At 43.8% G+C, this 72,089-nt stretch overlaps 1 protein-coding gene across 1 annotated transcript; it reads left to right on the top strand.

Moving 5' to 3' along the window:
• The first annotated feature begins 17,731 nt into the window (after positions 1-17,731).
• On the top strand, positions 17,732-54,221 carry VAMP3 (vesicle associated membrane protein 3). Its single transcript, XM_056542858.1, has 5 exons — positions 17,732-17,880; positions 45,608-45,680; positions 47,812-47,970; positions 52,162-52,213; positions 53,497-54,221. Coding segments are annotated over exons 1-5 (303 nt in total). The 5' UTR covers positions 17,732-17,878; the 3' UTR covers positions 53,514-54,221.
• Positions 54,222-72,089: the final 17,868 nt, after the last annotated feature.

The raw sequence follows: 72,089 nt of genomic DNA, 5'->3' as shown, positions 1-72,089 counted from the left end.
CATTATTGGAAAAGCAATTCTAATATGTAAATATATTTAAGAAAGAAAAGCTTTTAATTTGCCCTCTTTATCATCTTGGGTGCAATAAAGAGAACATGGAGGTATCAGCATATAAGATGGCGGAAGCAGTAGAGATGAGTCCTTTAAGTTTCTTCACATTAGGGGCCTTGGTCATCGATGGGCAACTCATTGCCATTGGGCCTCTCTCCCGTCATAGACCTCTGAACTGCTGCACCTTATCCCCACACTGTGCACCCTCCCGGACATAGTCAATGCAGAAGACTGATATGAAGCAATACAATTGTAGACTCCGCCCTTAGCGCAGGCCTCAACTCTAAGCATCAAGAAGTGGCACGGCCTAAGACAGGGCTGGACAAATTTGTTATGAATCTAGGAGCCAACCAAAAAAAAAAAAAAGTTAAAGGGGTGCTCCGGTGGAACACATTTTTTTTTTTCAAATCAACTGGTGCCAGTAAATTACTTCTATTAAAAAACATTTGTCCTTCCAGTACTTATTAGCAGCTGTATGCTAAAGAGGAAATTCTTTTCTTTTTGAATTTCTTCTTTGTCTTGTCCACAGTGCTCTCTGCTGACACCTAATGCCCGTATCAGGAACTGTCCAGAGCAGGAGAAAATCCCCATAGCAAACCTATGCTACTCTGGACGGTTCCTGACACGAACAGAGGTGTCAGCAGAGAGCTGTGGACAAAACAAAAAATAAATTCAAAAAGAAAAGAATTTCCTCTGTAGCATACAACTGCTAATAAGTACTGGAAGGATTAAGATTTTTAAATAGAAGTAATTTACAAATCTAACAGACTATAGATACAGAGTCCGACACTGCTGTGTATATGGCAAATGAATGGCTACAGGTGGGTAACAGAAGCCAACCGTTATTCCATGTGGTGCTCAGTCCAGATATGGCAAGTATAACCAACAGTCAACGTAGTAAGAATAGAGGACGGCACTCACCCAGGATAGTGGCTTCAAAAGTTCTTTATTGCATGAATACGATGGCGGTGTCAGACAGGTGAAATGACAGGAACGCTGAGGGTCTCAGTGTGCAGGTAACAGCTGTGTCGTACATCCGTACTGGGCTGATGAAGTACGGAAGTACGACACAGCTGTTACCTGCACGCTGAGGCCCTCGGCGTTCCTGTCTTTTCACCTGTCTGACATCGCCACCGTATTCATGCAGTAAAGAACTTTTGAAGCTACTATCCTGGGTGAGTGTCGTCCTCTATTCTTACTACGTTGACTGTTAATTTACAAATCTGTTAACTTTCTGGCACCAGTTCATTTAAAAAAAAAAAGGTTTCCTCCAGAGTACTCCTTTAACCCCTTAAGGACTGAGCGATTTCTTGTTTTTGCATTTTCATTTTTTCCTCCTTGCCTTTAAAAAAGCATAACCCTTTCAATTTTGCACCTAAAAATCTGTATTATGGCTTATTTTTTTGCGCCACCAATTCTACTTTACAGTGACATTAGTCATTTTACAAAAAAATCCACGGCTAAACGGAAAAAAAATTCATTGTGCGACAAACTTGAAGAAAAAATGCCATTTTGTAAATTTTGGGGGCTTCCGTTTCTACACAGTAAATTTTTTGGAAAAAATGACAACTTATCTTTATTCTGTAGGTCCATACGGTTAAAATGATCCCCTACTTGTATAGGTTTGATTTTGTATTACTTCAGAAAAAAATCATAAATACATGCAGGAAAATTTATACGTTTACAATTGTCATTTTCTGAGCCCTATAACTCTTTTTATTTTCCTGTGTTCAGGGCGCTATGATGGCTAATTTTTTTGCGCAGTAATCTGAAGTTTTTAGTGGTACCATTTTTGTTCTGATCAGACTTTTTGATCACTTTTTATTCACTTTTTTGTGGTATAAAAAGTGATCAAAAATGCACTATTTTGGACTTTGGAATTTTTTTTGCGTGTACGCCATTGAACGTACGGTTTTAAAAGCGGTATATTTTTATAATTCTGACATTTCCGCATGGGGTGATACCACATATGTTTATTTTTATTTACACTGTTTTATTTTGTTACTAGGAAATGCCGGGTGATTTAAACTTTTAATTCAGAAGGGAATACCTGAAAGGGTTAACTTTTTTTTGCACTTTTTTTTGCGAGCTCATAGCTCCTATAGGGACCTATGAGCTTGCAATGGCTGATTGCATACACAGATTGTTGCCTTGCAGTTGCATGGCAACAAGCTGTGTAATCGGCAGTTGATTGCTCCAGCCTGTAACTCAGGCATGGAGCAATCAATGAGAGACGGGACGCGGACGGAAGAAGGTAGGGACCTTCTTCTCTCCGGGTAGCTGATCGGGGCATCACGATTTTATCGCGATGACCCCGATCAGCCCGACTGAGCAGCCGGGAAGCATTTACTTTCACTTTCGATGCGGCGCTCAGCTTTGAGCGCCGCATCGGAAGGGTTAATAGCGCGTGGCCGAACGATCGCGGCCGCGCGCTATTAGCCGCGGGTCCCGGCTGTGAATAGGCACCAGGACCATCCCGCTATGACAGGGACTGGACTTAGGACGTACTCATACGTCCTAAGTCCTTAACCCCTTCAGGACGGAGCCCATTTTGGCCTTAAGGACCGGAGCGTTTTTTGCACATCTGACCACTGTCACTTTAATCATTAATAACTCTGGAATGCTTTTAGTTATCATTCTGATTCCGAGATTGCTTTTTCGTGACATATTCTACTTTAACATAGTGGTAAATTTTTGTCGATACTTGCATCCTTTCTTGGTGAAAAATCCGTAAATTTGATGAAAAATTTGAAAATTTAGCATTTTTCTAACTTTGAAGCTTTCTGCTTGTAAGGAAAATGGATATTACGAATACATTTTTTTTTGGTTCACATATACAATATGTCTACTTTATATTTGCATCATAAAATTGACGTGTTTTTACTTTTGGAAGACACCAGAGGGCTTCAACGGTCAGCAGCAATTTTCCGATTTTTCACAAAATTTTCAAACTCAGTATTTTTCAGGGACCAGTTCAGGTTTGAAGTGGATTTGAAGGGTCTTCATATTAGAAATACCCCATAAATGACCCCATTATAAAAACTACACCCCCCAAAGTATTCAAAATGACATTCAGTAAGTGTTTTAACCCTTTAGGTGTTTCACACGAATAGCAGCAAAGTGAAGGAGAAAATTCACAATCTTCATTTTTTACACTCACATGTTCTTGTAGACCCAATTTTAGAATTTTTACAAGGGGTAAAAGGACAAAATTTTTACTTGTATTTGTAGCCCAATTTCTCTCGAGTAAGCACATACCTCATATGTCTATGTAAAATGTTCGGCGGGCGCAGTAGAGGGCTCAGAAGGGAAGGAGCGACAAGGGGATTTTGGAGAGTACGTTTTTCTGAAATGGTTTTTGGGGGGCATGTTACCTTTAGGAAGCCCTTATGGTGCCAGAACAGCAAAAAAAAAACACATGGCATACCATTTTGGAAACTAGACCCCTCGGGGAATGTAACATGGGATAAAGTGAACCTTAATACCCCACAGGTGTTTCACGACTTTTGCAAATGTAAAAAAAAAAAATAAATTTTACCTAAAATGCTTGTTTTCCCAAAAAATTTTTATTTTTAAAAAGGGTAATAGCAGAAAATACCCCTAAAAATTTGAAGCCCAATTTCTCCCGATTCAGAAAACACCCCATATGGGGGTGAAAAGTGCTCTGCTGGCGCACTACAGGTCTCAGAAGAGAAGGAGTCACATTTGGCTTTTTGAAAGCGAATTTTGCTCTGGGGGCATGCCGCATTTAGGAAGCCCCTATGGTGCCAGGATAGCAAAAAAAAAACACATGGCATACCATTTTGGAAACTAGACCCCTTGGGGAACGTAACAAGGGGTTAAGTGAACCTTTATACCCCACAGGTGTTTCACGACTTTTGCATATGTAAAAAATTATTTTTTTTTTTTTACCTAAAATGCTTGTTTTCCCCAAAATTTTACATTTTTAAAAAGGGTAAAAGCAGAAAATACCCCCCAAAATTTGTAACACAATTTCTCCCGAGTACGGCGATACCCCATATGTGACCCTAAACTGTTGCCTTGAAATACGACAGGGCTCCAAAGTGAGAGCGCCATGCGCATTTGAGGCCTAAATTAGGGATTGCATAGGGGTGGACATAGGGGTATTCTACGCCAGTGATTCCCAAACAGGGTGCCTCCAGCTGTTGCAAAACTCCCAGCATGCCTGGACAGTCAACGGCTGTCCGACAATACTGGGAGTTGTTTTGCAACAGCTGGAGGCTCCGTTCTGGAAACAGTGGCGTACCAGACGTTTTTCATTTTTATTGGGGAGGGGAGGGGGGCTGTGTAGGGGTATGTGTATATGTAGTGTTTTTTACTTTTTATTTTATTTTTTGTGGTAGTGTAGTGTAGTGTTTTTAGGGTACAGTCGCACGGGCGGGGGGTCCACAGTAGTTTCTCGCTGGCAATTTGAGCTGCAGCAGAAAGTTTGCGGCAGCTCAAATTTGCAGCCAGATACTTACTGTAATCCTCCGCCCATGTGAGTGTACCCTGTACGTTCACATTGGGGGGGGGGACATCCAGCTGTTGCATAACTACAACTCCCAGCATGCCCGTTGGCTGTCGGTGACTGCTGAGAGTTGTAGTTTTGCAACAACTGTAGGTACACTGGTTATGTATCACTGAGTTTGTGACCTAACTCAGTGTTTCACAACCAGTGTGCCTCCAGCTGTTGCAAAACTACAACTCCCAGCATGTACGGTGCATGGTGTAAGGTGACTGCTGAGAGTTGTAGTTTGCAACAGCTGGAGGCACACCGGTCGTGAAACACTGAGTTAGGTAAAAAAAAACTCTTGAGTTTCACAACCAGTGTGCCTTCAGCTGTTGCAAAACTACAACTCTCAGCAGTCACCGACAGCCAACGGGCATGCTGGGAGTTGTAGTTATGCAACCAGCAGATGCACCACTACAACTCCCAGCATGCACTTTAGCTGTTTGTGCAAGCTGGGAGTTGTAGTTATACAACAGCTGAAGGTACACTTTTCCATAGAAAGAATGTGCCTCCAGCTGTTGCAAAACCATAAGTCCCAGCATGCCCATAAGGGAATGCTGGGAGTTGTGGTGGTCTGCCTCCTGCTGTTGCATAACTACAGCTCCCAGCATGCCCTTTTTGCATGCTGGGAGCTGTTGCTAAGCAACAGCAGGAGGCTGTAACTCACCTCCTGCTGCTGCTCCATCGCAGGCTGTCCCTCGCCGCCGCAGCTGCTCCTGGGGCCCCGATCCCAACAGGGGCGCCGGGGATCGGGGTCCCCAGCACCGGGGGTCGTCTTCCCGCACCCGCTCACGTCCTCCGGAAGAGGGGCGGAGCGGGTGCGGGAGTGACACCCGCAGCAGGCGCCCTGATTGGTCGGCCGGTAATCCGGCCGACGAATCAGGGCGATCGTGAGGTGGCACCAGTGCCACCTCACCCCTGCAGGCTCTGGCTGTTCGGGGCCGTCAGAGACGGCCCCGAACAGCCAGTAATTCCGGGTCACCGGGTCACCGGAGACCCGATTGACCCGGAATCGCCGCAGATCGCTGGACTGAATTGTCCAGCGATCTGCGGCGATCGCCGACATGGGGGGGCATAATGACCCCCCTGGGCGATATGCCGGGATGCCTGCTGAACGATTTCAGCAGGCATCCGGCTCCGGTCCCCAACCGGCTAGCGGTGGGGGCCGGAATTCCCACGGGCGTATGGATACGCCCTCGGTCCTTAAGGACTCGGGATGCAGGGCGTATCCATACGCCCTATGTCCTGAAGAGGTTAAGGAGTTAAAGTGTACCTGTCGTTAACCAAAACTTTTTATATAATGCAGATAATTCCATTATATGTATATTTGTAATATATATTGGTTAAAAAATGTGTATATTTTAGTCCCTACAGCTATTATATGTGTGTCTCTGTGAGGAGTCCAAATACAGGAAGTGAGGGTGAACAAACAGGGCTCTGTGCAGTGAGGCTCTATGACACACCCCCGGCTCACACATTAGGATGATTGACAACCCAGGAGCCTGCACAGAGCCCTGCTTGTCCCGCCCTCACCCACTGTATTTGGACTCCTCACAGAGACACACAGGCAATAACTGCAGGGACAGCATTTTTTCAGCCAAAAATATAAAAAAATGTTTTAATTAATGTATATTACAAATATACATATAATGGTATTATCTACATTATATCAAAAGTTTTTGTTAACCCCAGGTACACTTTAAGTGCCAGGATTTTGACTCCTATAACCTTTTTCTATAACTTACAGAGCTATGTGTGATAATTTAATAGTTCAGACAATTCTGCACACGGCAATACCAAATATGTTTATTTTTTTTTATTTGGAAAGGGGGAGGGTGATAAAAAATTTTATCAGGGGAGGGGGGATTTTTTTATAGGTTTATATTTTTTTTTATTATTTTCTTTTCACACTTTTTTGTGGCCAAAAGTAATTAGAGTAAAACTTAAGTTATATCAATGCTCATTGTGGGTGAGATTTATATAAAAAAAAACTGTGTAGAGGAAAAATTGTCCAGTTGCCCATAGCAACCAATAAAATTGCTTCTTTCATTTTTCAGAGGTCTCTTTAAAAATGAAAGAAGCAATCTGATTCGTTGTCATGGGCAACTGCACCACTCTTCCCCTACACAGGTTTGATAAATCTCTCCTTTTGAGTCCAAAAGGCATCCCAGCTGCTTTGTTTAAAAATCTGAGGCCCTTAGCCCCCATTAACAGCAAATCCAGCTGAAAACTGTAAAATACTACACAATCAGCCCATTTGGTTGTTTTGTGAGCTGCAGGGGGCGCTGCCTTAAAGGAGAGGAATCATGGGGGAAAACATATCCCCCTATCCAAAGGGTAGGTAGCTGGGACCCCCACGATCTCCTGTATGGGGGCCCCTCATAGGAGACTTTGGATAGGGGATAAGTTATTCACCCTGAGTTATATCCTTTAAGAGAGCTGAGTAAGTCATATGGTTAAAGAAGCAGAAAATATAGATGAAGGAAGTGTATGTGCCTCAGCCAATCAGGGACAATCACACACTGCACACTGAAGCTGAGGCTCTCTGAGGAGAAGGGAGTGTGACATTACAGGGTGTGGGGCCCAGCAAACTGGTACTGACAGTCATCATGTGTAATAAGAACCACTGGACTTTCTGCCTTGAGGAAAAGCTGAGAGAATGGTCCGAATAAGAGAAAATATCAACACCACCATTTTGCCTTAGTTTGAATTTTATAATTTTTTTGTTGATGCTTTAATTTAATTATTTTTCTGCAGACTTAATACAATGGGGATTTAAAAAAATAAAAGTTCCTTTGTTACCAATAACAAGCAATCACAGCTCAGCTTTCATTTTACCAGAGCAAATGAGACATGAAAGCTGAGCTGTGATTGGTTGCTACAGGCAACAAGCAGAATCTTATAAGAGGATAGAATAATCCTCCCCCATTTGTCTCCTCGGGGCCCTGAGATTTGGAGCTAACAACGTTCCCCGCTGAGGTCTCTGCGGAGCGGCGGCGGTCTGGAGTAAATTATTGATATCCGACCTTTTGCTGGAATGTTATAAACTTCTTAATATGCGCTTAATGTTCTTAATCTTCCATGAGGATTACGCTATGGGTCAGTGTGTCTGTGGTAACATTCAACGTGAGGATACGCAGAGTGTTTGCTGCAGCACATCGAGAAGACAATAATGGCTACGATTTATCAATCTGCTGGAAAGCCAAAGGTCCCACGCACGCTACGGGAATTCTGTTTCAATTACTTTGAACAGAATTCTGTTTGCAGCAGCCTCTGGAGTCGGTGCTTGATGCTACACAGACTTTAAGGGGGAACTCTGGTGGAAAAAAAATGTTTTCAAATCAACTGGTGCCAGAAAGTTAAACAGATTTGTAAACTACTTCTATCTTAAAATCTTAATCCTTCCAGCACTTATCAGCTTCTGTATACTCCACTGGAAGTTGTGTAGTTCTTTCCAGTCTGACCACAATGCTCTATGCTGACACCTCTGTCCATGTCAGGAACTGTCCAGAGCAGGAGAGGTTTTCTATGTGGATTTACTTCTAATCTGGACAATACCTGACACGGAGAGAGGTGGCAGCAGAGAGCACTGTGGTCAGACTGAAAAGAACAACTCAACTTACTGTGGAGCATACAGCAGCTGATAACTACTGGAAGGGTTCAGATTTTGAAATGGAAGTCATTTACAGATCTGTTTGACTTTCTGGCACCAGTTCATTTGAAAACATTTGTTTTCCACTTGTTAACACCAGAGTTCCCCTTTAAAGGAGAACGGTCACCTGTTCACCCTCACTATAACCTGATACCTGATACACCGGGTTAAAGTGCGGGTGAACAGGAGGTCGATGCGGGGTCTCGGACTGCAGGTAGATATACCTACCTGCAGTCCGGAACCCTGATCCTCCCAAGATCCCCCTTCTTCCAGCACTCACTTGTGCACTGAGGCGGTCCAGCTGGCTAGATTTAAATATTCATAAGTGCCGGCGCATCACCGGTAACATGAGCGCTCAGTAGACACGACCGCCTCAGTGTGCAAGTGAGCGCTGGAAGAAGGGGGATCTTTGGAGGATCGGGGTTCCGGGCTGCAAGTAGGTATAGCAGTCCGAGACCCTGCATCGGTCTACTGTTCACCCACACTATAACCCGGTGTATCGGGTTATAGTGCGGGTGAAAAGTTTACCGTTTTCCTTTAAGCACTGTCCCCAGTCTCCAGATCTCTATGGAGAAACATGGCCTGGTCAGATGGATCCAGATCTCTATGGAGAAACATGGCCTGGTCAGATGGATCCAGATCTCTATAGAGAAACATGGCCTGGTCAGATGGATCCAGATCTCTATAGAGAAACATGGCTTGGTCAGATGGATCCAGATCTCTATAGAGATACATGGCCTGGTCAGATGGATCCAGATCTCTATAGAGAAACATGGTCTGGTCAGATGGATCCAGATCTCTATAGAGAAACATGTCCTGGTCAGATCGATCCAGATCTCTATGAAGAAACATGGCCTGGTCAGATGGATCCAGATCTCTATAGAGAAACATGGCCTGGTCAGATGGATTCAGATCTCTATGGAGAAACATGGTCTGGTCAGATGGATTCAGATCTCTATAGAGAAACATGGCCTGGTCAGATGGATCCAGATCTCTATAGAGAAACATGGCCTGGTCAGATGGATCCAGATCTCTATAGAGAAACATGGCCTGGTCAGATGGATCCAGATCTCTATAGAGAAACATGACCTGGTCAGATGGATCCAAATCTCTATAGAGAAACATGTCCTGGTCAGATGGATCCAGATCTCTATAGAGAAACATGTCCTGGTCAGATGGATCCAGATCTCTAGAGAGAAACATGACCTGGTCAGATGGATCCAGATCTCTATAGAGAAACATGGTCTGGTCAGATAGATGCAGATCTCTATAGAGAAACATGGCCTGGTCAGATGGATCCAGATCTCTATAGAGAAACATGTCCTGGTCAGATGGATTCAGATCTCTATGGAGAAACATGGCCTGGTCAGATGGATCCAGATCTCTATGGAGAAACATGGCCTCGTCAGATGGATCCAGATCTCTATAGAGAAACATGGCCTCGTCAGATGGATCCAGATCTCTATAGAGTAACATGTCCTGGTCAGATGGATCCAGATCTCTATAGAGAAACATGGCCTGGTCAGATGGATCCAGATCTCTATAGAGAAACATGGCCTGGTCAGATGGAACCAGATCTCTGTGGAGAAACATGGTCTGGTCAGATGGATCCAGATCTCTATAGAGAAACATGGCCTGGTATGATGGATCCAATTCTCTATAGAGAAACATGACCTGGTCAGATGGACCCAGATCTCTATAGAGAAACATGTCCTGGTCAGATGGATCCAGATCTCTATAGAGAAACATGGCCTGGTCAGATGGGTCCAGATCTCTATAGAGAAACATGGCCTGGTCAGATGGATCCAGATCTCTATAGAGAAACATGACCTGGTCAGATGGATCCAGATCTCTATAGAGAAACATGGCCTGGTCAGATGGATCCAGATCTCTATAGAGAAACATGTCCTGGTCAGATGGATCCAGATCTCTAGAGAGAAACATGTCCTGGTCAGATGGATCCAGATCTCTAGAGAGAAACATGACCTGGTCAGATGGATCCAGATCTCTATAGAGAAACATGGTCTGGTCAGATAGATGCAGATCTCTATAGAGAAACATGGCCTGGTCAGATGGATCCAGATCTCTGTGGAGAAACATGTCCTGGTCAGATGGATACAGATCTCTATAGAGAAACATGTCCTGGTCAGATGGATCCAGATCTCTATGGAGAAACATGGCCTGGTCAGCTGGATCCAATTCTCTATAGAGAAACATGGCCTGGTCAGATGGATCCAGATCTCTATAGAGAAACATGGCCTGGTCAGATGGATCCAGATCTCTATAGAGAAACATGGCTTGGTCAGATGGATCCAGATCTCTATAGAGATACATGGCCTGGTCAGATGGATCCAGATCTCTATAGAGAAACATGGTCTGGTCAGATGGATCCAGATCTCTATAGAGAAACATGTCCTGGTCAGATCGATCCAGATCTCTATGAAGAAACATGGCCTGGTCAGATGGATCCAGATCTCTATAGAGAAACATGGCCTGGTCAGATGGATCCAGATCTCTATGGAGAAACATGGCCTGGTCAGATGGATCCAGATCTCTATAGAGAAACATGGCCTGGTCAGATGGATCCAGATCTCTATAGAGAAAGATGGCCTGGTCAGATGGATCCAGATCTCTATAGAGAAACATGGCCTGGTCAGATGGATCCAGATCTCTATAGAGAAACATGACCTGGTCAGATGGATCCAGATCTCTATAGAGAAACATGTCCTGGTCAGATGGATCCAGATCTCTAGAGAGAAACATGACCTGGTCAGATGGATCCAGATCTCTATAGAGAAACATGGTCTGGTCAGATAGATGCAGATCTCTATAGAGAAACATGGCCTGGTCAGATGGATCCAGATCTCTATAGAGAAACATGTCCTGGTCAGATGGATTCAGATCTCTATGGAGAAACATGGCCTGGTCAGATGGATCTAGATCTCTATGGAGAAACATGGCCTCGTCAGATGGATCCAGATCTCTATAGAGAAACATGGCCTCGTCAGATGGATCCAGATCTCTATAGAGAAACATGGTCTGGTCAGATAGATGCAGATCTCTATAGAGAAACATGGCCTGGTCAGATGGATCCAGATCTCTGTGGAGAAACATGTCCTGGTCAGATGGATACAGATCTCTATAGAGAAACATGGCCTGGTCAGATGGATCCAGATCTCTGTGGAGAAACATGTCCTGGTCAGATGGATACAGATCTCTATAGAGAAACATGTCCTGGTCAGATGGATCCAGATCTCTATGGAGAAACATGGCCTGGTCAGCTGGATCCAATTCTCTATAGAGAAACATGGCCTGGTCAGATGGATCCAGATCTCTATAGAGAAACATGGCCTGGTCAGATGGATCCAGATCTCTATAGAGAAACATGGCTTGGTCAGATGGATCCAGATCTCTATAGAGATACATGGCCTGGTCAGATGGATCCAGATCTCTATAGAGAAACATGGTCTGGTCAGATGGATCCAGATCTCTATAGAGAAACATGTCCTGGTCAGATCGATCCAGATCTCTATGAAGAAACATGGCCTGGTCAGATGGATCCAGATCTCTAGAGAGAAACATGGCCTGGTCAGATGGATCCAGATCTCTATGGAGAAACATGGCCTGGTCAGATGGATCCAGATCTCTATAGAGAAACATGGCCTGGTCAGATGGATCCAGATCTCTATAGAGAAAGATGGCCTGGTCAGATGGATCCAGATCTCTATAGAGAAACATGGCCTGGTCAGATGGATCCAGATCTCTATAGAGAAACATGACCTGGTCAGATGGATCCAGATCTCTATAGAGAAACATGTCCTGGTCAGATGGATCCAGATCTCTAGAGAGAAACATGACCTGGTCAGATGGATCCAGATCTCTATAGAGAAACATGGTCTGGTCAGATAGATGCAGATCTCTATAGAGAAACATGGCCTGGTCAGATGGATCCAGATCTCTATAGAGAAACATGTCCTGGTCAGATGGATTCAGATCTCTATGGAGAAACATGGCCTGGTCAGATGGATCTAGATCTCTATGGAGAAACATGGCCTCGTCAGATGGATCCAGATCTCTATAGAGAAACATGGCCTCGTCAGATGGATCCAGATCTCTATAGAGTAACATGTCCTGGTCAGATGGATCCAGATCTCTATAGAGAAACATGGCCTGGTCAGATGGATCCAGATCTCTATAGAGAAACATGTCCTGGTCAGATGGATCCATATCTCTATAGAGAAACATGGCCTGGTCAGATGGATCCAGATCTCTATAGAGAAACATGGCCTGGTCAGATGGAACCAGATCTCTGTGGAGAAACATGGTCTGGTCAGATGGATCCAGATCTCTATAGAGAAACATGGCCTGGTATGATGGATCCAATTCTCTATAGAGAAACATGACCTGGTCAGATGGACCCAGATCTCTATAGAGAAACATGTCCTGGTCAGATGGATCCAGATCTCTATAGAGAAACATGGCCTGGTCAGATGGGTCCAGATCTCTATAGAGAAACATGGCCTGGTCAGATGGATCCAGATCTCTATAGAGAAACATGACCTGGTCAGATGGATGCAGATCTCTATAGAGAAACATGGCCTGGTCAGATGGATCCAGATCTCTATAGAGAAACATGGCCTGGTCAGATGGACCCAGATCTCTATAGAGAAACATGGCCTGGTCAGATGGATCCAGATCTCTATAGAGAAACATGGCCTGGTCAGATGGATCCAGATCTCTATAGAGAAACATGGCCTGGTCAGATGGATCCAGATCTCTATAGAGAAACATGGCCTGGTCAGATGGATCCAGATCTCTATAGAGAAACATGACCTGGTCAGATGGATCCAGATCTCTATAGAGAAACATGTCCTGGTCAGATGGATCCAGATCTCTAGAGAGAAACATGACCTGGTCAGATGGATCCAGATCTCTATAGAGAAACATGACCTGGTCAGATGGATCCAGATCTCTATAGAGAAACATGGTCTGGTCAGATAGATGCAGATCTCTATAGAGAAACATGGCCTGGTCAGATGGATCCAGATCTCTATAGAGAAACATGTCCTGGTCAGATGGATCCAGATCTCTAGAGAGAAACATGGCCTCGTCAGATGGATCCAGATCTCTATAGAGAAACATGGCCTGGTCAGATGGATCCAGATCTCTATAGAGAAACATGGCCTGGTCAGATGGATCCAGATCTCTATAGAGAAACATGACCTGGTCAGATGGATCCAGATCTCTATAGAGAAACATGTCCTGGTCAGATGGATCCAGATCTCTAGAGAGAAACATGACCTGGTCAGATGGATCCAGATCTCTATAGAGAAACATGGTCTGGTCAGATAGATGCAGATCTCTATAGAGAAACATGGCCTGGTCAGATGGATCCATATCTCTATAGAGAAACATGGCCTGGTCAGATGGATCCAGATCTCTATAGAGAAACATGTCCTGGTCAGATGGATCCAGATCTCTATAGAGAAACATGTCCTGGTCAGATGTATTCAGATCTCTATAGAAAAACATGGCCTGGTCAGATGGATCCAGTTCTCTATAGAGAAACATGGCCTGGTCAGATGGATCCAGTTCTCTATAGAGAAACATGTCCTGGTCAGATGGATCCAGATCTCTATAGAGAAACATGGCCTGGTCAGATGGATCCAGATCTCTATAGAGAAACATGGCCTGGTCAGATGGAACCAGATCTCTGTGGAGAAACATGGTCTGGTCAGATGGATCCAGATCTCTATAGAGAAACATGGCCTGGTCAGATGGATCCAATTCTCTATAGAGAAACATGACCTGGTCAGATGGACCCAGATCTCTATAGAGAAACATGTCCTGGTCAGATGGATCCAGATCTCTATAGAGAAACATGGCCTGGTCAGATGGGTCCAGATCTCTATAGAGAAACATGGCCTGGTCAGATGGATCCAGATCTCTATAGAGAAACATGACCTGGTCAGATGGATGCAGATCTCTATAGAGAAACATGTCCTGGTCAGATGGATCCAGATCTCTATAGAGAAACATGGCCTGGTCAGATGGATCCAGATCTCTATAGAGAAACATGGCCTGGTCAGATGGATTCAGATCTCTATAGAAAAACATGGCCTGGTCAGATGGATCCAGATCTCTATAGAAACATGGCCTGGTTAGATGGATCCAGATCTCTATAGAGAAACATGGCCTGGTCAGATGGATCCAGATCTCTATAGAGAAACATGGCCTGGTCAGATGGATCCAGATCTCTATAGAGAAACATGGCCTGGTCAGATGGATCCAGATCTCTATAGAGAAACATGGCCTGGTCAGATGGATCCAGATCTCTATAGAGAAACATGGCCTGGTCAGATGGATCCAGATCTCTATAGAGAAACATGACCTGGTCAGATGGATCCAGATCTCTATAGAGAAACTTGTCCTGGTCAGATGGATCCAGATCTCTAGAGAGAAACATGACCTGGTCAGATGGATCCAGATCTCTAGAGAGAAACATGACTTGGTCAGATGGATCCAGATCTCTATAGAGAAACATGGTCTGGTCAGATAGATGCAGATCTCTATAGAGAAACATGGCCTGGTCAGATGGATCCAGATCTCTATAGAGAAACATGTCCTGGTCAGATGGATCCAGATCTCTAGAGAGAAACATGACCTGGTCAGATGGATCCAGATCTCTATAGAGAAACATGGTCTGGTCAGATAGATGCAGATCTCTATAGAGAAACATGGCCTGGTCAGATGGATCCAGATCTCTATAGAGAAACATGTCCTGGTCAGATGGATCCAGATCTCTAGAGAGAAACATGACCTGGTCAGATGGATCCAGATCTCTATAGAGAAACATGGCCTGGTCAGATGGACCCAGATCCCTATAGAGAAACATGACCTGATCAGATGGATCCAGATCTCTATGGAGAAACATGTCCTGGTCAGATGGATCCAGATCTCTAGAGAGAAACATGATCTGGTCAGATGGATCCAGATCTCTACAGAGAAACATGTCCTGGTCAGATGGATACAGATCTCTATAGAGAAACATGTCCTGGTCAGATGGATCCAGATCTCTATAGAGAAACATGGCCTGGTCAGATGGACCCAGATCCCTATAGAGAAACATGACCTGATCAGATGGATCCAGATCTCTATGGAGAAACATGTCCTGGTCAGATGGATCCAGATCTCTAGAGAGAAACATGATCTGGTCAGATGGATCCAGATCTCTACAGAGAAACATGTCCTGGTCAGATGGATCCAGATCTCTATAGAGAAACATGGCCTGGTCAGATGGATCCAGATCTCTAGAGAGCAACATGACCCGGTCAGATGGATCCAGATCTCTATAGAGAAACATGGCCTGGTCAGATGGACCCAGATCCCTATAGAGAAACATGACCTGATCTGATGGATCCAGATCTCTATGGAGAAACATGTCCTGGTCAGATGGATCCAGATCTCTACAGAGAAACATGGTCTGGTCAGATGGATCCAGATCTCTATAGAACAACATGGCCTGGTCAGATGGATCCAGATCTCTAGAGAGCAACATGACCCGGTCAGATGGATCCAGATCTCTATAGAGGGACATGACCTGGTCAGATAGATGCAGATCTCTATAGAGAACATGGCCTGGTCAGATGGATCCAGATCTCTATAGAGAAACATGGCCTGGTTAGATGGATCCAGATCTCTATAGAGAAACATGTCCTGGTCAGATGGATCCAGATCTCTAAGCCACACCCTGGCTCCTCTGATAGCTGTGGATGGACATTTGGACAGTAAGGCTTATCTAAACATCGTGGTGACCATGTTTATCCCTCTATGGTGGCTGTTTTTCCTATTACAGAAGGAGACTCTCAGAAGAATAATGCACCATCTACTGGGCTCATACAGTCATGGATGTATAGTAATTGGATTTTTGTGACATTCACTCTTTGCTCCAAAAAACTGCCATAAATTCAGCACCATAAAACCATGGCGAAAAAGTTGCGAAATCTCTGCTCAAATCACGCTTGCAGAAAAAATGCAACACACGTAAATAAAAACGTTGCGTAAATGCCATGATAAATTCCCACCCTACCCTTAAAAAAAATCTGCAGATCCTTGAGGGGAAAAAAGGGTAAAAACTATTTTAAGGGTACGTTCATATGTACAGGATTGATGCGCAGGATTTTCTATTACAGATTTTAATGTAAACTAAATGACTGAACTCAGATTATAATCTGCAGTTACAAATCCTGCCACTTATATGGAAGAATGAAAAAGTTATAGGTCGTCAAAATAGAGGGATTAAGTTGGTTAAAAAGTTTGAGATTTTTTTTTACAGTGGTGCAGTATTACAAAACTATGTAATCATGGGCATCATTTTAATCATATTGACCCACAGAATAAAGAAATAATGTCATTTTTACCGTAAATTGTACAATGCGAAAATGAAACCATCCAAAATGTATTTTCAATTTCCCCACACAAATGGTATTTTTTAAATTTCGCAATACATTTTATGATAAAATGAGTGATATCATTACAAAGGACAACTGGTCAGGCAAAAAACAAGCCCTCATACTCGTCTGTGGATGGAAATATATAAGAGTTATGAATAATTTTTAGAAGGTGAGGAGGAAAAAATGAAAATGCAAAAATAAAATTGGAGCCCTTAAAGGGGTTATCCAGGAAAAAAAATATTTATTTATATATATATATATATATCAACCGGCTCCAGAAAGTTTAACAGATTTGTAAATTACTTCTATTAAAAAATCTTAATCCTTTCAGTACTTATGAGCTGATGAAGTTGAGTTGCTGTCTAAGTGCTCTCTGATGACACGTGTCTAGGGGAACTGTCCAGAGTAGAAGAAAATCCCCATTGCAAACCTCTTCTACTCTGTGCAGTTCCTGAGACAAGCAGAGATGTCAGCAGAGAGCACTGTTGCCAGACAGAAAACAACAACTCAACCTCAGCAGCTGATAATTATTGAAAGGATTAAGATTTTTTAATAGAAGTAATTTACAAATCTGTTTAACTTTCTGGAGCCAGTTGATATAAAAAAAAAGTTTTTTCCTGGAATACTCCTTTAAGGGGCTAAAAGGCCACAACCTGCTGTTAACACAGTAGATGCCAGTCATAGCCGAGCACACACGTGACCTCTAAGGATTCTCAACACTTCCCATTGGAAGAAAAATGGGAAAAACAACAACCCCCAGCCTCTTCCCAGAGTGATTTGTAGCTGATAACAGAGAACAACAGACTCCGGCCATTCCCTCAGGAAACGGTGACTTTAGGATGACTTCCCCCTTCTCTCTAAACAACAGGAGACCATTCACATCCCAATGCAGAGTATAATACCCAGATACAACTAATAACACGAATGTGTCCCATCTTCACTGGTTCCATCGAGCTGTTCGCTTTCAATTTAATTTGGTCTTCTACAAAATGGCGGCCGCCTTTTCAGCGACGGCCCTCACTGGAGACAAATTCCTATTCTTGAAGGTTTTTTTTCTCTCTTTTCTGCCGCACCCGATAAGGACCCGCCCAGCCCGGTGACGTCATTTAGGCCTCGCCCAATCAGCTACCGCTTCCAGTCGTGTCTCTGTGACAGGACCCATCGTTCTTTGACGGTTTTGAGGTGTTCGCTTCCCGCTCGGCGCTCGTCATGTGAGTCTGAGGGGTCCCTTATGGGGAAGAGGCCCCGGGGAGGCGGGCTGTGTTTGTTTGGAGGTGCCCAGGCGCCCCCTCTATAGGGCTCCACCCTTAACTGTTTAAATTCTGGCTCATAGTTGCTGTAACTTCCCTGTTTTATCTTTTTCTACAACTTCTAATGCTCAAACAGTGGGTGAAACTACAACTCCCAGCATGCCCTGACAGCCGAAGGCTGTCAGGGCATGCTGGGAGTTGTAGTTTCACTCACAGTTTGAGATATAATATATAATGTCGTCTTGGTTTGGTGACTTTTATGGTGCAAACTTAAATTTTATTGGGAAACTCAGTGCCTCCCCCTAGAGTTTAAGGCCAGTCATTGCGTCTGCGTTAACGCCCACTTTTTGGCCACCTGCCCTGTTGGCATTTTTACGGACACTTTTATGGCGAAAATGGGAGCGGCGTGAATCTAAGGCTTTGTTCACACCGCTGAAATTCTGCGATTCCGCTCAGATTCCCTTCTGAAAATGTTCAGACGGCATTTGAACAGAATTTGGGCAGAATTTGTGTGTGTGCTCAAAATGCAGAGTTCTACCGAAATTCTAAGCCCCATTGAGTTAAATGGGATTCCGCAAAAATTAAGACTGGTCTTCAAATTTAGCGGAATGTGTGAATGGGGCAGCGGATAAGGGCCGGAGGGGACGGGGCCTGTCAGCGGGATAAGGGGGGGGGGGGGTCTGGGGGAGGATGGGGCCTGTCAGCGGGATAAGGGCCGGGGGGGGGGGGGTCTGTCAGCGGGATAAGGGGGGGGGGGGGTCTGTCAGCGGGATAAGGGGGGGGGGCCTGTCAGCGGGATAAGGGGGGGGGGCCTGTCAGCGGGATAAGGGCCGGAGGGGACGGGGCCTGTCAGCGGGATAAGGGCCGGAGGGGACGGGGCCTGTCAGCGGGATAAGGGCCGGAGGGGACGGGGCCTGTCAGCGGGATAAGGGCCGGAGGGGACGGGGCAGACCTTTTATTATTTAATTGACCCTTCCAGTGCCAAGATATCAGAGTTTAAGAAGATATGCAAATTAGGATTTGGAGCCCAGTGGGTGTTCCCCCTCTGCTGCCACTACAGCTCCGCCTATGCACCAGTTAGTCCCTCCCCTATGCGCTGGTCACCTCCTCTACCCTACATACACTGCTTTTTAAACGTCATCTATTAAAAAATTTATTTTATTACTTATATTTTAGAAAACCCATAAGAAAAATCTAAAAAGTTTGCATCAGAAAAACCCAACCTCCGCAGCTTATAACCAATAATATAATAATATAATAACAATATAATATAATAACTACAATATAATAACAATAAACAATATAATAACAATAATATAAACAATATAATAACAATAATATAAACAATATAATAACAATAATATAATAACAATAAACAATATAATAACAATACTGTAATAATAACTGCAATATAATAATAACAATAAACAATAATATAATAACTACAATATAATATTAATAACAATAAACAATAATATACCGTAATAACAATATAATAATAACATAATAATAATAACAATAATATAATAACTACAATATAATAATAATATAATAACAATAAACAATAATATAATAACAATAATTTAATAACAATAAACAATAACAATATAATATAATAACAACAATATAATAATAATATAATAACACTAATATAATTACAATATAATAATAACAATAATATAATAACAACAATACAATATAATAACAATAAACAATAATATAATAACAATAATAACTTGTCTTGCTGTTACTTGGGTCCTTAGTTCTGATATCTATCATAAACCATCTATGATCGGGAGCTTCTCTACATGAACATTTAATAGTAAACAAAAAGTGTTTACGAGGGCTCAGGCGTGAGCTCGAACTCAGTGTTCCGGACCCTGGGTAGCGGAGTAACCCTTTAATGGCCCTATTAGATATTTTCCCCCAATAAGTCCCACTCCCCTTCCCTCTGCTCCTGTGCTAAGTATAGGACCTTCCGAGTGGTGCAGGACCTGCCGCACGATAGAATGACCCTGCACCTCTTTGTAGGGAAGGTGAGAGAGATTTTATTTTTTTTATGGTCTGTAGGTATCGGGTACGTTTTTACATACACGTGTACAAATACTCGTGCACATGTCTGATTCTGCCACTGATACCGATATTGTTACAGCAAGCGGAGTTCTTAAAACCGGCAATGAATGAAAACATAAAGTTTCTTGTGAAGTTGCACATGATATGATATATTCATATTTTATCTATACCTAGGACATGGGCAGTGCCCACAGACTCCCGGGCACAACTGCACATGCCCTGTAATTACCTAAGGGATTGCGTGATTTCTTAATTTCTCAATTAAAGGGAATTAATCTAATCTGGTAATGAGGACCTGGAGCGGGGATATAGCCTGTGACTCTGTTTTCAAATGTGCCTCTGGGAGCAGTACTCCGCTGCTCAGCGTTAGGGACAAACTGTTCTGAACGCTGGAGTCGGTGCTGGGAGCTCGAGACGGCAATGCCCCGCCCCCTCATGACAACACGCCCCGCCCCCTCAATGCAAGTCTATGGGAGGGAGCGTGACAGCTGTCACGCTCCCTCCCATAGACTTGCATTGAGGGGGCGGGCGTGATGTCATGAGGGGGCTGGGCATTGCCATCACAAGCTCCCGAATCCAGCGTTCAGAACATTTTTGTTCCAAACGCTGAGCAGCGGCGTACCCCTTTAAGAGTTGTAATACAGTATAATGGAGTTTGTCCAGTAGGTGAAGATGTTCTAGCATTTATGTTCCCAGCATGCCCTGAGAGCCTATGGTGCAGACTGGTATTTATCAGGACATGGTATTGGGGGGGGGGGGTCATATGTTGGTAAAGTGGTGAGGGGTTAGTAGTTTAGTCATTGTAAATTTCCGTTTTCTTGCACAGCAGGTCCCGGTGAGGGATAGATATTGTGGAGTGACGCCCCTTCTCTTAGTGACAACTTTTTATCTGTAAATATAGTAGTGTTTTCCAACCAGGGTACCTCCTACTCCTACCTTGTGGCAAAACTACTGTACCCCAAGCAGAGCCGGTGCTTGTTGTGCCGTCCTCCTGCCCCTATCCCGGTTCGGCAGCTCGCCTTGTCGGCCAACAATGCGAGAGCCTGGAGCGGGAGGCAGAGACTAAAGCCGCTCGGCCTCCGGCTCCTATTTTTGTGCCCGCCCCGGCTCACCTGTAGACTAGGCTGTAGCTGCTGGGAACTCGGGATGTCCCCGCCCCCAGTGCCGTACAGCTACGCGCGTGACGCGTCGTCCCGGTATTGCCGTTCTTGGCGCTCACGTCACGCTCCCAGAATTCAAGGGCCGGCGTTACTACGTCCTGAGGCCGGACCTAGGTATTTTGAGAGTGTGGACATCATTACCGCACATTACGCAGCAGCAGAGTTACCAGCCGGGGGGGGGGGGGGGGGGGGGTCTAATCTAGGGGTACTAGTAGTTTAACCCCCTCCCCCCCAGTAGGCAGGCAGTACCATACTGGGGGTACTACCGGGGGGGGGGGGGGGGGGTCGGAGGTAATCTCGGGCTACTACCTGCGTACTGTGGGAGAGGGGGGGGGGGGGGGGAAGGGGGTTAATCTGGGGGTACTGCCTGCATACTGGGGGGGAGAGGTTAATTGGGGGTACTACATGCCTACTGGGGACAATCCGGGGGGCTTCCATGTCTATTTTGCTTGGGGCCCCCAAATTCCTTCAAACGGCCCTGCATGATGAGAGTTGTAGTTTTGCAATGGATGAAGATTCACAGGTTGGAGATTCTGTAGGAAGCCTCCACTGGCCGCAGGAGCTTTACACCTTATTTGAGGAGGTAACCCAAAATACAAGATCACATGACCCAACTTCCCTACCCCTTGGTATACATAAAAAGTTTAGAGGGGTCATATTGGTGCAGTTGCGACCCACCCAGACCTGCCCTGACCTCGTTCTACATCTGATCATGTGACTATGATGTCCCATTGACCTCCATGATTTACCCTTCTGGTTGCAGCATCTACCTCCTCGCATGTCATAACACACAGACCAGGGTTTCCCAAACGGGGGGCCTCCAGCTGTGGCAAAACTACAACTCCAAGCATGCCCGGACAGCCTTTGTCATGCTGGGAGTTGTAGTTTTGTACGATGTAGCTGGATCATAATGGACGGTTGGGGGAGGGGGGGGGGTTATCAGCAGATAATAAGACTCTTCTGGACGCACGAGGTTGTAGTTAGAGGTCAGCTGCCTGGATCACACGTGTCTGTGATTGTGGAGGGTGAGTGACAGAATGTAGGGTGTGCCGGATAGCAGGTGTCATGTGACCAGCTGCCGGTTATAACCCCCATCATTGTCACACATCCTCCCCCTGTGGAAGTTATGTGTGAGCGGCACTTGGTGGGTTAATACCGAGGAGGAGGGACGTGTACAGCGGCCGGGGTTTACTGTTAGGGAGCGTAATTCAGGAATTCTCCGCTTTGCCATTGACTTCAATGTATTTTACGCCGCACTGTTCACACTGCTAATCACCAAAAACAGTCAGAATAATCCCCACCAAATAAATAGGCCACAAGGTGATCACGAAATAGAAAGTACTCATGAAATCTTTATTAACCCCTTAAGGACCAGGCGTTTTTCGGTTTTTGCACTTTCGTTTTTTCCTCCTTACCTTTAAAAAATCATAACTTTAAATTTTGCACCTAAAAATCTGTATTACGGCGTATTTTTTGCGCCACCAATTCTACTTTGTAATTACATCAGTCATTTTACCTAAAATTCTACGGCGAAACGGAAAAATAAATAATTGTGTGACAAAATTGAAAAAAAACGCCATTTTGTAACTTTTGGGGGCTTCCGTTTCTACGTAGTACATTTTTCGGTAAAAATGACACCTTATTATTCTGTAGGTCCATACGGTTAAAATGATCCCCTACTTATATAGGTTTGATTTTGTCGGACTTCTGAAAAAAAATCATAACTACTTGCAGGAAAATGTATACATTTAAAATTGTCATCTTCTGACCCCTATAACTTTTTTTATTTTTCCGGGTTCAGGGCGCTATGAGAGGTCATTTTTTGCGCCGTGATCTGTATTTTTTTGTCGGTACCATTTTTGCATTGATCGGACTTTTTGATCGCTTTTTATTAATATTTTCATGATATAAAAAGTGACCAAAAATACGCTATTTTGGACTTTGACATTTTTTTGCGCGTACGCCATTGACCGTGTGGTTTAAAAAGCGGTATATTTTTATAATTCGGACATTTCCGCACGCGGCGATACCACATATGTTTTATTTTTATTTACTTGGAAATGCAGGGTGATTCAAACTTTTATTAGGGGAAGGGATCATTGAAAGGGTTAAAGGGCACCTCTCATCAAATAAGCTTTTGATATATTTTAGATTAATGAATGTTGAATAACTTTCCAATAACATGTTAATGAAAAATATGCTTCTTTCTATTGTATTTTTCCCGATCAGTCCTGTCAGCAAGCATTTCTGACTCATGCTGGAGTCCTAAACACTCAGAGCTGCCAGCCTGCTTTGTTCACAGCCAAACAGGCTGTGAACAAAGCAGGCTGGCATCTCTGAGCGTTCTCCTTTGTGAACAAAGCAGACTGGCAGCTCGTAGTGTTTAGGACTCCAGCATGAGTCTGAAATGCTTGCTGCCAGGACTGGTAGGGAGACCCCTAGTGGTCATTTCTTCAAAGTGGAAAATTAAATAGAAAGAAGCATATTTTTTAATAACATGCAATTGTAAAGTCATTCTGCATACATTAATCTATAATATATCAAAAGTTTTTTTGATGAGAGGTACCCTTTAATGATTTTTTTACACTTTTCTTATGCTCCTAAAGGGGGGGCTATAACATTGCATTAAAGGGGTAGTCCAGTGGTGAAAAACTTATCCCCTATCCTAAGAATAGGGGATAAGTTTGAGATCGCGGGGGTCCGACCGCTGGGGCCCCCTGCGATCTCTCTGTACGGGACCCCGGCTCTCCGCCGAGATAGCGGGTGTCGACCCCCGCACGAGGCGGCGGCCGACACGCCCCCTCAATACATCTCTATGGCAGAGCCGGAGATTGCCGAAGGCAGCGCTTCGGCTCTGCCATAGAGTTGTATTGAGGGGGCATGTCGGCCGCCGCCTCGTGCGGAGGTCGACACGCCCCCTTCCAGCGGGCTGTCGGGGCTCCGTACAGGAGATCGCGGGGGGCCCCAGGGGTCGGACCCCCCGCGATCTGCAACTTATCCCCTATCCTTAGGATAGGGGATAAGTTGCTCACCACTGAATCACCACTGGACTACTCCTTTAACTGATCTTTACCACTGATTGATGCATCTCCATAGGAATGGATCAATCGGTGTTTTCGGCGATTGATTGCTCAAGCCTGGATCTCATGCTTGAAGCATTCATTCGGCGATCGGACACCACAGGAGAAGGTAAGAGACCTTCCTCCTGTGCTGCAGCTGTTCGGGATGCCGCGGCGATCCCGAACAGCTCCCTGAGCTAACCGGCACATTTTACTTTCGTTTTTAGCCGCGCAGCTCAGCTTTGAGCGTGCGGCTAAAGGGTTAATAGCGCGCGTCACCGCGATCCGTGCCGTGCGCTCTTAGCGGCGGGTCCTGGCTTCATTGTGACGCCGGGCCCGCCGTGATATGATGCGGGGTTTACCGTGTAAACCCGCGTTATATCACGGGAGCGGGACTAGGGGCGTACCCATACGTCCTGGGTCCTTAAAAGGTTAAATACATATAAAATAGACATACAGTGTTTAAAAGGCAAAAATCAGAATGGAAAATATGAGGGGTATACACAAAGTAATACTATCCATATGTATGGGGCACAGATATCATCATTGGCAGGACATAGGGCATATCCAGAAGGGTAAATACATACGGTAAACAGAAATGCAGGATATAAAGTCAAAATAATCAGTAAAGAACAGACTGTGCACCCTGTAAGGAGATACCGTATGTATTTACCCTTGTGGATATGCCCCATGTCCTGCCAATGATTACAGTGGTCCCTCAACATACGATGGTAATCCGTTCCAAATGGACCATCGTTTGGTGAAACCATCGCATGTTGAGGGATCCGTGCAATGTAAAGTATAGGACAGTGGTCTACAACCTGCGGACCTCCAGATGTTGCAAAACTACAACACCCAGCATGCCCGGACAGCCAACGGCTGTCCGGGCATGCTGGGAGTTGTAGTTTTGCAACATCTGGAGGTCCGCAGGTTGAAGACCACTGGTATTGGAGGTTGTACTCGCATGTCCCCGCTGCCCTGGATGTCGCCCTTCATCGCTGTCGCCGCGTCCCTGTGGTGTCCCCGATGCTCTGGAAAGGTCTCTGCTGCCTGGAGGGGGGGACGTCACTCTCTGTCGCCACCATCACATCGCTGCGCGTGCCGCTCCTATTGGATGACGGGACGGCGTGCGCGGCGACGTGATGACGACGGAGAAGAGTGCCGGCACGCCCGGGGATCCTGAGGAGTACGCGCCGGAGCCCCGAGGACAGGTAAGTGATCGTCAGCGGACCACACGGGGCACCGTAAACGGCTATCCGGTGGCAGCTGAAGCAGTCTGCGCTGCAGGATAGCCGTTTATGCGATGGCCCCGACATACAAAAGCATCGTATGTTGAATGCCTCTGAGAGGCCATTGCATGTTGAAATGATCGTATATGTCGGGGCCATCGTAGGTCGGGGGGGGGGTCACCTGTATGTCTGTGCCCTATACATTTGGATAGTATTACTTTGAGAATACCCCTCATTTTTTCTGTTCTGATTTTTGCCTTTTAACACTGTGTGTGTCTATTTTATATGTATTTAATTATAAAGGTTTCATGAGTATTTTCTATTTCGTGATTACCTTGTGGCCTATTTATTTGGTGGGGATTGTTCACACTGCATAAATTCCGCTCGCGGAATACTCGAGAAGAAGTCCATTGGTAAAAAAAAATGGATAGGGGATAAGATGTCTGATCGCGGGGGGGTCGTGCCGCTGGGGACCCCCGCAATCTCTCATGCAGGCACCCACCTGTGGCAGCTGCACAGAGCGATGTTTGCTCCGTGTCTGAAGAGTCACGACTACGGGGCCGGAGTTTCGTGACGTCACAACTCCACCCCATTGTGACATCATGCCCCGCCTCCTCAATGCAAGTCTGTGGGAGGGGGCATGATGGCCGTCACGCCCCCTCCCATAGACTTGCATCAAGGGGGCGGGGCATGATGTCACAAGGTGGCGGACTCGTGACATCACCAAACTCCAGCCCCGTAGTCGTGACTCTTCAGACACGGAGCAAACATCGCTCTGTGCAGCTGCCACAGGTCGGTGTCTGCATGAGAGATTGCGGCACGACCCCTGCGATCAGACATCCTTTGGATGGGGGGATAAGATGTCTTGGGGCTGGAGTACCCCTTTAACCATCCCTGGTGGTCCAGTGGGGCAGATCCTCCCACCCACTCAGTGCAATCACGTGGGGGCGATCCACTGTAGAGGTAGCCGGAGGGCTTACCTCTCATCCCATGGCTGCCTTGGATCTCCATTTGATTGAGTCGGCCTGGAGCCGGCTCAACCAAATGAGCACGGATCACACAGATCAATGGAGTTCTATGGAACTACATTGATCTGTATGAGGAATTCCTTCTAAATGTCCCCCTAAGAGACTAATAAAGTTTATAAAAAAAATAAAATAAAAAAACTCACATTAACCCCTTCCATATTAAAAGTTCACAACACCCCACCTTAACCATTTTCCATAAAAAAATAAAAATAAAACATATTTGGTATTGGCGCGTGCGTAATTGTCAGATCTATTAAAATATAGCATTAAATATCCAGCACAGTCAACGGTGTTGACAGAAAAAAATACCAAACCACAGAAATACGTTATTTAGAACATCATGTCCCAGTAAAAATAAAGCAAAAAGCGATAAAAAAATACAATCAATACCAAAATATTACCGATACTTTGTAATGGCTGAGTTTTTTGAGGCTTTCTTACCAATCCAAACAGCAGTTTATTGTGCAAAAAAAATAAAAAATACAGAAAATGTAATAGGGATCAGAAAATGGCAATTTAAATAAAAATTCTAAAAGTTTTTAGTTTTTTTTTTCTTTCAATTAGTAAAACATGACGGAAACTAAACACATTTGGTATTGGTGTAATCAGGCCGGCCTAAAATATCAAATTAACATGTACGTTTGACCACAAGGTGAATAAAAGATAAAAAACAAATTTGCAAAAGTGCAATTATTATTTTTTTTTTATTTATTTATTTTTTCAATTTCACGTCACAAATATTTTTTTTTTTTTTTTTGGAGAATAGGTTATAGAAAAATAAAAGGGTCATTTCAAAGTACAATCGGTTCTGCAAAAAAACAAGCCCTCATATGGGTCTGTAAGATAGTAAAATAAGACTTATGGCTTTTATAGGGCGAGGAGGAAAAAACGAAAGTGCAAGAACGTAATAAACAAATAAAGACCTTATTTACAGACTATTTTGGTTAAAGTTATTTTGTGTACCAGGACAAGTGAATCTTCATGAGGGACAAGTAGATTGTGCTCCAATTTAGTTCCTTGGACAAGTAGTTAGTTCTTTATTTATTTATTTATTTTCACACCCCTGTATATAGCAGTTATACACCTCTCCTCCAGCTCTATCTGTATACTGCTGCTATCTATATGATCAGGAGATATATAATAGCCCATGCTGCACTATATAACCAAAAATGAAAGTCCTGGAGTGCTTCTATAACATTGTAGCTGTGTGTGAGGAGTCTGAGGCGGGGATTTTACTGGGGGCTTTTATTGGGAAACCGCTCAGGTGTCTCTTGTCTACAGCAGATATATACAGGGTGTATACACTATATTACAGCAGATATGTACAGGGTGTATACACTATATTACAGCAGATATATATACAGGGTGTATACACTATATTACAGCAGATATGTACAGGGTGTATACACTATATTACAGCAGATATATATACAGGGTGTATACACTATATTACAGCAGATATGTACAGGGTGTATACACTATATTACAGCAGATATACGTACAGGGTGTATACACTATATTACAGCAGATATGTACAGGGTGTATACACTATATTACAGCAGATATACGTACAGGGTGTATACACTATATTACAGCAGATATATATACAGGGTGTATACACTATATTACAGCAGATATATGTACAGGGTGTATACACTATATTACAGCAGATATATACAGGGTGTATACACTATATTACAGCAGATATGTACAGGGTGTATACACTATATTACAGCAGATATATGTACAGGGTGTATACACTATATTACAGCAGATATATATGTACAGGGTGTATACACTATATCACAGCAGATATACGTACAGGGTGTATACACTATATTACAGCAGATATATACAGGGTGTATACACTATATTACAGCAGATATACGTACAGGGTGTATACACTATATTACAGCAGATATACGTACAGGGTGTATACACTATATTACAGCAGATATATATACAGGGTGTATACACTATATTACAGCAGATATACGTACAGGGTGTATACACTATATTACAGCAGATATACGTACAGGGTGTATACACTATATTACAGCAGATATATATACAGGGTGTATACACTATATTACAGCAGATATATATGTACAGGGTGTATACACTATATTACAGCAGATATATGTACAGGGTGTATACACTATATTACAGCAGATATACGTACAGGGTGTATACACTATATTACAGCAGATATACGTACAGGGTGTATACACTATATTACAGCAGATATGTACAGGGTGTATACACTATATTACAGCAGATATATGTACAGGGTGTATACACTATATTACAGCAGATATATGTACAGGGTGTATACACTATATTACAGCAGATATATGTACAGGGTGTATACACTATATTACAGCAGATATATACAGGGTGTATACACTATATTACAGCAGATATATATACAGGGTGTATACACTATATTACAGCAGATATATATACAGGGTGTATACACTATATTACAGCAGATATATGTACAGGGTGTATACACTATATTACAGCAGATATATATACAGGGTGTATACACTATATTACAGCAGATATATATACAGGGTGTATACACTATATTACAGCAGATATATATACAGGGTGTATACACTATATTACAGCAGATATATATACAGGGTGTATACACTATATTACAGCAGATATATGTACAGGGTGTATACACTATATTACAGCAGATATATATACAGGGTGTATACACTATATTACAGCAGATATATATACAGGGTGTATACACTATATTACAGCAGATATATATACAGGGTGTATACACTATATTACAGCAGATATGTACAGGGTGTATACACTATATTACAGCAGATATATGTACAGGGTGTATACACTATATTACAGCAGATATATATACAGGGTGTATACACTATTACAGCAGATATATATACAGGGTGTATACACTATATTACAGCAGATATATGTACAGGGTGTATACACTATATTACAGCAGATATATATGTACAAGGTGTATACACTATATTACAGCAGATATATATACAAGGTGTATACACTATTACAGCAGATATATATATACAGGGTGTATACACTATATTACAGCAGATATATATGTACAGGGTGTATACACTATATTACAGCAGATATATATACAGGGTGTATACACTATATTACAGCAGATATATATACAGGGTGTATACACTATATTACAGCAGATATATATATACAGGGTGTATACACTATATTACAGCAGATATATGTACAGGGTGTATACACTATATTACAGCAGATATACATACAGGGTGTATACACTATATTACAGCAGATATACATACAGGGTGTATACACTATATTACAGCAGATATACATACAGGGTGTATACACTATATTACAGCAGATATACATACAGGGTGTATACACTATATTACAGCAGATATACATACAGGGTGTATACACTATATTACAGCAGATATATACAGGGTGTATACACTATATTACAGCAGATATATATACAGGGTGTATACACTATATTACAGCAGATATATGTACAGGGTGTATACACTATATTACAGCAGATATATATACAGGGTGTATACACTATATTACAGCAGATATATATACAGGGGGTATACACTATATTACAGCAGATATATATACAGGGGTATACACTATATTACAGCAGATATATATACAGGGGGTATACACTATATTACAGCAGATATATATACAGGGGGTATACACTATATTACAGCAGATATATATACAGGGGGTATACACTATATTACAGCAGATATATATACAGGGGGTATACACTATATTACAGCAGATATACGTACAGGGTGTATACACTATATTACAGCAGATATATGTACAGGGTGTATACACTATATTACAGCAGATATATATACAGGGTGTATACACTATATTACAGCAGATATATGTACAGGGTGTATACACTATATTACAGCAGATATATATACAGGGTGTATACACTATATTACAGCAGATATATGTACAGGGTGTATACACTATATTACAGCAGATATATATACAGGGTGTATACACTATATTACAGCAGATATATATACAGGGTGTATACACTATATTACAGCAGATATGTACAGGGTGTATACACTATATTACAGCAGATATATACAGGGTGTATACACTATTACAGCAGATATATGTACAGGGTGTATACACTATATTACAGCAGATATATATATACAGGGTGTATACACTATATTACAGCAGATATATGTACAAGGTGTATACACTATATTACAGCAGATATATATATACAGGGGGTATACACTATTACAGCAGATATATGTACAGGGTGTATACACTATATTACAGCAGATATATACAGGGTGTATACACTATTACAGCAGATATACGTACAGGGTGTATACACTATATTACAGCAGATATATATACAGGGTGTATACACTATATTACAGCAGATATATATACAGGGGGTATACACTATATTACAGCAGATATATATACAGGGTGTATACACTATATTACAGCAGATATATATACAGGGGGTATACACTATTACAGCAGATATATGTACAGGGTGTATACACTATATTACAGCAGATATATACAGGGTGTATACACTATTACAGCAGATATACGTACAGGGTGTATACACTATATTACAGCAGATATATATACAGGGTGTATACACTATATTACAGCAGATATATATACAGGGGGTATACACTATATTACAGCAGATATATATACAGGGTGTATACACTATTACAGCAGATATATGTACAGGGTGTATACACTATATTACAGCAGATATATATACAGGGTGTATACACTATATTACAGCAGATATACGTACAGGGTGTATACACTATATTACAGCAGATATATACAGGGTGTATACAGTATATTACAGCAGATATATACAGGGTGTATACACTATATTACAGCAGATATATGTACAGGGTGTATACACTATATTACAGCAGATATATGTACAGGGTGTATACACTATATTACAGCAGATATATGTACAGGGTGTATACACTATATTACAGCAGATATATGTACAGGGTGTATACACTATATTACAGCAGATATATATACAGGGTGTATACACTATATTACAGCAGATATATATACAGGGTGTATACACTATATTACAGCAGATATATTTACAGGGTGTATACACTATATTACAGCAGATATATACAGGGTGTATACACTATTACAGCAGATATATGTACAGGGTGTATACACTATCACAAGTTACGGTGTTTCCCTATGAACCATATGGAGTTTTGCCAGGGAAATTCCTGGTATCAAGTCATCCTGGCAGAGATTCATAAGGCTGACGTGCTGACATCTAGTGGTGACTTTATGAAGTGCTGACATCTAGTGGTGACTTGTATTTGCAGTTTGCTGTTGTTTCATGCCATGGTTTAAGACCTGTTCACACGTTCAGGAGATTCCTAATTCAAATTAATGGAGCCCCATTGACTGACAACAGAGCCGGTCCACGTGCAGGACCCCAGGCCCATCCATGGCAGAAATGTTTCTGCGGCAGGTTCTTTGAAAAATTCGTATACTGTACATTCAGAAAGTACTCCTTGACTTTTTCCCATATTGTTTTTACTAATGTATTTAAAACATAAAAAAATAGAGCCATATATACTCGCGTATAAGCCGACCCGAATAGAAGCCGAGGCCCCTAATTTTACCCCAAAAACCCAGGTTATTGACTCGACTATAAGCCTAGGGTGGGAAATAAATCATCCCCCATGTAATCATCCAGACCCCCGTCATCCCCCCCCCCCCCTTCATCATCACCGCCTGTCAATCCCTTCATCAGTTGTCTTCAACTTGCAGACCTCCAGATGTTGCAAAGCTACAACTCCCAGCATGCCCAGACAGCCATCGGCTGTCCAGGCATGCTGGGTGTTGTAGTTTTGAAATCTCTGGAGGTCCGCAGGTTGAAGACCACTGCGGCCTTCGTCATCATCCAGCCCCCATCTCACCTCCCCTCGGCGGGAAGTTCGGGTGAGCTGGTCCGGGCCATCTATGCTTCAGGGACCGTCCGGTGGGGAGGATTAGTTGTTGAGGGCTGTCCATTTTCACCAGGGGGGGAGCCTCTTCTCCGCGCTTCGGGCCCGGAAGAGTGACGACGACGCACCGGGACGTTGCGCATGAACGTCCCTGTGCATCGTCGTCAAGGTAATGTCACTACTCCGGGGCCGGGCCCGAAGTGCGGAGAGGAGGCCCCCCAGTAAAAATGGACAGCCCGCAAAAACTAATCCTCCCCACCCTGCAGCATAGATGGCCCGGACCAGCTCACCCGAACTTCCCACCGAGGGGAGGTGAGTACAAAACAAAAGGGGGGGGGGGGGGGAGATGATGAAGGCCGCAGTGGTCTTCAACCTCCGGACCTCCAGAGGTTTCCAAACTACAACACCCAGCATGCCTGGACAGCCGATGTCTGGGCTTGCTGGGAGTTGTAGTTTTGCAACATCTGGAGGTCCGCAGGTTGAAGACCACTGATGAAGGGATTGACAGGCGGAGAGTTCACTCGAGTATAAGCCGAGGGGGCGTTTTCAGCACGAAAAATTGTGCTGAAAAACTTACAGGAAAGGATTGCAGTAACACTTGTTTTGCTATACACATGTTTATTCCCTTTGTGTGTATTGGAACTAAACCAAAAAAGGGAGGAAAATAAGCAAATTGGACATAATGTCACCAAACTCCAAAAATGGTCTGGACAAAATTGGCACCCTTAACTTAATATTTGGTTGCGCACCCTTTGGAAAAAATAACTGAAATCGGTGTCTTCCTATAAGCATCAATAAGCTTCTTACACCTCTCAGCCGGTATGTTGGACCACTCTTCCTATAACCATCAATAAGCTTCTTACACCTCTCAGCCGGAATGTTGGATCACTCTTCCTATAACCATCAATAAGTTTCTTACTCCTCTCAGCCGGAATGTTAGACCACTCTTCCTATAACCATCAATAAGCTTCTTACACCTCTCAGCCGGAATGTTGGACCACTCTTCCTTTACAAACTGCTCCCGGTCTCTTATTGGACGGCGCCTTTTCCCAACAGTAATTATAAGATCTCTCCACAGGTGATCAATGGGATTTAGACCTGGACTCATTGCTGACACTTCAGAACTCTCCAGCGCTTTGTTGTCATCCATTTCTGGGGCTTTTGACGTATGTTTGGGGTCATTGTCCTGCTGGAAGACCCAAGATCTCGGACACAAACCCAGCATTCTGACACTGGGCTGTACAGTGCGACCCAAAATCCATTGGTAATCCTCAGATTTCATGATGTCTTGTACACATTCAAGGCCCCCAGTGCCAGAGGCAGCAAAACACCCAAAACATCACTGACCTCCCCCATATGTCACTGTAGGTACTGTGTTCTTTTCTTTGTAGGCCTCATTCCGTTTTCGGTAAACAGTACAATGATGGGCTTTACCAAAAGGCTCTATCTTGGTCTCATCTGTCCACAAGACGTTTTCCCAGAAGGATTTTGGTTACTCAAGTTCATTTTGGCAAAATGTAGTCTTGCTTTATGTCTCTGTGTCAGCAGTGGTGTCCTCCTGGGTCTCTTCCATAGTGGGGTCCTCCTGGGTCTCCTCCATAGTGGGGTCCTCCTGGGTCTCCTCCATAGTGGGGTCTTCCTGGGTCTCCTCCATAGTGGGGTCCTCCTGGGTCTCCTCCATAGTGGGGTCCTCCTGGGTCTCCTCCATAGTGGGGTCCTCCTGGGTCTCCTCCATAGTGGGGTCCTCCTGGGTCTCCTCCATAGTGGGGTCCTCCCGGGTCTCCTCCATAGTGGGGTCCTCCCGGGTCTCCTCCATAGTGGGGTCCTCCCGGGTCTCCTCCATAGTGGGGTCCTCCTGGGTCTCCTCCATAGCGTTTCATTTCATGTAAATGTGGACGGATAGTTTGCGCTGACACTGATGCTCCCTGAGCCTGCAGGACAGCTTGAATATCTTTGGAACTTGTTTGGGGCTGCTTATCCACCACCCCGACTCTCCTGCGTTAACACCTTTCATACATTTTTCTCTTCCGTCCACTCCCAGGGAGATTATCTACAGCGCCATGGGTTGTAAACTTCTTGATAATGTTGCGCACTGTGGACAAAGGCAAATCTAGATCTCTGGAGATGGACTTGTAACCTTGAGATTGTTGATATTTTTCCACAATTTTGGTTCTCAAGTCCTCAGTGCACACACAGACACACAATGCAAAGACTAAGTGAACTTCTCTCCTTTTTATCTGCTTTCAGGTGTGATTTTTAAATTGACCACACCTGTTACTTTCCGCAGGTGAGTATAAAGGAGCATCACATGCTTGAAACAATCTTTTTCCTCAATTTTGAAAGGGTGCCAATAATTTTGTCCAGACAATTTTTGGAGTTTGGTGACATTCGGGTACATTTATCATCGTTGCTTTGGTAAGAGAGTTCTGTAGGCATTTTTTTTCTTGCCTTTGGTTTTGCTTATGTGTGACATATTTATTATACTATCATTGTGGGTTGATAAATATGGCTTACATAAGCAAAAACCAATAAATCACTTTTGAATACCATTTTTTTTTTTTTTTGCACACATAAGCAAAAACCAATAAATGACTTCAGAACACAAATTTGGAGCTTTGAAAAAAATGTGTGATGATAAGAGATTATATATATATAATGTGTGTGTTGTTTTACCACTTTTTTTCCCCTAAATGTGCTAACTCCGTGTATCTTGTGGATTACTTTAGATTCAGGGGAGTACAGTGATCAGCATTTTTTTGGTTTAATGTTAATAAAATGGTCAATGAGGACTTTTGGGAGTGTTTTTTTGCAATTAATTTTTTTAAATGTGTTTTTTTTTTTTTTTTTATTGGCTTGACAGGCTTAGTAGTTGAAGCTGTATCATAGAGAGAGTCCATTACTAAGCTGAGGCTTAGCGCTAACCCCCAATTATTACCCCGGTACCCACCACCACAGGGGTGTCGGGAGGAGCCGATACCAACAGGCCTGGAGCGTCAAATATGGCGCTCCTGGGAGTAGGCGGTAACAGGCTGGCGTTATTTAGGCTGGGGAGTGCCAGTAACAATGGTCCTCGCCCACCCTGGTAACATCAGGCTGTTGCTGCTTGGTTGGTATTTGGCTAAAAATAGGGGGAATCTTATCTTTGTTTTGCATAAATAATTATTTAAAAAAAAAAAAAAAAAACGCATAGGGTTCCCCCTATTTTTATTTTCAGCCAAATACCAACCAAGCAGCAACAGCCTGACATTACCAGGGTGGGCGAGGACCATTGTTACTTGCCCTCCCCTGCCTTAATAACGCCAGCCTGTTACCGCCTATGCCCAGGAGCGTAATATTTGACGCTCCGGGCCTGTTGGTACTGGATCTTCCCGGAACCCCTGTGGCGGTGGGTACCAGGGTAATAATTGGGGGTTAGCGCTAGCTGTGTTGGGGGCTAACACTAAGCCCAGGCTTAGTAATGGATTCCGTCTATTAGACAGCTTCCACTACTAAGCCTGTCAAGCCTGACATGTTTCAAAAAAATTTATTACAAAAAACACTCCCCCACAAGCCCTAGTTAACCATTTTATTAACATTAAACAGATTTTTTTTAAAACGCTGGTCATCGAAGCAGTCCACCGAATCCGAAGTAGTCCACAGGATACACGGATCTGAAATGAGAAAAAAAAGAAAAAGAAAAATAGGCTAATACATTTATTGTCGCCCGTCCGCGCATGACTACAACTCCCAACATGCCCTTACAGTAAGGATATGCTGGGAGTTGTGGGGGGGGGGGGGTAACAATCTCCCGCACCACATGACTACAACTTCCAGCATATCCTTACCATAAGGGCATGCTGGGAGTTGTAGCGGGGCGGTTGACAAGCCTGTCACCTGCCCCCTGCCACACAACTACAACTCCCAGCATGTCCTTACTGTGAGGGCACGCTGGGAGTTGTAAGGGGGATGACAAGCCTGTCACCTGCCGCACAGCTACAACTCCCAGCATGCCCTCACAGTAAGGACATGCTGGGAGTTGTAGTCGTGCCAGCGAGGGACGCGGGTGGTGATGCGCTCCGCTCCTTGGCTGCAGTGATCAGAGAATCACTGTAATTTCATATTTCCTGCTGGGTCACGTGACATGGGACCCATCGAGAAATTTGAAATTACACTAAACTCCGCGGCGCTGTAGTAAGGAGCCCGGGCTGACATAATACTGCAGCCGCCCAGGACTCCCGCAGCCGGGCAGGGAGATGTGCAGAAGCCGTCCCTGCCATCTCTCGGCGTGTACCGCAGTACTGAGGGATAACAGGGACTGCACCTACACATCTCCCTGCCCGGCTGAGGGAGTCCTTGGCGGCTGCAGAGTTACGTCAGCCCGGGCTCCTTACCAGGCGCTGCGGAGATGATGGTTGACGGAGCCCGTGCGGCTGAAGACTGATGCCAGCCGGGCTCCTTTTAACATCTAGCGGAGCTTTCAATCCCTTATGTAATATCAAATTTCCCGTGATTGGCTGCTCGGTCCTGGCCAATCACGGGACCCAGCGGGAAATATGAAATTACATTAAGGGAAATAGAAACTCTGCGGCGCCAAGGTATGTTAAAAGGAGCCCGGGCTGGAATCACTCTGCAGCCGCTCGGGTTCCTCCGATTCTATCCCCGCTACCCTAATATAATTTTGTCGCTTTCCAGGCAAAATGTCGCACGAAAAATCACGTAGTCACAGGTGAGACATTTGTGCGACATTTTTAGTAAAAAAAAATTTTACTAAATCGCTTGGTCTGTCATTATGTCCAATTAGCTTTTCTTTTTTTTCCTCCTTTTTTGGTTTAGTTTCAATACACACAAAGGGAATAAACATGTGTATAGGAAAACCTGTGTTACTGCAATCCTTTCCTTTGAGAAATACTTCATATTCTAGAAAAATTTCAGGGGTGACAACACTTACGGCCATGACTGTATAGCATAGAGGAAACCGCATGGTGAACATAAAAAAATGCCAAAATTGCGTATTTTTGGTCACTTCATATACCAGAATAAAATATGAATCAAAAGCTGATCAAAAAGTCCTATGAAAACAACCAAAAGGCTGGTTAAAGAGTTACTCTGGTGGAAAAAAAAAAAAAAAAAATTATATATATATATTTTTTTTTTTTTTTTAAATCAACTGGTGCCAGAAAGTTAAACAGATTTGTAAATCACTTCTATTAAATAATCTTTACCCTTCCAGTACTTTTAAGCAGCTGTATGCTACAGAGGAAATTCTTTTCTTTTTGAATTTCTTTTTTTGTCTTGACCACAGTTCTCTCTGCTGACACCTCTGTCCATGTCAGGAACTGTCCAGAGAAGCCTAGGTTTGCTATGGGGATTTTCTCCTGCTCTGGACAGTTCCTGATACAGGCATCAGGTGTCAGCAGAGAGCACTGTGGACAACACAAAAAAAAGAAATTCAAAAAGAAAAGAATTTCCTCTGTAGCATACAGCTGCTAGAAAGTACTGGAAGGGTAAAGATTTTTTTAATAGAAGTGATTTACAAATCTGTTTAAACTTTCTGGCACCAGTTGATAAAAAAAAAAAAATTAATAAATAAAAAAATGTTTTCCACCGGAGTACCCCTTTACGTGTTATGTAGAAGCTTTTTTAGTTGACAAGATGATAAAGGAAATTGTTCTTGAATGACTTCCTCCTCTTTGCTGCTGGGACATGTGATTTGTGGCCTGTGCGGTAGGTGCGTGTGTGACTGATCGCCACCAGATGGCAGTATTGCTTCATTCCAGATGAGCTAAATCTCACGCGCGCGACTATCATTCTACTCACCAGGGCCCCTTCTCTATGGTGACACCGGGCACAGTGTTTTCTCCTGCCTGATCTGTACCTGCCATAATGCAATTCACTGAACCTACCAGCAGATGGCAGTATCAGTGCCTGTTATATGGTGAATCATTACTGTAGACCAGGGTTTACCAATCAGGGTTCCTCCAGCTGTTGCAAAACTACAACTCCCAGCATGCCCGGACAGCCTTCGGCTGTCCGGGCATGCTGGGAGTTGTAGTTTTGCAACAGTTGGAGGCACCCTGGCTGGTAAACACTGCTGTGGACATTGTATGAGTTGTACCTTTTGTGCTAAAGGAGTATTCCGGGATGTAAAAATTGTCTTTCAGACTGCGGGAAGTAAATAAAGGAATGCATACCTGCCCCTGCTCCCCTGCGGCCTCCGGTAACCCGCTCCGGCCTTCGACGCCATCATTTTCGTGGTTGCCGGTGGTCGGCAAGTCCTATTGCACTCAGCCAATCACCGGCCGCAGCAAAGTCCAGCTTCAGCCGACGATAGGCTGAGCGGCAAAGTGACGTTTTCAGCCCCAGCACTGGTCTTCTTCCTGGTGCCAGAGCCAGAAATGTCACACAGCCTAGGCCAGAGCGGGTTACTATAGGCATCAGGGGAGCGGCAGCAGGTATGTATCCCTTTATATATTTTTTTAACTGCTGTCAGTCTGAAAGACAATTTTTACATCCCGGGGTACTCCTGTGGAAAACTTCATTTATTTTTTTAAATGAACTGGTGCCAGAAAGTTAAACAGATTTGTAAATGACTTCTATTAAAAAAAATCTTTATCCTTCCTGTACTTATCAGCAGCTGTATGCTACTGAGGAAATTCTTTTATTTTTTTTTTTTTTTTTTGTCTTGTCCACAGTGCTCTCTGCTGACACCTGATGCCCGTATCAGGAACTGTCCATAGCAGGAGAAAATCTCCATAGCAAACCTCTCCTGCTCTGGACAGTTCCTGATAAGGGCATCAGGTGTTAGCAGAGAGCACTGTGGACAAGACAAAAAAGAAATTCAAACATTTTCTCTGTAGCATACAGCTGCTAAAAAATACTGGAAGGATAAAGATTTTTTAATAGAAGTCATTTACAAATCTGTTTAACTTTCTGACACCAGTTGATTTAAAAAAAAAAAAATGTTTTCCCCCGGAGTACCCCTTTAACTATATGTGTATCAGCGCGCTTACTAAGCGTCAGTTCTTGCTGCGGCAGTCGGGACCCCTACACTCATAAGGAATGGGACCCCCACTGATCAGATGCTTTTCATTTACCCTGTTCTGGGTTATAAAGACATTATCCCAAAATTCCAGATACTGTAGGTTGTCCTCCATGGATAGGACGTGTTTCTTCCTCACATATAAACAATCAGATGAGATCCGGGAATCTGGAGGCCGAGTCACCGTCTTGATCTTTTTGTCATGTTCCTCGTTTCTGGACAATGTCTGCAGTGAGGCCGGGGGCTTCATCCTACAGAAAGAGGTTGGGGAGTCCGACTGCTGTGATGGGGGGACTTGGTGTGTACAATGGGTAGGTAGGTAGGTGCTACGTGTCACAGTTACAGCCACATGATGCCAGGACACGAGGTCTCCAGCAGAACATCGCCCATCACACTGCCCCCTCTTCTTCCTATAGTGCTCCCATATAGTCAGCCATCTGACCAGGCGCCTTCTATCGCTCTATGCTCCAGTTATGAGGCCATTGTAAGCTCTTTCGGTGGAGGACAGGGGTCACATGGGCTCTGACCAGTCTACTGGGCCCCAAAGACAACAAGCTGTGATTTCCTGTGTGATCGGACTCCTTTATATCAAAGACAGCAGGAAGGTTTTCGGCAGTTTGCTTTACAGCAGCTCTTCTGTGAGACAAGACCAAATGTGCTATCCATCACCCACACATCAGGGAGCCTTGGGCCCCCATACCCTATTTTTCTGTCTTTCCCACCACCACGGACCTTTTTGGCTTTCACTCTATTCTCTTACAAGCCTCTCTGGTAAATTCTCATTGGAAAAGGGTTTAATTAAAGGGGTACTCCACTGGAAAATGTTTGTGTGATATATATTTATAATATATGAAATGTGTGTATGTGTGTATATATATATATATTTTTTTTTTAAATCAACTGGCTCCAGAAAGTAAAACATATTTGTAAATTACTTCTATTTCTTAATCCTTCCAGTACTTATCAACTGCTGTATGCTCCACAGGAAGTTATTTTCTTTTTGAATTTCCTTTCTGTCTGACCACAGTGCTCTCTGCTGACACCTCTGTCCATGTCAGGAACTGTCCAGAGTAGGAACAAGTCCCCATAGCAAACCTCTCCTACTCCGGACAGTTCCTGACATGGACAGAGGTGTCAGACAGAAAGGAAATTGAAAAAGAAAAGAACTTCTTGTGGAGCATACAGCAGCTGATAAGTACTGGAAGGATTAAGATTTTTAAACAGAAGTAATTTACAAATCTGTTTAACTTTCTGCCACCAGGTAATAAAAAAAAGAAACCTTTTTTTTTCCAGTGGAGTACAAGTAAAAGAAAATTGCCCCATTGCAGATATGGATATCGTCCCCCTAATATGGCGTCTGATTTTGTCCCCCAGGACACGAAGGTCTGGTGTATATTTCCTCTTAGTTTCCCATGACCCATTGCTCTATACCCTGATCCATAAATTTGCTGACAATGCAGTTCCCTGGAGAGAGGAGTTCCACAAAGTTTTTTTTTTTTTTTAACTGATAGAGGAATGGGGCCAAACAGGACGGGGGCCCCCCATCTCTCCAAGGGCCCCAAAGCAGCCGCATGGTCTAACACTATAGTACGTATGACCTTGGGAACACACAACAATGGTAAACGTTGTGGAGAGAGCGTCCGATGTCCACCATGTAACGCTACATTCCCCGGCACCACATGACATTTGGTTTTATTAGTGGGGTCATCATCCTGTACAGTATGTGGGGGTCTCCTCCATCCTGACTCTGGGTCCTCCTTGTACTGTAGTAGGGATGTCCCGATACTGGTAACGGTATCTGGACCGATACTGGACATTTTGCACGAGTATTGTGCTCGTGTAAATGTCCCCGATACCTAATCCGATACCTGCCAGAGGGACTCCCGCCGGCAGGTATCACGGAGGTGCGGTAAGCCGCCTGCACACTCTGCACGGATGAACTCCTAGAGGATGCAGGCGCCCCGTGCCCACTCCCGAGCTTTGCAGTCCGCTCAGCAGCTGAGCAAGCGTCATAGCCAGGACCTGCATTAACCTTTTATACGCCACAATCAAAGTTAATCGCGGCGTCTAAAGTTCCTGGGATGTACTGCCGGATCGTTCAGGGTTGCTGATCGGGATATCGCGGTGAAATAGCTGAGAGGACGGCCGGAGGTCCCTTACTCCATGCCGTCTGATCGCCGCTCCTTTACTGTAGCCATCCATGGCAGGCAGTAGTAAGGGAGCGGAGCGCCAATAACACTGCTATGCTATGGCATAACATTGATCAGTGTATGCAAACTAATTAAAGTAATAGACCCCCTTTTCAAAAAAAGCATATCATTGATCAGTGTATGCAAACTACAGATTCAAGTAAAAGACCCATATGGGGACTGAAAAATAGTAAAAAAATAAATCCCCTCCCTAATGAAAATTTGAATCCCCCCCCCCCCCCCCCCCCCCATTTTCAAAAAGTTTAAATAAAAAAATAATATATATATATAATAGAAATGGTACCGGGACATCCCTATTCTGCAGGACTTGGCCCAGGTGTCCCCCTCTTTCCTTTTGTAGTATTCCTCCTGTTTTCTCCGCCCGCACAGATTTCCTGTTGTCCCGGCCGGCGGACGCGTCAGTAGCCGGATCACATGGAATGTAACGTTTTACTGTTTGTTCCGTGTTCCTGAACGCACGTGGAATCTGGAGGGTTTGACCAAATTTACATAGGAACACGATGAACTGTACTGTACTTGGCTGTGTGTCAGAGGGTTAATAAAAACCTGTCTGCGCAATTGTGTAATCTGAGCGGGCGACTTTCTGTGAACTTTCTGTACGGTTCCTCCTTGCAGTCTCACACTACTGTACCACAAACAGGATCCGCACCTGTAAACTCCCAGGACGAGGTCTTGTGTTCTGTAACCTAGATGGGCAACACTCTAAGCCTGTGTTTCCCAACCAGGGTGCCTCCAGCTGTTACAAAACTACAACTCCCAGCATGCCCGGACAGCAGAAGGCTGTTAAATAGTTTAAAATTGCTCATTGCCGTGTTCTTACCCCTATAACTTTATTTTTACACCTACAGAGCTGTATTAGTGTTTATTTTTTGAACCATGAGCTGTTGTTTCTAACTAAACCATTTTTGTGTAGTTCTGGCTTTTTGATCCTTTTTATTACGGGGCTACTCCACTGGAAAACATTTATTTATGTATTTATTTATTCATTCATTTTTAAACCAACTGGTGCCAGAAAGTTAAACAGATTTGTAAATTACTTCTATTTAAAAATCTTAACCCTTCCAGTACTTATCAACTGCTGAATGCTCCACAGGAAGTTGTGTAGTTCTTTCCAGTCTGACCACAGTGCTCTCTGCTGACACATCTGTCCATTTTAGGAACTGTCCAGAGCAGGAGAGGTTTGCTGTGGGGATTTGCTCTTACTCTGGACAGTTCCTGACATGGACAGAGGTGGCAGCAGAGAGCACTGTGGTCAGACAGAAAGGAAATTCAAAAATACAATAACTTGCTGTGGAGCATACAGCAGCTGATAAGTACTGGAAGGATTAAGATTTTTTTTTATTAGAAATAATTTACAAATCTGTTTAACTTTCTGGCACCAGTTGATTTAAAAATAAATGTTTTCCAGTGGAGTACCCCTTTTTAAAGGATGACATTTCTGATCCTGCACAGTAAACGGTGTAAACACTAAAAAAATCCAAAAAGCTTTTTTTATTTATCATATCCCAGAACAATTTGATGACAATACACAAAGTGATACCGGTTATTAAAATTACAGTTTGTTGTGCAAAAGTGAACTAATCGCACTGGTCTTGGGGGAGGGGGTGTCTGCCCAGTGGTGAAAATTTTATTTTTTTAATTTTTTGTTCTGTAGAGAATAAATGGCTTATAAATAATGGCGAATAAATGTGCATTTCAATGTATCTGCAGTGTTTCCCAACCAGGGTGGCTCCAGCATGCTGGGTGTTGTAGTTTTGCAACAGCTGGAGGCACCCTGGTTGGGAAACACTGTTCTAGAAGCTGATTGAAGTATTTTTCATTGATAACAAAAGTCATAAACCAACAATCCTCCTGTATATCATAAATCTGCACCCATATCCCTCTTAGAATTTTTTACTTTGATGTCAATCTTTGTACATATATATAATTACATTTTTTAACATCTTAAAACAAACACTGATTAGTAACAAGTCGGATACATCGGCCACAATGTGTTGGTAGTGACTGATACTTTGTTGCTATGCTGGATACTATGAAGCTCCTATAATCTGTAATGGGTTTTATAGAAGGATTTTACACCGCGGCTCTGATCACTGTATGTATGCCAGCTATTCCCTGCCCGCAGGCTGTAGTGTAGTTGGCACAGTGCAGTAGGCGCACACCGCCATTATGTAAGTGTACAGTACACCGCCGGGCGGGAAACACACAGGGCCGGGGCGTGTGGAAGTGCAGGCAGGTTATACCAGGTTATATTGTTGGGATATTTATAACTGGGTGATGTGCCAGTATTATCCGGCATTCCTATGTACCAGGGCTCAGACATGGATATTATGGATTAGGATGAATGATTTGTAGAACGTTAAAAAAAAAAAAAAAATTTGTTTGTTGTAGCTTCACATTTCCCAACCCGTGCCTCTGTAGCTGTTGCAAAAAAAGTTTTTTTTTTTGCTAAATGCTCCCAAATTATACAGCAAACATACACCAGCCCAGGCTTACAAAACTGGCTGTGGAAAGACCTTTAACAAATTAAATAAATCTATAAATATTTTTTTTTAAAAACTATGTACTATTACCATATTTATCCCATGCCTTGTGACCAGTTATTAAATTTGGCGCATGTACGCACAAAAAAGAAATGACAGTGTGAGGGACTATTGTTTTTCCCTTTTTTTTATTTTTTAATTTTTTTTTGATAAATCGTAAGTTGCTTACCAACCATTCTCTTTAATTACCTTCTAAACGTAGGGAAGATATATAAAAAGTTTGACTGTAGGATCAGACTACATGCAGGATTTCATTGTAGTCTGTTTCCATGGAAACACATGGAGATCCACCTATGAGCTATGCGCACAATAAATTTTTAAAGAAAAATAAAAGTTAAATATCATATGTTGACAGATAAGTTAATGCCGGGGGGGACATGACAAAGTCACTCACTTTCTTTATACATTCATTGGGTTTTACTTTCATACAGATATAAGTGGACGTTTGCCCATTGCAGAAATAAAATTATTTTTTTTTTCACATCTTAAAGGGGTACTCCAAAATGTTCCAAACGCTGGAGCCGGCGCCGGGAGCTCATGACTTCATAGCCCCGCACCCTCCTGCCGGCACATCCCACCCCATCAATGCAAGTCTATGGGAGGGGGCGTGGCAGCCGTCACGCCCCCTCCCATAGACTTGCATTGAGGGGGCGGGGTGTGACATCATAGCCCTGCCCCTAATGATATCACGAGCTCCTGGCTCCAGCGTTCGGAACAGTTTGTTCCAAACGCTAAGCAGGTGGAGTACCCCTTTATAGGGGTTATCCAGACGTTGAAAAACAGAACTGATTTCTTCCACAAAAGAAACAAAAAAAAAAAAAACAGCACCACCCTTGTCCTCAGGTTGTGTGCGGTATTGCAGCTCATTTCCATATAAACAGCTGATCTCGGAGGTTCCAACTGCTGGGGGCTCCCCCACGATCACTGGGACGGGACCCTTCGCTCAGTGAGGAGCGGGTGCTGCGGTAGAAATGAATGGAGCGTGTGCTGTCACTGAGAGTGCTGGGGGCCCGTCATGGTGATAGCTGGGGGCCCCAACGATCGGACCCCTGCGATCAGCTACTTATCCCCTATCCTGTTGATAGCTGGGGGCCCCAACGGTCGGACCCCCGCGATCAGCTACTTATCCCCTATCCTGTTGATAGGGGGTAAGTAAATTTTCGTTGGAGTATCAAGTGAATGGAGCCAAGTTGTAATACCACACACAACCTGAGGACAGGCGTGGCGCTATTTTTGGATGAAGCCGGCTCTGTATTCCTATTCTTGAATAACTCTCTTGATCTCTCTTCCTTTCTGATCTTCTTCTCTCTTGTTCTTTCAGGTCGTCCACAGGTCCCGGAGATGTTGCGGGCAGTAACCGGCGCCTCCAGCAGACGCAAGCTCAGGTCAATGAGGTGAGCGCCCTCCAGTTCATGTGCCAAGCGATACGTTAAACTCCGTCCTGCGGTATATAGATCTGTCGCATGTGTGGCAGAACCACGGGGCACCGGCCTAATTTTAGCTCGGCGCTGTCCGCTGCCGTCATCGCCATCCTAATTTACTTCTACAACGTACGGCGATGGTCACAGAGGGAGACTGGCACGAAGAGGGTTAATGGGCCTGACGTCAACTACAGAACGCTATCTTTTCAGCCGGGTTGATTGCCGCCGTGATAAGAGGGCATCGGTGGCGGCATCATCACAATCTCCACAGCAGTGTCCACAGACCTAGATCTGAACAAACACTTTATTAATCCGCCATCATTCAAAGCATAGTCGGATAATTCATGCAGAGAATTGGTTTCCGGCGAAAGCATCTATTTTTGGCAGCTCTTTTGTCCATTTTTTTGTGTTATTTTTATTTTATTTTTTTAATCTATTTTTTTCCTTTTTTTTTTTTTTCTCAATTTGCCTGTAGTCGAGTTCCTCATCTAGAAATAAACCAGTGTCCTGTGGCTCCAAATCGCTGTTCTCCTCCTTTTCTTAAGACAAATTACTCGGCATTTCCTCATGCCGCGCTTCTGCCGATCTCATTGATTTTTATTTATTTTTGATTTTTTTAAAGTTGGGGAACGGAGATTTTGATGAATGGCTTTTCCCATTCACATTTTATTTATTTATTTTACTTTTATTTGTTTGTAATATAATTATATACATACACACAGTGGTCCCTCAACATACGATGGTAATCAGTTCCAAATGGACCATCGTTTGTTGAAACCATTGTATGTTGAGGAATCCGTGCAATGTAAAGTATAGGACAGTGGTCTGCAACCTGCGGACCTCCAGATGTTGCAAAGCTACAACACCCAGCATGCCCGGACAGCCAACGGCTGTCCGGGCATGCTGGGAGTTGTAGTTTTGCAACATCTGGAGGTCCGCAGGTTGAAGACCACTGGTATTGGAGGTTATACTCACGTGTCCCTTCCGCTCTGGACCGTCACCGCTGCCCTGGATTTCGCTTTCCATCGCTGTCGCCGTGTCCCCGATGCTCCGGCAAGGCCTCTGCTTCCCCGGCATCCTCGCTCTCGTGTCGCTGCCATCACGACGCTACGCACGCCGCTCCTATTGGATGATGGGACGACGCGCGCAGCGACGTGTTAACGACGATGGAGAGCACCGACGATGCAGGTGATCCCGAAGAGGACGCGCCGGAGCCCCGAGGACAGGTAAGTGATTGTCAGCGGACCATACGGGGCACCGTAAACGGCTATCAGTTTTTGGTAATAATCCTACTTTAGCTCCCATAGTCGAGAGCAGTGAACTCCAAACTGTGGCACGCCAAATGTTGCAGAACTACAACTCCCAGCATGCTGCAAGTTGTAGTTTTGCAACATTTTGAGGGCCACAGTTAAAGGGGTACTCCGCTGCTCAGCTTTTGGAACAAACCGTTCTGAACGCTGGAGCCGGCGCCGGGAGCTTGTGATGTTATAGCCCCACCCCTTCATGACGTCACGCCCCACCCCCTCAATGCAAGTCTATGGGAGGGGGGTGTGATGGCTGTCACGCCCCCTCCCATAGACGTGCATTGAGAGGAGGGGGTGGGGCTATGACGTCGCGAGCTCCTGTCTCCAGCGTTCGGAACAGTTTGTTCCAAACTCTGAGCAGCGGAGTACCCCTTTTTAAGAGACCACTGGACAAAAGAATGAAGCTCTTAATGGGAGATGGCACCAAGCCAGTTTTAGGCTATGTTAACATCATACAGATACAGAACTGCAGCAGTTTATAGTTGGTGTTAAATCATCCCTTTACAGCTTAGACTGCTCAGTACTGCTCTAAATTGTCCTCTCTGCTGCTCCTGAGGGTCTGCTAAAGATATAAAATGGGGCAGGATCTTCTATGTGCACGCAGTGTATGGAGACATCGTAGCAGATAGACTACACCACTAGCTCAGGGACACCTGAAAATTACAGATGGAGCCTGCAGAGGGGACAACTAGTGACAAATGTCTTATACATGTAATAGATTGGCCAGAAATAGTGCTGCTACTCGTGAACAGACATGGCAGCTCATCCTTTCATTTTTATTTTTTCCCCTGATATCTTAGGTGGTTGACATTATGAGAGTCAATGTGGACAAAGTCCTGGAGAGAGACCAGAAACTATCTGACTTGGATGACCGAGCAGACGCTCTGCAGGCCGGGGCTTCACAGTTCGAGACCAGCGCGGCCAAGCTAAAGAGGAAGTACTGGTGGAAGAACTGCAAGGTAACGCTGACGCCTGCAGTCCGGGGTTAGCCTCGTTTTTTGCAGAGGGTTTTGCAGTGTGCATCAGAGGTATACGGCTAAGAGCTACAATATCACTGTTGTATAGTATTAGAACGTAACATTTATTAGAATAGCTAAAGATGCAATTATACCTGTATGCAAAATCAATAACCCTCTTAAAAAAATAAATAAATAAATAAATAAAACCTATGAGAGAAAAGAAAGTACCAAGGATACCAACCTTTACCCCAAATGGGATTTCATAATGTTGGATCCGTACCAATAACACCCAGTTTAACCACAGATAAGGTCAACAGAATCATATACCAAAAGCATCCAGACGAGTTTCTCCTTGGTGGTGCAGGTATCATCAGGGGGACTAAACTGGAGTCAGAAGACTCTACAAAAAAAACACATAATAATCATGGCACCGGATTGATAAAATACGCATAGAAGTTCATAATTAAGATAAGAAAAAGACTTTAACGCAGTGTTTCCCAACAAACATGCCTCCAACTATTTCAAAACTACAACTCCCAGCATGCCGGGAATTGTAGTTGTGCGACAGCTGGAAGCTCACTGGTGGGGAAACACTGCTCTAGATAGAGCCATGTTTACGTCTGCGAGCTCCCCGTTGTGTATACCTCTGGCATATGCCACTTGGTGCCATCCATCCAGCAAATGTACTGTATAGAGACCAAAATGACTATACCATTTCCTGACACATACATGGTTTAAAAAGAGCCTTAATGGTACAGAGGGAGATTGCACCAAAATGGGGTTCACAATGTAGGATCTCGCTAGTAACACCCAGCGTAACCACAGGTAACATCAAAAAATCATATACCCAAAGTGTCCCGACAAGTTTCCCCGGGGTGGTACCGGGGTCATCAGGGGACTGAACTTGGGTCACAAAGCTCTACAGAAAAACACATTATAGTGATGGCACTGGATTAATAAAATAATAATGCATAGAAGGCCATGCTGAATCAAGATGATCATAAAAAGGCTTTAAAGGGGTACTCCGGTTGAAAACATTTATTTATTTTTTTTAAATCAACTGGTGGCAGAAAGTGTAAACAGATTTGTAAATTATATAGAAGAGTTGGAGAGGCTCTCGTCTGACTACCCACCAAATAAACCCGGGCTACCTAATTAGACACTTATACCCAAGGTGTCAGATTGTAGTTTGTCTGTAGAAATATATATATTAGGGCTCAGGGTTTGAGACAACTGGACAGGTTGTGTTTAAAGTAATATTTCAATTTATTGATTGTATATAATGTGACAATTGAATATTAGATAAAATGTAAATAGCATCTGGGTGGGAGAGTCTTAGACCATCTTCTATGGTCAATAATCTCCTCTCATAAAAAAGTCCTGCTCATATAGACCGATTCTGGTATTGTGGTAACCAATGGCAACCATAAGGTTAGTAACCCGTAGCAACCGTTCTGATGAGTCCGGCTATTTAAGCACTTCAACGTTTAAGTAGAAGATAAACTTGATATTTGTAGACAATATTCAACATGAACAGCTAGTGTGCAGTCACTGTTAATATGCATATTTGTATGATACTTTGTATCTCACCGCTCCCGGACACTGATGCGCTGAACTTCACGGGGATGCTGCGATCTCCTCCTGATGCGCTGTGTAATCCTGCAGTGTATTAGCACTGAGTAGCTGTCTTGGTAAGCGGCAGCATCACCGGAGACTCGGCCGTCTCCCACAGTGGTGATGTTGGTAGATGGTGGGTTGCGGGTGGTGTTGTCGCAGCGGTTCTGCGGATGCGCACGTACATGTCCCGGTGGCGTCCTCGTGGCAGCGAGGCGCGGATGTCTCCTTCACCGGGTGTCGGGTGATTGACAGTTTATTGTCCGGTATCGGACTGCTATTGACTTAAGCAGGGCAAATATACTGGTGGTCTCAATAGGTATTGAGGGGACGCTGGACGCGTTTCAGGACTGTCTCAGTCCTTTCTTCAGCAGCAAAGAATAAGTGTAAGTTATTCTTTGCTGCTGAAGAAAGGACTGAGACAGTCCTGAAACGCGTCCAGCGTCCCCTCAATACCTATTGAGACCACCAGTATATTTGCCCTGCTTAAGTCAATAGCAGTCCGATACCGGACAATAAACTGTCAATCACCCGACACCCGGTGAAGGAGACATCCGCGCCTCGCTGCCACGAGGACGCCACCGGCACATGTACGTGCGCATCCGCAGAACCGCTGCGACAACACCACCCGCAACCCACCATCTACCAACATCACCACTGTGGGAGATGGCAGAGTCTCCGGTGATGCTGCCGCTTACCAAGACAGCTACTCAGTGCTAATACACTGCAGGATTACACAGCGCATCAGGAGGAGATCGCAGCATCCCCGTGAAGTTCAGCGCATCAGTGTCCGGGAGCGGTGAGATACAAAGTATCATACAAATATGCATATTAACAGTGACTGCACACTAGCTGTTCATGTTGAATATTGTCTACAAATATCAAGTTTATCTTCTACTTAAACGTTGAAGTGCTTAAATAGCCGGACTCATCAGAACGGTTGCTACGGGTTACTAACCTTATGGTTGCCATTGGTTACCACAATACCAGAATCGGTCTATATGAGTAGGACTTTTTTATGAGAGGAGATTATTGACCATAGAAGATGGTCTAAGACTCTCCCACCCAGATCTCTCTCTATATATATTTTTATGGTGATCTCTATATTCTTATTTTATATCTTTTATAATTTTTTACAAGTATATTTTTATATTTTATATACTGTACTATACATATGCTATAGTTCTTAATAGTTGGTGCTGCGCCTACACAAGGGCCCTGTGAGACGCAGTTGCTGCTATTTACATTTTATCTAATATTCAATTGTCACATTATATACAATCAATAAATTTAAATATTACTTTAAACACAACCTGTCCAGTTGTCTCAAACCCTGAGCCCTAATATATATATTTCTACAGATTTGTAAATTACTTCTATAAAAAAATCTTTACCCTTCCAGTGCTTTTTAGCGGCTGTATGCTACAGAGGAAATTCTTTTCTTATTGAATTTCTTTTTTGTCCACAGTGCTCTCTGCTTACACCTCTGCCCGTGTCAGGAACTGTCCAGAGCAGCCTAGGTTTGCTATGGGGATTTTCTCCTGTTCTGGACAGTTCCTGATACGAGCATCAGGTGTCAGCAGAGAGCACTGTGGACAAGACAAAAAAATTTTTTTAAAAGAAAAGAATTTCCTCTGTAGCATACAGCAGCTAATAAGTACTGGAAGGATTACGATTTTTTTTATAGAAGTAATTTACAAATCTGTTTAACTTTCTGCCACCAGTTGATTTAAAAAAAAAATAAAAATGTTTTCCACCGGAGTACCCCTTTAAACCAGTGTTTCCCAACCAGCATGCCTCCACCTATTGCAAAACTACAACTCCCAGGATGCCCGGACAGCCGTTGGCTGTCCGGGCATCCTGGGAGTTGCAGTTTTGCAACAGCTGGGGGTTCATTGGTTGGGAAACTCTACTTCGTAGATGAGGATGCAGCGAGCTATTTCCTGTCCATACCTAGTGGAGAGCGGCGCCGCCTGGTGTAAAATGTTCTGTCCTAGCAGCAGGCAGGATGCCAGATCTTCTCTTTTTGTAGAGGAGCAATGGACCAGAGTATTGAGGCTGGGAGAACATAATGGGCCTCATTTACTAAGAGTGTCGGGTTTTTACTAGTGGGAAATGTTGTTTCAGACTTGCGGGGTTCCACCTTATTTACTATGGGGATCACAGATTTACAAGTCGGGGAAAATTTTCCGACCAGCTTTTTCTAGGTGGAAATTTCCAGCCATTTATCCACAGGATTTTCCGTGAATTCAATAGTAAATAGGCCGGGTTGTGAACTGTTGCCCCTTTTGGTCCGGCCACGCCCCTTTGCGACAGACCACGCCCCCTTTTCTGCTTTTCACAGCGCAATGTCGGGTTTGTCAGATTTTCCTGTCGCACGACAAAAAAACGGGTCTGTTTCAGCTTAGTAAATGAGGCCCAATATGTCGGAAATGCTTAAAACTCAAGTGCACTCGCCTTATTCTGAGAAGGTGTCTGGAATAATCGGCGTACTTCATTCAAACCGTTTCCGCAGGTCTGCAGGCTATTACCGGGTCACAGATGCTCCCCCACTTATATCAATTTTTCTCTCTACAGATGTGGGCGATATTAATTGCAGTCATCGTGATCATCATCATCATTATCATCGGTGAGTACCAATCTGCTACTGAGGAAGGGTGGTACAACACCCGAAATGCGTCTTGCTCCAATGTAATCTGTTATTTTGTTTAATTGAATAAACTAGTTTTTATTGAAGAGAGGATTTTCCTCATCTTTTATTCTTCGTCTGGAGATAGCGCCTAGTGGGGACAGTCCTTTTTTTCCTCTCTTCTCTGCATACCCAGCAGGATGACCTTAACAAAGTCTTTACACCTCCCTTGGTTACATAGTATTGTAGCAACCTACACGGTTAGTATGGATGAAGACAGATATGTGTATCAATCAAGTCCAGTCAAGAGTGGGGAGGAGATGTAGATGAACGGGGGGGGAGGGGCTATAAAGAAACTTTACAACTTCCTATCCTTTGAAGCTCCTCCTAGCTCAGTGATCTCCAAACAGTGGACCTTAAGCTGTTACAAACATAACCTATATTAGAATAGTTTAAAAGGTGCAATTTTAAATGGATAACCTGCCAAAAAAGAAGCATGTGAGAGAAAAGAAGCTACAAATATTGACCCAAGGATACCAAAATTTACACTGGTGACAGACACCAAAATGGGGTTAAAAATGTAGGATCCGTACCAAGAACACCCAGTGTAACCCCAGATAAGATCAACATAATCCTAGACTAAAAGTGTCCCGACAAGTTTCCCCTGGGTGGTGCCTGCATCAGGGGAACTGAGAAACTGGGCATGCAGGAAGATGTAGTTGTGCAATAGCTGGAGGTCTACTGTCCCAGCTCATAGAAGGTGATCACAAATAGGCGGTGTTCCTCTGATATCCGCGTGGGGTTTTCATTGCAATTAATAGGCTGAGCCGCTCCACTTTTATACATAACAGGGCCGCAAGGAGCGCACAGTATGTATCCGTAAGTGCCTTATTCCAATTTTTATTCTGTTTTAAATGGGAACCCTAGAAAATGTTCCGACTGCTTGGATCGGGCGGTGGGGACCGTGACGTCATGGCCACGCCCCTTGTGATGTCAAGCTACGCCCCCTCAATACAAGTCTATAGGAGGGGGGCGTGGCGGACGTCACGCCCCCTCCCATAGACTTGCATTGAGGTGGTGTGACGTCAAGAGGGGCGTGTCGGTCACAACCCCCGCCTCCCGCACCCAGCTTTCTATACAAACGCCAGTTGCTGCACAGAGATCGCGGTCAGAAATCTTATCCCCCCCCCATCTTTTGGATAGGGAGATAAGATGTCTAGGGGCGGAGTACCCCTTTAATATTTTATACTTGTATATGAAAACGTTTCATCTCTCTCTTGCAGTGTGGAACGTGTCCTGAGTTCCCCAGCGCTTCTAGATGTCGGCCGAAGTCGACCTATATGGCGATGATCCCGGATCCAATCTGCTGTAACCAAAAGTTTATATTCTGATCTACAAGTTTTTTTTTTTTTTTCTGTTTTTTGTCTTGTTTTTGTTTTTCGTCAAAGCTAAGTGCCTTTATTGAGATTGTTGTACACTCCGTATTTTAAACGCTATTGAGGACGTTCTGCACATTTGCACGGTCTTAACACAACTTTGTTCAGGTTGACTCCTTGTCTGATGATTGTGTATATATCGGTTTTCTTTATAATGCACTCGATGTGTTATCACAAAGTCTTCTGGGATTCTTCTTCACATTATGCCATGACTTTATGATGGTAGGGGTCTGTATTGCTATGTTCCCCACCATGTGCCCCCCCCCCCCCTCCCTTTACTCTCTGGATCAGTGGGGCTCCCACAGGTCACACCCCCAGCGTAAAGAGATGACCTTTTTTAGGAATGTGATCAACCTGGTAACGTGAACTAAAACCTCTCCTGACCTGTTTGTTTGTTTTTAGTTTATACTAGAATTCCTGTAAAATGACAATTCTGGAGCAATTTTTTTCTTAAAACTGTACTTTCTGAAGTCCCTCTGTTATTCCTCCTGGAAATTTATGGGGGTTTACCATTCCATATGTCAAAAAAGGTGGAAGCTACACACTGATTCTGCCAGCACTGACTGGACACGGTCAATGTGAAGGGAAGTGTTTCCCGACCAGTGTGCCTCCAGCTGTTGCAAAACTACAACTCCCAGCATGCCCGGACAGCCTTCGGCTGTCCGGGCATGCTGGGAGTTGTAGTTTTGCAACATCTAAAGGCAGACTGGTTGGGAAACACTTGTGTAGTGACATTCCCCTTTGACAATTATAAAAATAGCTTTTTTTCAAGAAACAGCGCCACTCTTGTCCTTGGGTTGTGGGCGGTATTACATCTCTGCTCCATTTACTCAAATGGAACAGAACGGCAATACCGCGCACAACCTTGAGGACACTTGTGGTGCTGTTTTTGGAATAAAGCTATTTTTCTCATTTTGGATATTTTGTGTATTTCCAGGAGGTATAACAGAGGACCCTCGCAGTGCAGAATTTTAAGAAAAAGATGCCCTGTAATTATTAAATGGAGGAATTCAAATATTTTCTGAACCAGACATGTCAAGAAAGCTGCCGGCCATCTTTAGTTAAGCTCCAGATATCTGTCCTCATTTGACCTAAACCCCCCCTTCCCCCTTCTTTGTTGCTGAAATCGGGGTCTACAACCTTTTTAACTAGTTGTGGAACTACAGGTTCCAGCATGCACTGACAGGAAGTTGCACAGATTTCAGACACCTCTTACAGTGTAATCTGCCCCATTCTACAGAGGTGCCTATTTTATAACTAAGGCGCCTCCACCTCTCCTCCTGCTCTCATGCTATGCTGGGATCAGTGGTTGCAGGGGCTTCTGACCAAGGTTGCGTGATCTTTGCATCCCCCCCCCCCCCCCCAAGTGTCCGCCAAGTAGTTGTAGTCGACCTATTGAATGATGCTGCTTCACCAGTAGCTGATAAAGTATGGGTCAGGCAATGTCCTTGTCCAGCCGCTTCCCCCTTCCCTAGAGGCTGCCCCCCTTCCCTAGAGGCTGCCCCCCTTCCCTAGAGGCTGCCCCGCTTCCCCTTTTCCTAGAGGCTGCCCCCCTTCCCTAGAGGCTGCCCCGCTTCCCCCTTCCCTAGAGGCTGCCCCGCTTCCCTTTTCCCTAGAGGCTGCCCCGCTTCCCCCTTCCCTAGAGGCTGCCCCGCTTCCCTCCCACTTTTATTACTCCTGATTTTATACCTGATTTCTGGTTTGTGTTTTCCCCCCAAGCCCATGTGAATCTCAAATCGCTTTTCTAAAACCATTTTCATTACGTGTTATAGGAACCATAACAAGCCAATGTAAATACGTCCTTCTTACCATCACCCACCAGAAATTTCAGGGGGAGGGGAGTGTTCTTATAGATTCTCCATGCTGCTCTCCTTGTACCCCTTAGAGCAGTGTTTCCCAACCAGTGTGCCTCCAGCTGTTGCAAAAAAAAAACTAGAACTTCCAGCTAAGGAATGCCCGTCTACTATTTAAGTGAAAGGGGCTGAGCTGCAATACCAGACACAGCCTGCAGACAAGAGTGGCGCTGTTTATACACCAATTCTTTTATTAAACCGTAATAAGTGTAACCCGCATTTCCTGCATATATAATGAACTAGCGGTCACCAAACTCTGGCCCTCTGGATGGTGCAAAACTGCAACTCTCAGGATGCCCGGTCCGGGCATGCTGGGAGTTGTAGTTTTGCAACAGCTAAAGGCAAACTACTTCGGAAACACTGCCTTAGTGCCTTATTGTTATATTAGGAATACACCTTGATGCCATGAAATGTTTGCAGGTCCTGCTTTCCTTCCAAATGCATGGCCAAGGCATGCAGGCATAGATTTGACCACATGGGGCAGCATAAATGTGGTGCATATTTAGCAATACTGCTTAGTTATAAAAAAAAAAAATAATAGTACCACATCTGTCCATCTGGTGGTGTGTGGTATTACAGCTCCTCTCAATTCACTTCAATGTAATTAAACTGCAGTACCACACACAACCTGATGACTAGAGTGGCGCTGTTTCTGGAAGAAAGCAGCCATGTTTATGTCACCCTGGATAACCCTTTTTAAGCTTTCGGAAGGAAATCAAGGATTGTCGTAACATTATCAAGCCCCTTCGAGCGAATGTGTTTTTATTTATTTTTTGGTGTGATACACTGTGACAAACCCTGCACTTTTTTCCCCTTACACGGCACCACTCACAGCCAAGTCTTGTGTTTACAGGAGATTACTGCTGAACCTATTCACTTGCATGGTGTTGTGCTGTAAGGAGGAGACTGTGAAGGGCCCAGAGCTCTGTGGTCTCCTCATTCTCAGGATTGGTGGAGGGTCCAGAAGTCCGACACCCCCCACCAGTAATAAAGTGATAGTATAGCCGAGCAATGTGCCTTTCCACTTAAACCACGGGCTCAACAAGTTAAAGGACAAGTGAATAAGATAGGGAGTGCTGCTGTGCTCACATTCCCATCAACATAGGGCAGTGAGCTCAAACTTGTGGTTTTCCCTAGAGGATGCCCCGCTTCCCTTTCCCTAGAGGATGCCCCGCTTCCCTTTCCCTAGAGGATGCCCCGCTTCCCTTTCCCTAGAGGATGCCCCGCTTCCCTTTCCCTAGAGGATGCCCCGCTTCCCTTTCCCTAGAGGATGCCCCGCTTCCCTTTCCCTAGAGGATGCCCCGCTTCCCTTTCCCTAGAGGCTGCTCCGCTTTCCCTTTCCCTAGAGGCTGCCCCTATGGGCATTTTGGAAGTTCTTGTTTTGCAACAGCTGTAGAGCCCTCTGTTGGGGATAACTGCCTTATGGGATAAGAATTTGAGTACGGCAGCACCCCTATCTTATTCACCTATCCCCTAACTTGTTGGGCCCATGGGCCAACCAAAACCATAAGGACAAGATGTAGGCATAATGGGCCTGCAAAGAATGTTTTTAGTGCCAACTATTTTATCCTGTGAACCTCCCTAGATTCATATTTCCAATAATAAAATATACATTTTTCCTGACTATTTTGTATGGTCGCCCAGTCACTCCTTTTATTATCATTACTTGAATTGTTTATTAATTTGACATCATATTCTCAATGCCAATGCGCCCTGCCGTAAGCCGCAGAGCTCTACAGGAAAGGTTCTTCAGTCCTGGCCAGAAGCGTCACAAATGTTTCCAAAAGCTGCCTATACCTGCAGGTTGTATTGAGTGTTTGCTGCTTATAACGGGTTGTTTCATGCTTTTGCTATTTTTATTAGGCTAGACCTGGACGGCTGCTTTACATGATGTGATTAAAGGGGTACTCTTCTGGAAGACATCATTTTTTTTTTTTAATCAACTGGTGCCAGAAAGTTAAACAGATTTGTAAATTACTTCTATTAAAAAAAAAACAAAAAAAAAAACTTAAGTACAGGAAGGATTATCAGCTGCTGTATGCTCCACAGGAAGTTCTTTTCTTTTTGAATTTCCTTTCTGACTGACCACAGTGCTCTCTGCTGACATCTCAGTCCATTTTAGGAACTGTCCAGAGAAAGAGAGGTTTGCTATGGGGATTTGCTCCTACTCTGGACAGTTCCTGACATGGACAGAGATGTCAGCAGAGAGCACTGTGGTCAGACTGGAAAGAACTACACAACTTCCTCTGGAACATACAGCAGCTGATAAGTACTGGAAGTAATTTACAAATCTGTTTAACTTTCTGGCACCAGAGTATTTAAAAAAATAAAAAAAAAAAAATGTTTTCCAGGGGAGTACCCCTTTAACTCTATTGGGTTCTATGGAGTTGTGACCTGGAACATTGTGGATGCAGTGAGTTGTCTTCAGCTGTTATGAAAATGTTCTCCAGCTGTTGCAAAACTACAACTCCCAGCATGCCTGGATGTTCTCCAGCTGTTGCAAAACTACAACTCCCAGCATGCCTGGATGTTCTCCAGCTGTTGCAAAACTACAACTCCCAGCATGCCTGGATGTTCTCCAGCTGTTGCAAAACTACAACTCCCAGCATGCCTGGATGTTCTCCAGCTGTTGCAAAACTACAACTCCCAGCATGCTGGGAGTTGTAGTTTTGCAACAGCTGGAGAACCACAGGTTGGGAATCCTTGCATTATGAGATGCAGCAGTGCCATTTCCAAGTGTTTGCAAGGTGTAACAATCTATCTCTAGCCCCTAAAGAGGGTTTTACAAGATTTATTAAAAGGGGCATATACTTATCCAGAAACAGCGCCACTCTTCTTAGACTATCTCTGTCCGATATTCTGACCCGGCCAGCTGGAAATGTGTGGAATGTCCGTACCCCCCCCCCCAAAAAAATAAATGAAAATAAACACTGATGGACATTCTGCACATTTGATTACTCCAGCGGGCGCTAGGACTTCTCGGAAATGCGGCGTCCCATAGACAGCAATGCATTTCTGAGCGGAATCTGCAGAAGGAATAGACATGTCTGTCTATTCTTTCTGGCACAAAAATCACTTTTTCGGCGTCCACATCTGCTGTGGAAATTCCACCATGTGCACCCGAGCCGATTTTTCCTCCGGCATTCCACATGGAAATTCCACCGTGTGAACATGGTTTAAGAGTGGCGCTGTTCCTGCAGAAAGGATGGGGTGGACAGCAACCCATACTTTTACGTATTGAAATTCTACGTAATGTTTTCCAAAGTGCTTTGTACCAATAGTGCCTCGCCATCTTGGCGGATGCGTGTAGACACGTGTATTGCTGAATCTATATACACTGAGTGCCATCCAGGAAAGGTGCCTTAACCAACGTGCCTGAATGTGCGTCCACAACCAGCGCGCCACCAGGTGAGGGTTTAGAATAGCTTAGGCTAACATGTTCTCACACAGCGGTTTTGTTTTGTAAACATGGCTTTACAAGGGGTTTCTCTTCTCTGCTTGTTACCCCTAGAACAGGGAGGTAAGTGTCCCCAGAATAAATGGAGCGCTCCACGTGCGCGCAGCCGCTTCACTTTATCATCTGTGGCTGACTAATGTTTTCAAGCACTGAACTCTGAAACGTTTGGCGGCTCCATAGAAGACGAATGGGGTGGTGGCCATACACGTGCAGTGCGCTCCTTTCATTTTGTGGGGGTCCCAGTGGTCGGACCCCCACCGATATGCTTGTTATCCCTTATTATAGGGACAAGGTAACAGTACATATCACCTATCTGTAGGTTTAAATAAGGGTCTTGATGGGTGAACCCCACCTACCACTGAGAACAGGCGGGGGTCCCACTGGCCAGTTGGACATGTTTGCTGCCACTCTGCTTAAAGGGATACTCCACTGGCCAGCATTCATAAGGAAATGTTGCGAACGCTGTTTTCGCGCTCCGGGGGTCAGTCACACCCCTCGTGATGTCATGGTCACGCCCCCTCAATGCAAGTCAATGGGAGGGGGCGTGGCCATTATGTCACAATAGGCGTGGCAGACCCCCGGAGCGAAAACAGCGTTCGGAACATTAACTTCCGAACGCTGGCCAGTGGAGTACCCCTTAAACTGTATGGGCCAGATAAATATAGCAGAGGGCTGTACTTGGCTTACTGTCATGAGGCCCATAGAGTTTAATGGAGCAGCTATGCACCAGCAGGACAGGGACCTCATTCTTGTGATGCCCATCACCTCTCTGTTCTGTGGATAGGTAATAAGTATTAGGGGAAAACCCCTTCTTAGCCAAGTTCGCCTCCTTCAGCCTTGTAAGAGGAACAACCAGGGTTTTGGGACGTCCATGACTTTGTAAACCAGGTGGCCGCTTTTCTGTGATGCACTGTTGTATTAAAGTTTGTTTTAAGCTTTCAATAAAATTTATATAAAAAGAAAAAAAATGCTTGTTTTTCTGTGATGTCCAGTTGTTGTGATGTAACACTACTGCATCCTAATAAAGTCCGTTTCTGCAGATCATGGTCTTGGTTCTTTATGGCTGTTCTCTCATTGTTTGTGTCAAAAAACATTAGAGAAAGGGGGAAAGCGTTTGATCTTGTTCTTAGCTTTGTCCATTCCTGCTCATTTTCTACAGCTGCACGTTCTTACAGGATGCGACCAACAGAGACAAGGCTGTACAGTGTATAGACAATCTGCAGGTAACCTGTTATAGAGCAGGAGGAGCTGAGCAGATGATATATACAATACAGTACAATCTGCAGGTATCATGTTATAGAGCAGGAGGAGCTGAGCAGATGATATATACAATACAGTACAATCTGCAGGTATCATGTTATAGAGCACGAGGAGCTGAGCAGATGATATATACAATACAGTACAATCTGCAGGTATCATGTTATAGAGCAGGAGGAGCTGAGCAGATGATATATACAATACAGAATGATCTGCAGGTATCATGTTATAGAGCAGGAGGAGCTGAGCAGATGATATATACAATAAGGTACAATCTGCAGGTATCATGTTATAGAGCAGGAGGAGCTGAGCAGATGATATATACAATACAGTACAATCTGCAGGTATCATGTTATAGAGCAGGAGGAGCTGAGCAGATGATATATACAATACATTACAATCTGCAGGTATCATGTTATAGAGCAGGAGGAGCTGAGCAGATGATATATACAATACAGTACAATCTGCAGGTATCATGTTATAGAGCAGGAGGAGCTGAGCAGATGATATATACAATACAGTACAATCTGCAGGTATGTTATAGAGCACGAGGAGCTGAGCAGATGATATATACAATACAGTACAATCTGCAGGTATCATGTTATAGAGCAGGAGGAGCTGAGCAGATGATATATACAATACAGAATGATCTGCAGGTATCATGTTATAGAGCAGGAGGAGCTGAGCAGATATATACAATACAGAATGATCTGCAGGTATCATGTTATAGAGCAGGAGGAGCTGAGCAGATGATATACAATACAGTACAATCTGCAGGTATCATGTTATAGAGCAGGAGGAGCTGAGCAGATGATATATACAATAAGGTACAATCTGCAGGTATCATGTTATAGAGCAGGAGGAGCTGAGCAGATGATATATACAATACAGTACAATCTGCAGGTATCATGTTATAGAGCAGGAGGAGCTGAGCAGATGATATATACAATACATTACAATCTGCAGGTATCATGTTATAGAGCAGGAGGAGCTGAGCAGATGATATACAATACAGTACAATCTGCAGGTATCATGTTATAGAGCAGGAGGAGCTGAGCAGATTATATATACAATACAGTACAATCTGCAGGTTATAGAGCAGGAGGAGCATGTTCGGTCCATGGAGATCATCTAAGGAAAATGAAAACTGTCAGAAGCGCCTTTTAGCAATAGATATCCAACTTTAATTCATCATACAGACGACGGGTTTTGAGGGGCATCTCCTCTCTTCATCAGGGATGCTGGAACGCTGTTAAACTATTTAAAAAAAAAAAAAAAAGTTGATGGCATTTTCATTTTGGTGGATCCCTACTGCTCAAAAACTGTGTTGAAGGGGCCCTAATACATCTTATCCCCTATGCAAAGGATAGGGGATAAGATGTCTGACCGCTGGGGACCCCCCGCAATCTTGCATTCGGCATCCACCTCTTTGAGCTGCACGCCGCGCTGCCAGCTCACAAACTGTTGGGTGCCGACCACGGGGCCGGAGTAACGTGATGTCATGACTCTGCCCCCGCAATGCAAGTCTATGGAAGGGGGCGTGACTGCCACCCCCGCTATGCAAGTCTATGGGAGGTGGCGTGACGTCACACGGGGGCGGAGTCATGGTCGGCACCCGGCAGTTTGTAAGCTGGCAGCGCGGCGTGCAGCTAAAAGAGGCGGGTGCCGAATGCAAGATTGCGGGGGTCCCCAGGTGGCACCATTTCTGTGTGACTTAAATAATGCTACATTGTAGAGAAGGAAACCGGCTCTATTATTTGGCTGGAATCACAGATTAAGGGGGCAGATTTATCAAAACCTGTGCAGCGGAAAAGTTGCTGAGTTGCCCACAGCAACCAATCAGAGCACTGCTTTCCTTTTTGAAAAGGCCTCTTAAAAATGAAAGAAGCGATCTGATTTGTTGCTATGGGCAACTCAGCAACTTTTCCTCTGGACGGGTTTTGATAAATCTCCCCCTTAATCTGTGATTCCAGCCAAATGATAGAGCCGGTTTCCTTCCCTACAATGTAGCATTAGTTACGTCACACGGAAATGGTGCCAGTACCTACAAACCTTAGATGCCCTATTACATCTGCATATGACCTGCCCATCTGGTTTCTGGGACCGGCCGATTTACCTTTTAGAAAACCTTAGTAAGAACTTCTTCCAGGTGTTACAGAAGAGAAGACTTTGGCGAGATGACTAAGACATTCTTATATAACGTCTCATCCACATCTTGGCAGTAAATGCTGCGTCCTCCACGTGTCTGCCGCTCCTTCTCTTGTTCTTATGGGACACGATAAACCTATGTACAGTATGAACATGTGCTGATGCTGGAGGAGCTGACATACGTCCTCATTGTTTTCGTCCTTTCAGGTTTATTGATATTCTTGTGTACGGAGAACAATAGTCTAAGTGATCTGCGCACTTCCATGGTGTCGTCTATTCAGCCAAGAATTCCAGTCACCATGGAACTTTCCACGCCGGATCGGTTTGTCAAATGTCAACCAACAAAGGGGCTGGAGGCAGGAAATTCTTAAAGGGGTACTCCAGTGGAAAACTGGTGCCAGAAAGTTAAACAGATTTGTAAATTACTTCGATTAAAAAAATCTTAATCCTTCCAGTACTTATTAGCTGCTGAATACTAGAGAGGAAATTCTTTTCTTTTTGGAACACAGTGCTCTCTGCTGACATCACGACCACAGTGCTCTCTGCTGACATCCCTGTCTGTTTTAGGAACTGTCCAGAGCAGCATATGTTTTCTATGGGGATTTTCTCCTACTCTGGACAGTTCTTAAAATGGACAGAGATGTCAGCAGAGAGCACTGTGGTCATGATGTCAGCAGAGAGCTCTGTGTTCCAAAAAGAAAACTATTTCCTTTGTAGTATTCAGCAGCAAATAAGTACTGGAAGGATTAAGATTTTTTTTATAGAAGTAATTTACAAATCTGTTTAACTTTCTGGCACCAGTTGATTTAAAAAAAAATATATATTTTTTTTAATGTTTTCTACCAGAGTACCCCTTTAATATTTTACATTGTGAGTTTAGTTATGACCCTTTTTATATAGATATTTAACCAGGATATAGATTCATAGAATTGAGGGTTTTATTTTTTTATTTTTTTTTCTTCTATTTGTACAGCAAAAACATATAGGGAGATTTATCAAAACCTGTCGGGAGGAAAAGTTGCTGAGTTGCCCATAGCAACCAATCAGATCGCTTCTTTCAGAAGCGATCTGATTGGTTGCTATGGGCAACTCGGCATCTTTTCTCCTGGACAGGTTTTGGTAAATCTCCGCCATAGTCCGCAGCACTGTACAGAATGTGATCCTCAATGTACTGTGGGAGGGAAAACATACAAACTCCATGCAGGGCCAGAACCCCACAAGGATGGGGCCCCATCGGCTTAATTTGCATATTAATTCTATTATCTCTGGACCTAAGGAACATATTTAATCAGTGACCCCCTCATCGGCCTCCTGGTCACCCACACTATAGCAGTGTATTGGGTTTAGTGTGGGGGAACAGACTGACCTTCTTAAAGGGGAACTCCGGTGGAAACAAGTGGAAAACAAATGTTTTCAAATCAGCTGGTGCCAGAAAGTAAAACAAATTTGTAAATTACGTCTACTTAAAAATCTTAATCCTTCAAGTACTTATCAGCTGCTGTATACTACACAGGAAATTGTGAAGTTCTTTCCAGTCTGACCACACAGTGCTCTCTGCTGACACTTCTGTCTGTGTCAGGAACTGTCCAGATTGGAAGCAAATCCCCATAGAAAACCTCTCCTCCTGCTCTGGACAGTTCCTGACACAGACAGAGGTGTCAGCAGAGAGCACTGTGTTCAGACTGCAAAGGACTTCTCAAATTTCTCTGTAGTATATCTGTAGTATACAGCAGCTGATAAGTACTGGAAGAGTTAAGATTTTTTTAATAGAAATAATTTACAAATCTGAGTAACGTTCTGGCAGCAGTTGATTTGAAAAAAATGTTTCCACTGGAGTTCCACTTTAAGTGCCATAGAGGCGGTGCTGAGCAGCAGTTTGCACATACTCCTTTCCAGCACTGAGCCTTGCAGGCCAATCAGTCTATGCAGGGAGAGGTGGGGGACGGAAGATGTGGGCACCCTGCAGCTCAGCACCACCTCTATGGCACTTAAAGTGGTTATCCACCATAAGGTGATTTTAGTACGTACCTGGCAGAGAGTAATGGACATGCTTAGGAAGGATCTGCGCTTGTCTTTGGGCTAAATGGCTATGCTGTAAGATTACCATAACACTGTGACTAGCTTTTTGTGAACTGGTATTTCCTGTTTGAGTTTTCTTTTTTTTTTTTTTACTACAAATCCCACAATTCCATTTTCCTCCCTCCCACACATCAGCCACCCCACCCATTGAAACAAAAGACCTGTGGTTTTCAATCAGGGTGCCTACAGCTTTTGCATTAGTTGCAGTTGATCTCTCTCACCAAGCGATCACTCCACCCATTGAAGCAGACAGGCTCCCTGTCATCAGCTGACTAGTGATGTCAGGTCTCGGCCGCATTGCAACCTGGGAAAAATCTGAGACAACAGTAATTTTGTATTCTGTTAAAAATAAATATTGGGGTGAAAATAACAGAAGAATTGTGAGAAAACCGTCACACACAGGTACAGACACTATATTATGGACTACACTAACTTTACAGCCCCTGTAGTATAGTAAAAAAAAAAAAAAAAAATCCTGGAATACCCCTTTAAAGGGGTTTTTCAGCATAAGGTGATTTTAGTACGTACCAGGTAGACAGTAATGGACATGATTAGGAAGGATCTGCGCTTGTCTTGGCATAAATGGCTATGCTGTGAGATTACCATAACACTGTGGCTAGCTTTTTGTGAACTTGTATTTCCTGTTTTCTGTTTTCTTGTTTGGATACAAATCACATGATACCATTTCCTCCCTCCCACACATCAGCCACCCCACCCATTGAAACTAAATGAGCTGCAGACCTGTGTTTTTCAATCAGGGTGCCTACAGCTGTTGCATTAGTTGCAGATTGATCTCTCTCCCACCAAGCGATCGCTCCACCCATTGAAGCAGACAGGCTCCCTGTCATCAGCTGACTAGTGATGTCAGGTCTCGGCCGCACTGCAACCTGGGAAAAATCTGAGACAACCGTCATTTTGTATGTTGTTAACAATAAATATTGGGGAGAAAATCACAGAAGAATTGTGAGAAAACTGTCACACACAGGTACAGACACTATATTATGAACTACACTAACTTTACAGCCGCTGTAGCATAGTCAAATAAAACAAATTCCTGGAATTCCCCTTTTAGCCCTAAACATGATCTAGAACTGACAGAGTCCCTTGAGAACCAATCTTTTTGTACGCTTCTGCACTAAGTAGATTTAGTTCCCCCCCCCCCCCCCCCTTTCTCTCAATTGTAACATTTTTATTTTTGGGTTGATGTAAATGTATGAGGCTTTGGGGGTGTAATTTTCTGGCTAAAAGTTTTGTACATAAAGGTTTTTTTTTTTGTTTTTTTTTATGATATTCACCTTAAACTATAGATAAACCAATTATATCAGTATGATAAACCAATTATATATATATTTCTTCTTTTACTAGTTAAAAAAAGTTAATAAAAAAAATTAATAAATAAAATAAAAAAATAGAAAAATTACTATGCTTACAAATGATAAATACTGACCCGCAACTTTGTTATTTTTTCACCTACGGAGCTTTGTTGGGGCTCATTTTTTGGACTGTGATCTGTAGTCATTGTCGGTACCAATTTGGCATTTGAAACAGACTTTTTCATAGATATTATAATTTTTATTTTTGTGATATGACAAAAAAAAAAAAAGCACAATTCCTGAATTTTATGCCATTCACCATGTGGGATCAATAATGTTAATAGTTCAGGCAATTCCATACATGGTAATGTTAAATATGTTTTTATATAGGTCATTTGAATTCTTATTATAGGAGGGAATTATCTTTTTTTTTTTTTTACATGTATTTTAGTCCCCCTAAGGCAGTGTTTCCCAAACAGGGTGCTTCAAGCTTTTTGCAAAACTACAACTCCCAGCATGCCCAGCATTGTAGTTTTGCAACAGCTACAGAAACCCTTGTTTGGAAACACTGCCCTAAGGGACTTGTATAAACCATCATCATCATGTCCTGCATTGACCCATCAGATCTGGGCTCTATTAGTAGAACCTGTTTATACATATGTCCTGCACTGACCCATCAGATCTGGGCTCTATTAGTAGAACCTGTTCACACATATGTCCTGCACTGACCCATCAGATCTGGGCTCTATTAGTAGAACCTGTTTATACATATGTCCTGCACTGACCCATCAGATCTGGGCTCTATTAGTAGAATCTGCTTATACATATGTCCTGCACTGACCCATCAGATCTGGGCTCTATTAGTAGAACCTGTTCACACATATGTCCTGCATTGACCCATCAGATCTGGGCTCTATTAGTAGAGCCTGTTCATACATATGTCCTGCACTGACCCATCAGATCTGGGCTCTATTAGTAGAGCCTGTTCATACATATGTCCTGCACTGACCCATCAGATCTGGGCTCTATTAGTAGAACCTGTTTATACATATGTCCTGCATTGACCCATCAGATCTGGGCTCTATTAGTAGAACCTGTTTATACATATGTCCTGCACTGATCCATCAGATCTGGGCTCTATTAGTAGAACCTGTTTATACATATGTCCTGCACTGACCCATCAGATCTGGGCTCTATTAGTAGAATCTGCTTATACATATGTCCTGCACTGACCCATCAGATCTGGGCTCTATTAGTAGAACCTGTTTATACATATGTCCTGCACTGACTCATCAGATCTGGGCTCTATTAGTAGAGCCTGTTCATACATATGTCCTGCACTGACCCATCAGATCTGGGCTCTATTAGTATAGCTTGTTCATACATATGTCCTGCACTGACCCATCAGATCTGGGCTCTATTAGTAGAACCTGTTTATACATATGTCCTGCACTGACCCATCAGATCTGGGCTCTATTAGTAGAAACTGTTTGTACATATGTCCTGCACTGACTCATCAGATCTGGGCTCTATTAGTAGAGCCTGTTCATACATATGTCCTGCACTGACCCATCAGATCTGGGCTCTATTAGTATAGCCTGTTCATACATATGTCCTGCACTGACCCATCAGATCTGGGCTCTATTAGTAGAACCTTTTCATACATATGTCCTGCATTGACTCATCAGATCTGGGCTCTATTAGTAGAATCTGCTTATACATATGTCCTGCATTGACCCATCAGACCTGGGCTCTATTAGTAGAACCTGTTCATACATATGTCCTGCACTGACCCATCAGATCTGGGCTCTATTAGTAGAATCTGCTTATACATATGTCCTGCACTGACCCATCAGATCTGGGCTCTATTAGTAGAACCTGTTTATACATATGTCCTGCACTGACCCATCAGATCTGGGGTCTATTAGTAGAATCTGCTTATACATATGTCCTGCACTGACCCATCAGATCTGAGCTCTATTAGTAGAACCTGTTTATACATATGTCCTGCACTGACTCATCAGATCTGGGCTCTATTAGTAGAACCTGTTTGTACATATGTCCTGCACTGACTCATCAGATCTGGGCTCTATTAGTAGAGCCTGTTCATACATATGTCCTGCACTGACCCATCAGATCTGGGCTCTATTAGTATAGCCTGTTCATACATATGTCCTGCACTGACCCATCAGATCTGGGCTCTATTAGTAGAACCTGTTTATACATATGTCCTGCACTGACCCATCAGATCTGGGCTCTATTAGTAGAAACTTTTCATACATATGTCCTGAATCGACTCATCAGATCTGGGCTCTATTAGTAGAATCTGCTTATACATATGTCCTGCATTGACCCATCAGACCTGGGCTCTATTAGTAGAACCTGTTCATACATATGTCCTGCACTGACCCATCAGATCTGGGCTCTATTAGTAGAATCTGCTTATAGATATGTCCTGCACTGACCCATCAGATCTGGGCTCTATTAGTAGAATCTGCTTATACATATGTCCTGCACTGACCCATCAGATCTGGGCTCTATTAGTAGAACCTTTTCAAACATATGTCCTGCATCGACTCATCAGATCTGGGCTCTATTAGTAGAACCTGTTTATACATATGTCCTGCACTGACCCATCAGATCTGGGCTCTATTAGTAGAACCTGTTTATACATATGTCCTGCACTGACCCTTCTGATCTGGGCTCTATTAGTAGAACCTGCTTATACATATGTCCTGCACTGACCCATCAGATCTGGGCTCTATTAGTAGAACCTGTTTATATATATGTCCTGCATTGACCCATCAGATCTGGGCTCTATTAGTAGAACCTGTTCACACATATGTCCTGCATAGAATCATCAGATCTGGGCTCTATTAGTAGAACCTGTTTATACATATGTCCTGCACTGACCCATCAGATCTGGGCTCTATTAGTAGAACCTGTTTATACATATGTCCTGCACTGACCCATCATATCTGGGCTCTATTAGTAGAACCTGTTTATACATATGTCCTGCACTGACCCATCAGATCTGGGCTCTATCAGTATAGCCTGTTCATACATATGTCCTGCACTGACCCATCAGATCTGGGCTCTATTAGTAGAGCCTGTTCATACATATGTCCTGCACTGACCCATCAGATCTGGGCTCTATTAGTAGAGCCTGTTCATACATATGTCCTGCATTGACCCATCAGATCTGGGCTCTATTAGTAGAATCTGCTTATACATATGTCCTGCATTGACCCATCAGACCTGGGCTCTATTAGTAGAACCTGTTCATACATATGTCCTGCACTGACCCATCAGATCTGGGCTCTATTAGTAGAATCTGCTTATACATATGTCCTGCACTGACCCATCAGATCTGGGCTCTATTAGTAGAACCTGTTTATACATATGTCCTGCACTGACCCATCAGATCTGGGGTCTATTAGTAGAATCTGCTTATACATATGTCCTGCACTGACCCATCAGATCTGGGCTCTATTAGTAGAACCTGTTTATACATATGTCCTGCACTGACCCATCAGATCTGGGCTCTATTAGTAGAACCTGTTTGTACATATGTCCTGCACTGACTCATCAGATCTGGGCTCTATTAGTAGAGCCTGTTCATACATATGTCCTGCACTGACCCATCAGATCTGGGCTCTATTAGTATAGCCTGTTCATACATATGTCCTGCACTGACCCATCAGATCTGGGCTCTATTAGTAGAACCTGTTTATACATATGTCCTGCACTGACCCATCAGATCTGGGCTCTATTAGTAGAACCTTTTCATACATATGTCCTGAATCGACTCATCAGATCTGGGCTCTATTAGTAGAATCTGCTTATACATATGTCCTGCATTGACCCATCAGACCTGGGCTCTATTAGTAGAACCTGTTCATACATATGTCCTGCACTGACCCATCAGATCTGGGCTCTATTAGTAGAATCTGCTTATACATATGTCCTGCACTGACCCATCAGATCTGGGCTCTATTAGTAGAACCTTTTCAAACATATGTCCTGCATCGACTCATCAGATCTGGGCTCTATTAGTAGAACCTGTTTATACATATGTCCTGCACTGACCCATCAGATCTGGGCTCTATTAGTAGAACCTGTTTATACATATGTCCTGCACTGACCCTTCTGATCTGGGCTCTATTAGTAGAACCTGCTTATACATATGTCCTGCACTGACCCATCAGATCTGGGCTCTATTAGTAGAACCTGTTTATATATATGTCCTGCATTGACCCATCAGATCTGGGCTCTATTAGTAGAACCTGTTCACACATATGTCCTGCATAGAATCATCAGATCTGGGCTCTATTAGTAGAACCTGTTTATACATATGTCCTGCACTGACCCATCAGATCTGGGCTCTATTAGTAGAACCTGTTTATACATATGTCCTGCACTGACCCATCATATCTGGGCTCTATTAGTAGAACCTGTTTATACATATGTCCTGCACTGACCCATCAGATCTGGGCTCTATTAGTATAGCCTGTTCATACATATGTCCTGCACTGACCCATCAGATCTGGGCTCTATTAGTAGAGCCTGTTCATACATATGTCCTGCATTGACCCATCAGATCTGGGCTCTATTAGTACAGCCTGTTCATACATATGTCCTGCATAGAATCATCAGATCTGGGCTCTAATTGTACAGCCTGCCACAGACAGGCTCCATCTATAGAATGCAAATAGCAGAAAGAAAATACGACTGGCGTGGTATGGCAGACAATGCCAGCATTGCATACTCACAGGATCCCTACCAGCACCCTCATATTTTAAAATTGGACCTGTGGAAGGCACGGTCCGTGTGCCGAAACGCATCGTCAGTATTGTCATAAATAAATAATCTATTGTCCTGTGCTGAGTCCTTCGTTTATGTGACAACCCCTTGAGTAGCACCTCCAGGACTGTATTTTCTTCCTGTTATTTGCATATCTCTGTTGGTCTCCCTAGAACCGGTCCGAGTGCAGCAGCCAAACCTATACTCTCCTCGTCTACACCTAAACATATCTCTGTGAACCACGACTCCCAGGAGCCTTGAATCAGAGTGCCATTATCCAACAGGTTAGTATATCACTTAGATGTGGCGGAGGGTTCACACCGAGTTGATATACACTACAAAGGAGCGCCCCCTGTTTTCTCTTTTTATCTCTCCCAATATCGTCTAACAGTAAAAGACAGACTTTTTTTTACAGCAATTTTGGTCATTTGCAGCAATTACAAATACGGTAATAAGTTGCAACATGTGAACACGACCCAAGAGTGTATTGACGTACGCTGCTATACATAAGCAGAGTTTTCCTTCAAAGTTCATCAACTTCCGTCCAAACAATTCCGAATTTCATAGAAACTATGTTTATTTTATTAGAGTTGAATAAAATGAGTAAATTATGTAAAAGGAAGTAGCCGCGCTCCATAATTAATAAGCCAAACAATGTGCCGAAGCGGATACGAGAAAAGGTCATGTCAGCGCAGTTGTGGGCAGTGAGAGCGAGCTGAATTATCCGGATATGCTAATTGTTCCAGTGGAGTGCACCCCCCCCCCCCCCCCCCTTCTCATTCAATGGGAATGACGCAATGTGATCCTCACCGTATGGATTCTTAATTGCATATCTGAACTGAAAAGGAAAATTCGTACAACCGTCTGTGGTCGCCTGGATATCACGAGCTCCATGGAACATACATCGTGAACATCATTAAAGGCTATGGAGACAGGGAGGACAAATGTTTTTGCAGGTGCAGGTTGTGGGTCAGTTGCTCCATGCCAATGATAAGAGGTGGTAGACATGGTGGAGGTGTTCTCTCATTTTTCTCTCCATTTCTCGCACTTTTTCTACAAGGACTTGCTTACTGTTAGGTTGGGTTACGGGATCAGTGATGTTTCTTCCAATGCCTTTGAGGACTTTGTGCATCACACATACTATGACTTCAATCTTCCCATCTCCACTTTAGGACAGGTCGATGGGTTGCCTCAAGTGTGGTTCTGGTTTTTCAATAGGTGGGACAGGGTGTAGTGTGCTTAAATTGGTACTGCTCCTCTACTGGTGGCAAAGAGGATCCTGAGGAGACACTGGATTAAAGGGGTTGTCCAACAGAAGATGACTTTAGTGCTTACCTGCCAGACAGTAATGGACATGCTTACGAAGGATCCGTTCTTTAGGGGCTGTGAGAGTCCACCATAATGCTGCTGCTTTCTTATTCCAAATAGCTATTACCTGTTGAAGTTCCCTTGCTCAAACTACAAGTCTCGGGATTCTTTGTTTGTTAGTGTGAGGTCACTTTTCTTCTTCCCGCAAATCAATTACCCCAC

Source organism: Hyla sarda, chromosome 10 (genome assembly GCF_029499605.1).
Source record: "Hyla sarda isolate aHylSar1 chromosome 10, aHylSar1.hap1, whole genome shotgun sequence".
In the NCBI taxonomy this organism is placed as follows: domain Eukaryota; kingdom Metazoa; phylum Chordata; class Amphibia; order Anura; family Hylidae; genus Hyla; species Hyla sarda.
The sequence above is the reverse complement of the archived record's forward strand: the minus strand, read 5'-3'. Positions and strand labels throughout refer to the sequence as shown.

Excerpts from the sequence above, each read along its gene's own strand:
- VAMP3 (XM_056542858.1), top strand. Across the intron at positions 45,681-47,811 it reads CGCAAGCTCAGGTCAATGAG|GTGGTTGACATTATGAGAGT; the intron begins GTGAGCGCCCTC and ends CTGATATCTTAG. Across the intron at positions 47,971-52,161 it reads ACTGGTGGAAGAACTGCAAG|ATGTGGGCGATATTAATTGC; the intron begins GTAACGCTGACG and ends TTCTCTCTACAG.